Here is a 70,395-nt window from a genome sequence, read left to right on the forward strand (position 1 = left end):
AAGTACATTCTTATAGCACAGCACTAAGTACATTCTTAAAGCATAGCACTAAGTACATTCTTAAAGCATAGCACTAAGTACATTCTTATAGCATAGCACTAAGTACATACTTATAGCATAGCACTGAGTACATGATTATAGCAAAGCACTAAGTACATTCTTAAAGCATAGCACTCAGTACATTCTTAAAGCATAGCACTGAGTACATGATTATAGCATAGCACTAAGTACATTCTTATAGCACAGCACTAAGTACATTCTTAAAGCATAGCACTAAGTACATTCTTAAAGCATAGCACTAAGTACATTATTATAGCATAGCACTAAGTACATACTTATAGCATAGCACTGAGTACATGATTATAGCATAGCACTAAGTACATTATTATAGCATAGCACTAAGTACATTCTCATAACACAACACAAGACACATTCTGAACTTTATAGCTTTAGTACTCAATCTAAATACCAAAACTGTACATGAACTCAATAAAACGTACATTCGGAAAGCATATCACTAAGTTATTACTTAAAAATATAACACAAGTTATATTATAATATAAGAAAATTAAGTGCATTCTTGTTAGATACCACTAGATAGAAAAAAAACATAGCATTTAGACCTTAATCAGAGGAATGAGGACCTGTACAATTACTCAATAAACTGTAGATTAGACTGGAACCATATTCTGATATGTTTGCAAAGCAGTGCCCTTACTCATTCGGATGCATTTGAGACAAGCTTGGGATCTCAGGCAGATGTTTGGGAAAGCTTCACCCTAAGCCATACAGACACATATGTTGTACCCTTTCTCAATCTTATTTATGAGAAGTTGTATTCTTACTTATTTCGATGAAGATTTTGCAAGATGCATTCTCATAACATAGCACACAAACATTCTTATAACATAACACAAGGCAAGACAAATTCTGAACTTTATAGCTTTAGTACTCAATCAGATGAATAAAAAAGGATACACTTACTCAATAAAACGTACATTCTTATAGCATAGCAGTTTGTTCTTACTTTCAAACATAACACTAGGTACATTATATTAACAAACGATTAAGTACATTTTTGTTAGAAACCTTTACATACAATATAATAACATAGGATTTAGACCGTAGTCAGATGAATGAGGAATTGTATAATTACTCAATTACCTGTATATAAGACTTGAACCATATTCTGATATATTTGCAAAGTTGCACCCTTACTCATTCAGATGCCTTTGCGACACGCTTGGGATCTCAGGCAGATGTTTGAGAAAGCCTCAACCTTAGCCTTACAGACACATATGATTTATCCTTTCTCAATCTGAAGTAAGAGAAAGTGCATTCATTATCACTAAGTTTGTAAAGCATTGCGCAAGGAACATGGGTATAGCATAGCACTCAGTACATTCTTAAAGCATAGCACTAAGTACATTATTATAGCATAGCACTAAGTACATTATTATAGCATAGCACTTACTACATTATTATAGCATAGCACTAAGTTCATTATTATATCATATCACTAAGTACATTTTCATAACACAACACAAGACACATTCTGAACTTTATAGCTTTAGTACTCATCTAAATACCAAAACTGTACATTTACTCAATAAAACGTAAATTGGGAAAGCATAGCACTAAGTTATTACTAAAAAATATAACACAAGTTATATTATATTATAAGGAGATTAAGTACATTCTTGTTAGATACCAATAGATAGAATAAAAAAACATAGCATTTAGACCTTAATCTGATGAATGAGGACCTATACAATTACTCAATAAACTGTGGATAAGACTGGAACCATATTCTGATATGTTTGCAAAGCAGTGCCCTTACTCATTCAGATGCATTTGAGACAAGCTTGGGATCTCAGGCAGATGTTTGGGAAAGCTTCACCCTAAGCCATACCGACACATATGTTGTATCCTTTCTCAATCTTATGTATGAGAAGTTGTATTCTTACTTATTTCGTTGAAGATTTTGCAAGATGCATTCTCATAACATAGCACACAAACATTCTTATAACATAACACAAGGCAAGACAAATTCTGAACTTTATAGCTTTAGTACTCAATCAGATGAATAAAAAAGGATACACTTACTCAATAAAACGTACATTCTTATAGCTATAGCATAGCAGTTTGTTCTTACTTTCAAACATAACACTTTGTACATTATATAAACATACGATTAAGTACATTTTTGTTAGATACCTTTAAATACAATATAATGACATAGGATTTAGACCTTAATCAGATGAATGAGGAATTGTATAATTACTCAATTAACTGTATTTTAGACTGAAACCATATTCTGGTATGTTTGCAAAGCTGCACCCTTACTCATTCAGATGCATTTGAGACAAGCTTGGGATCTCAGGCAGATGTTTGAGATTGCATCAACCTAAGCCTTACAGACACATATGATTTATCCTTTCTTAATCTTATGTATGAGAGAGTGCATTCATTATCACTTAATTTATAAAGCATTGCACAAGGTACATTCTTATAGCATAGCACTAAATACATTCTTAAAGCATAGCACTAAGTACATTCTTAAAGCATAGCACTGAGTACATGATTATACCATAGCACTAAGGACGTTCTTAAAGCATTGCACAAGGTACATTCTTAAAGCATAGCACTGAGTACATGATTATAGCATAGCATTCAGTACATTCTTAAAGCATTGCACAAGGTACATTCTTAAAGCATAGCACTGCGTACATGGTAATAGCATAGCACTAAGTACATTCTTATAGCATAGCACTCAGTACATTCTTAAATCATAGCACTGAGAAGATGAATATAGCATAGCACTAAGTACATTATTATAGCATAGCACTAAGTTGATTATTATATCATAACACTAAGTTCCTTCTCATAACACAACACAAGACACATTCTGAACTTTATAGCTTTAGTACTCATCTAAATACCAAAACTGTTTATGTACTCAATAAAACGTACATTCGGAAAGCATAGCACTAAGTTACAACTTAAAAATATAACACAAGTTATATTATAAAATAAGAAAATTAAGTTCATTCTTGTTAGATACCACTAGATAGAACAAAAAAACATAGCATTTAGACCTTAATCAGACGAATGAGGACCTGTACAATTACTCAATAAACTGTAGATTTGACTGGAACCATATTCTGATATGTTTGCAAAGCAGTGCCCTTACTCATTCAGATGCATTTGAGACAAGCTTGGGATCTCAGGCATATGTTCGGGAAAGCTTCACCCTAAGCCATACAGACACATATGTTGTATCCTTTCTCAATCTTATGTATGAGAAGTTGTATTCTTACTTATTTCGTTAAAGATTTTGCAAGGTGCATTTTCATAACATAGCACTAAAACATTCTTATTACATAACACAAGGCAAGACACATTCTGAACTGTATAGCTTTAGTACTCAATCAGATGAATTAAAAAGGATGTACTTACTCAATAAAACGTACATTCTTATAGCATAGCAGTTTGTTCTTTCTTTCAAACATAACACTAGGTACATTATATTAACATACGCTTAAGTACATTTTTATAAGATACCTTTAAATACAATATAATAACATAGGATTTAGACCTTAATCAGATGGATGAGGAATTGTATAAGTACTCAATTAACTGTATATTAGACTGGAACCATATTCTGGTATGTTTGCAAAGCTGCACCCTTACTCATTTAGATGCATTTGAGACAAGCTTGGGATCTCAGGCAGATGTTTGAGAAAGCCTCAACCTTAGCCTTACAGACACATATGATTTATCCTTTCTCAATCTTAAGTAAGAGAAAGTGCATTCATTATCACTAAGTTTGTAAAGCATTGCGCAAGGAACATGAGTATAGCATAGCACTCAGTACATTCTTAAAGCATAGCACTAAGTACATTATTATAGCATAGCACTAAGTACATTATTATAGCATAGCACTTACTACATTATTATAGCATAGCACTAAGTTCATTATTATATCATATCACTAAGTACATTCGCATAACACAACACAAGACACATTCTGAACTTTATAGCTTTAGTACTCATCTAAATACCAAAACTGTACATTTACTCAATAAAACGTGAATTGGGAAAGCATAGCACTAAGTTATTACTAAAAAATATAACACAAGTTATATTATATTATAAGGAGATTAAGTACATTCTTGTTAGATACCACTAGATAGAATAAAAAAACATAGCATTTAGACCTTAATCTGATGAATGAGGACCTATACAATTACTCAATAAACTGTAGATTTGACTGGAACCATATTCTGATATGTTTGCAAAGCAGTGCCCTTACTCATTCAGATGCATTTGAGACAAGCTTGGGATGTCAGGCATATGTTTGGGAAAGCTTCACCCTAAGCCATACAGACACATATGTTGTATCCTTTCTCAATCTTATGTATGAGAAGTTGTATTCTTACTTATTTCGTTAAAGATTTTGCAAGGTGCATTTTCATAACATAGCACTAAAACATTCTTATTACATAACACAAGGCAAGACACATTCTGAACTGTATAGCTTTAGTACTCAATCAGATGAATTAAAAAGGATGTACTTACTCAATAAAACGTACATTCTTATAGCATAGCAGTTTGTTCTTTCTTTCAAACATAACACTAGGTACATTATATTAACATACGATTAAGTACATTTTTATAAGATACCTTTAAATACAATATAATAACATAGGATTTAGACCTTAATCAGATGGATGAGGAATTGTATAAGTACTCAATTAACTGTATATTAGACTGGAACCATATTCTGGTATGTTTGCAAAGCTGCACCCTTACTCATTCAGATGCATTTGAGACAAGCTTGGGATCTCAGGCAGATGTTTGAGAAAGCCTCAACCTTAGCCTTACAGACACATATGATTTATCCTTTCTCAATCTTAAGTAAGAGAAAGTGCATTCATTATCACTAAGTTTGTAAAGCATTGCGCAAGGAACATGAGTAAAGCATAGCACTCAGTACATTCTTAAAGCATAGCACTAAGTACATTATTATAGCATAGCACTAAGTACATTATTATAGCATAGCACTTACTACATTATTATAGCATAGCACTAAGTTCATTATTATATCATATCACTAAGTACATTCTCATAACACAACACAAGACACATTCTGAACTTTATAGCTTTAGTACTCATCTAAATACCAAAACTGTACATTTACTCAATAAAACGTTAATTTGGGAAAGCATAGCACTAAGTTATTACTAAAAAATATAACACAAGTTATATTATATTATAAGGAGATTAAGTACATTCTTGTTAGATACCACTAGATAGAATAAAAAAAACATAGCATTTAGACCTTAATCTGATGAATGAGGACCTATACAATTACTCAATAAACTGTGGATAAGACTGGAACCATATTCTGATATGTTTGCAAAGCAGTGCCCTTACTCATTCAGATGCATTTGAGACAAGCTTGGGATCTCAGGCAGATGTTTGGGAAAGCTTCACCCTAAGCCATACAGACACATATGTTGTATCCTTTCTCAATCTTATGTATGAGAAGTTGTATTCTTACTTATTTCGTTGAAGATTTTGCAAGATGCATTCTCATAACATAGCACACAAACATTCTTATAACATAACACAAGGCAAGACAAATTCTGAACTTTATAGCTTTAGTACTCAATCAGATGAATAAAAAAGGATACACTTACTCAATAAAACGTACATTCTTATAGCTATAGCATAGCAGTTTGTTCTTACTTTCAAACATAACACTTTGTACATTATATAAACATACGATTAAGTACATTTTTGTTAGATACCTTTAAATACAATATAATGACTTAGGATTTAGACCTTAATCAGATGAATGAGGAATTGTATAATTACTCAATTAACTGTATTTTAGACTGAAACCATATTCTGGTATGTTTGCAAAGCTGCACCCTTACTCATTCAGATGCATTTGAGACAAGCTTGGGATCTCAGGCAGATGTTTGAGATTGCATCAACCTAAGCCTTACAGACACATATGATTTATCCTTTCTTAATCTTATGTATGAGAGAGTGCATTCATTATCACTTAATTTATAAAGCATTGCACAAGGTACATTCTTATAGCATAGCACTAAATACATTCTTAAAGCATAGCACTAAGTACATTCTTAAAGCATAGCACTGAGTACATGATTATACCATAGCACTAAGTACGTTCTTAAAGCATTGCACAAGGTACATTCTTAAAGCATAGCACTGAGTACATGATTATAGCATAGCACTAAGTACATTCTTAAAGCATTGCACAAGGTACATTTTTAAAGCATAGCACTGAGTACATGGTTATAGCATAGCACTAAGTACATTCTTATAGCATAGCACTCAGTACATTCTTAAAGCATAGCACTGAGAACATGAATATAGCATAGTACTCAGTACATTATTATAGCATAGCACTAAGTTGATTATTATATCATTACACTAAGTAACTTCTCATAACACAACACAAGACACATTCTGAACTTTATAGCTTTAGTACTCATCTAAATACCAAAACTGTTTATGTACTCAATAAAACGTACATTCGGAAAGCATAGCACTAAGTTACAACTTAAAAATATAACACAAGTTATATTATAAAATAAGAAAATTAAGTTCATTCTTGTTAGATACCACTAGATAGAACAAAAAAACATAGCATTTAGACCTTAATCAGACGAATGAGGACCTGTACAATTACTCAATAAACTGTAGATTTGACTGGAACCATATTCTGATATGTTTGCAAAGCAGTGCCCTTACTCATTCAGATGCATTTGAGACAAGCTTGGGATCTCAGGCATATGTTTGGGAAAGCTTCACCCTAAGCCATACAGACACATATGTTGTATCCTTTCTCAATCTTATGTATGAGAAGTTGTATTCTTACTTATTTCGTTAAAGATTTTGCAAGGTGCATTTTCATAACATAGCACTAAAACATTCTTATTACATAACACAAGGCAAGACACATTCTGAACTGTATAGCTTTAGTACTCAATCAGATGAATTAAAAAGGATGTACTTACTCAATAAAACGTACATTCTTATAGCATAGCAGTTTGTTTTTTCTTTCAAACATAACACTAGGTACATTATATTAACATACGATTAAGTACATTTTTATAAGATACCTTTAAATACAATATAATAACATAGGATTTAGACCTTAATCAGATGGATGAGGAATTGTATAAGTACTCAATTAACTGTATATTAGACTGGAACCATATTCTGGTATGTTTGCAAAGCTGCACCCTTACTCATTCAGATGCATTTGAGACAAGCTTGGGATCTCAGGCAGATGTTTGAGAAAGCCTCAACCTTAGCCTTACAGACACATATGATTTATCCTTTCTCAATCTTAAGTAAGAGAAAGTGCATTCATTATCACTAAGTTTGTAAAGCATTGCGCAAGGAACATGAGTAAAGCATAGCACTCAGTACATTCTTAAAGCATAGCACTAAGTACATTATTATAGCATAGCACTAAGTACATTATTAAAGCATAGCACTTACTACATTATTATAGCATAGCACTAAGTTCATTATTATATCATATCACTAAGTACATTCTCATAACACAACACAAGACACATTCTGAACTTTATAGCTTTAGTACTCATCTAAATACCAAAACTGTACATTTACTCAATAAAACGTTAATTTGGGAAAGCATAGCACTAAGTTATTACTAAAAAATATAACACAAGTTATATTATATTATAAGGAGATTAAGTACATTCTTGTTAGATACCACTAGATAGAATAAAAAAAACATAGCATTTAGACCTTAATCTGATGAATGAGGACCTATACAATTACTCAATAAACTGTGGATAAGACTGGAACCATATTCTGATATGTTTGCAAAGCAGTGCCCTTACTCATTCAGATGCATTTGAGACAAGCTTGGGATCTCAGGCAGATGTTTGGGAAAGCTTCACCCTAAGCCATACAGACACATATGTTGTATCCTTTCTCAATCTTATGTATGAGAAGTTGTATTCTTACTTATTTCGTTGAAGATTTTGCAAGATGCATTCTCATAACATAGCACACAAACATTCTTATAACATAACACAAGGCAAGACAAATTCTGAACTTTATAGCTTTAGTACTCAATCAGATGAATAAAAAAGGATACACTTACTCAATAAAACGTACATTCTTATAGCTATAGCATAGCAGTTTGTTCTTACTTTCAAACATAACACTTTGTACATTATATAAACATACGATTAAGTACATTTTTGTTAGATACCTTTAAATACAATATAATGACTTAGGATTTAGACCTTAATCAGATGAATGAGGAATTGTATAATTACTCAATTAACTGTATTTTAGACTGAAACCATATTCTGGTATGTTTGCAAAGCTGCACCCTTACTCATTCAGATGCATTTGAGACAAGCTTGGGATCTCAGGCAGATGTTTGAGATTGCATCAACCTAAGCCTTACAGACACATATGATTTATCCTTTCTTAATCTTATGTATGAGAGAGTGCATTCATTATCACTTAATTTATAAAGCATTGCACAAGGTACATTCTTATAGCATAGCACTAAAAACATTCTTAAAGCATAGCACTAAGTACATTCTTAAAGCATAGCACTGAGTACATGATTATAGCATAGCACTAAGTACGTTCTTAAAGCATTGCACAAGGTACATTCTTAAAGCATAGCACTGAGTACATGATTATAGCATAGCACTAAGTACATTCTTATAGCATAGCACTAAGTTCATTATTAGAGCATAGCACTGAGTACATGATTATAGCATAACACTAAGTACATTCTTATAGCATAGCACTAAGTACATTCTTATAGCATAGCACTAAGTACATTCTTAAAGCATAGCACTGATAACATGAATATTGCATAGCACTAAATACATTATTATAGCATAGCACTTAGTTCATTATTATATCATAACACTAAGTACCTTCTCATAACACAACACAAGACACATTCTGAACTTTATAGCTTTAGTACTCATCTAAATACCAAAACTGTTTATGTACTCAATAAAACGTACATTCGGAAAGCATAGCACTAAGTTACAACTTAAAAATATAACACAAGTTATATTATAAAATAAGAAAATTAAGTTCATTCTTGTTAGATACCACTAGATAGAACAAAAAAACATAGCATTTAGACCTTAATCAGACGAATGAGGACCTGTACAATTACTCAATAAACTGTAGATTAGACTGGAACCATATTCTGATATGTTTGCAAAGCAGTGCCCTTACTCATTCAGATGCATTTGAGACAAGCTTGGGATCTCAGGCAGATGTTTGGGAAAGCTTCACCCTAAGCCATACAGACACATATGTTGTATCCTTTCTCAATCTTATGTATGAGAAGTTGTATTCTTACTTATTTCGTTAAAGATTTTGCAAGGTGCATTTTCATAACATAGCACTAAAGCATTCTTATTACATAACACAAGGCAAGACACATTCTGAACTGTATAGCTTTAGTACTCAATCAGATGAATTAAAAAGGATGTACTTACTCACTAAAACGTACATTCTTATAGCATAGCAGTTTGTTCTTTCTTTCAAACATAACACTAGGTACATTATATTAACATACGATTAAGTACATTTTTATAAGATACCTTTAAATACAATATAATAACATAGGATTTAGACCTTAATCAGATGAATGAGGAATTGTATAAGTACTCAATTAACTGTATATTAGACTGGAACCATATTCTGGTATGTTTGCAAAGCTGCACCCTTACTCATTCAGATGCATTTGAGACAAGCTTGGGATCTCAGGCAGATGTTTGAGAAAGCCTCACCCTTAGACTTACAGACACATATGATTTATCCTTTCTCAATCTTATGTATGAGAAAGTGCATTCATTATCACTTAGTTTGTAAAGCATTGCACAAGGTACATTCTTATAGCATAGCACTAAGTACATTCTTAAAGCATAACACTAAGTACATTCTTAAAGCATAGCACTAAGTAAATTATTATAGCATATCACTATGTAAATTATTATGGCATAGCACTAAGTTCATTATTATATCATAACACTAAGTACATTCTCATAACACAACACAAGACACATTCTAAACTCTAAAAGTTATATAATAGTATAAGAAGATTAAGTGAATTCTTGTTAGATACCACTAGATAGAGAAAAAAAACCATAGCATTTAGACCTTAATCAGATGAATGAGGACCTGTACAATTACTCAATAAACTGTAGATTAGACTGGAACCATATTCTGATGTTTGCAAAGCAGTGCCCTTACTCATTCGGATGCATTTGAGACAAGCTTGGGATCTCAGGCAGATGTTTGGGAAAGCTTCACCCTAAGCCATACAGACACATATGTTGTATCCTTTCTCAATCTTATGTATGAGAAGTTGTATTCTTACTTATTTCGTTGAAGATTTTGCAAGATGCATTCTCATAACATAGCACTAAAATATTCTTATTACATAACACAACGCAAGACACATTCTGAACTTAACAGCTTTAGTATTCAATCAGATGATTTAAAAAGGATACACTTACTCAATAAAACGTACATTCTTATATCATAGAGTTTGTACTTACTTTAAAACATAACATTATGTACATTATATTAACATACGATTAAGTACATTTTTGTTAGATACCTTTAAATACAATATAATAACATAGGATTTAGACCTTAGTCAGATGAATGAGGAATTGTATAATTACTCAATTAACTGTTTTTTAGACTTGAACCATACTCTGGTATGTTTGCAAAGCTGCACCCTTACTCATTCAGATGCATTTGCGACAAGCTTGGGATCTCAGGCAGATGTTTGAAAAAGCCTCACCCTTAGACTTACAGACACATATGATTTATCCTTTCTCAATCTTATGTATGAGAAAGTGCATTCATTATCACTTAGTTTGTAAAGCATTGCACAAGGTACATTCTTATAGTATAGCACTAAGTACATTCTTATAGCATATCACTAAGTACATTCTTATTGCATATCACTAAGTACATTCTTATAGCATAGCACTAAGTACATTCTTAAAACATAGCACTGAGTACATGATTATAGCATAGCACTTAGTTAATTATTATAGCATATCACTATGTAAATTATTATGGCATAGCACTAAGTTCATTATTATATCATAACACTAAGTACATTATCATAACACAACACAAGACACATTCTAAACTGTATAGCTTTAGAACTCATCTAAATACCAAAACTGTACATGTACTCGATAAAACGTACATTCGGAAAGCATAGCACTAAGTTATTACTAAAAAATATAACACAAGTTATATTATAATATAAGAAGATTAAGTGCATTCTTGTTTGATACCACTAGATACAATAAAATAACATAGCATTTAGAACTTAATCAGATGAATAAGGACCTGTTCAATTACTCAATAAACTGTAGATTAGACTGGAACCATTTTCTGATATGTTTGCAAAGCAGTGCCCTTACTCATTCAGATGCATTTGAGACAAGCTTGGGATCTCAGGCAGATGTTTGGGAAAGCTTCACCCTAAGCCATACAGACACATATGTTGTATCCTTTCTCAATTTTATGTATGAGAAGTTGTATTCTTACTTATTTCGTTGAAGATTTTGCAAAATGCATTCTCATAACATATCACTAAACATTCTTTTAATATAACACAAGGCAAGACACATTCTGAACTTTATAGCTTTAGTACTCAATCAGATGAATTAAAAAGGATACACTTACTCAATAAAACGTACATTCGTTTTGTATAGCAGTTTGTTCTTACTTTCAAACATACACTAGAACGCGTTCTATTTGAAAAAGAGAATATCTATTTTATTCTCTTTTTAGTGTGGTTTCAAATTCGGTAAACAAAAAGATTGTCAACGTTTATTGTAAAAAAACATCTTTATTTGAAGAAGGCAAGGCAATTCAGTTGCTAAAAATTAGTGAACATTTATCCGGAATAACACCTGATGTTAACTTTATATTCATGCAGGAACAAAGAATGATGAAACTCCTTGCTATAACATACATTAAAATGTAAACATTGTAATTATTCCTCATCTATGCTCATAATGAATTAAAAAAAATGAAAATGGGGAAATATCCCCGAAATAAAAAGACCTTTAGACTGGGGAAATATCCCCACTTTTCCTCAAATATAATTTTAAGTTTAAGAAGTGTGTGTAAGTAATTATAATTAACAGCATGAATAAAGTGGGGAAATATCCCCACATTAAATATGACTTTCAATATGGTGATAAAAGAATACGAAATGGGGAAATTTCCCCATTAAATTACAAGAAGTGGGAAACATCTATACAGGAAGACAACACATACGTGAACACTAAACAATATTGGGGAAATTTCCCCACATGGAAATAATCTTTAAAACAGGCTGTGTAATTGGTCATTTTCTATGTCGAAGAAATAAACAATATACATAGAATGGGGAAATGTCCCCATTATGTGTATTTATCCATTTCAACAGCATTTTGCAAAGATTTACTTTCCGTCTAAAAACGCCAATCTTGAATATAAAAATGACGAACATTTATCAGGTGAAGCATGGAAAAGCAGTGCGATTCTCAATGCACTTTTCGACTGAGTTTTTTTTTTATTGCAAACAAGTCAAGCTAGTGAAAATACTGCTTTAAATTATTTTGCAGAGTTAGATAGCGGGCCTTAGATTTGAAGGTCATAATTAACACCAACTAATGTACATGTACAAGTCTTTAAATGACTTTGAAACAATCAAATACGAAATAAAAGATGAATCTTGGTGATTATGTTGGCTTCGCACTGTCCATCGGTAAATAAATATGCATATTCAGGGCAAGAACAAGTTAATGTAACATGAAAAATAACTTTACTTTTCACTTGAACCACACGCTGAGTCGGATTTTTAACAAGCTAATTCATAAAAGAGGAGTAAAAGATACCAGAGGGACATTCAAACTCATAAATCGAAAGTAAACTAACGCCATGGCTACAACAGAAAAGACAGACAATAGTGAAGAAAAAAACGTCAAAGAAATTAAAACCTACAAGCTACACAAATCCCACCAAAAGCTGGGGGTGATCTCGGAAAGGGAAGAAAATACTGCTTCACATGTGAAAACCGTCATGTTGTTCATAAGATAACAGTCCACAGAAACGGACATAGCATTATCACTTCGAGCCAATCAATCCTTTAATCAAACTCCTTCATGCTGCGTGCTAATCGGAGAAACAACAAATACAAATTATAAAATCTCTGTTTTCATCCAGCCGGGTTCCAACCTAGGACCTCTCGCACTCGGGGTGATCACGCTATCACGTATTCGTGAATCCATCAAATTAAAGGAAAGTAAACGAGATAGAAATCAATGTTTTTTTCAAGAGAAAATATAACTACAAACTGTTTAATGTCAGTACAGCACAAGTAGACAATTTAAATTCTTGAAAATTACATAATAAAGCATGCACATTATTTTGAATAAAACATAATTGTACTGTTGCTGTTGAAACCATATGTTGTTCAACTGGTAGGTAAAATAGCCACAACAAATATGATAACTCATGTATATAACAAATCTACTCAAAAAAGAAAATGATTTCTATTAATTCCTGTATTATAGAATACAATATCTGTGTCTTTTGACATATATAGCCATATACATATGAGCTATATATGGTGCGTCTAGTTGTCATGTTCTTCGTATTTCCTAAAAAATAAAAAATGTTGTTGGTTGATGATCAAAGAAAAACAAATAAATATTATAAAGTAGCCGATTCCATGTTGAGTTTGCTAATAAAACGTCAATATGTTTTGCTCAAATGAAAAATATTTGATTTGAAATGAAGAAAAAAAAATAGTTTTCACAGTAATATGAGTAAGCAAAGACAACGCGTTTGACTTACTTATTAAAAATACTTTGAACTAAAACAATTCTATAAGCAATATACTATATGCCAACCACCCCTACCCCCAAACCCCCAACCCTTATGAATATTTTGAATATTCAACCAAACTAAAATATGTCCGTTTTTTTTGTAATAACAAACAGTGTAAATGATTGCCACCGGTAACGGCATTGAACAAAATCGTCATTGCTCCTCCAAATGACACTGTAACAATAACTGTACAATAGCGTACCTTTTTTGCCTCTCTTCTGCTTTTTCAATACAGGTCTGGTTTTGTCTTGTTCACTTTGTTTTCTTTTTCTTTTCTGTGTAATCTGAATCTATGATAGAAAAATACTAATGTTCTACTAGTATATAAGGTGTTAACAGATCAATGTCAAAGGTATAATTTTTTTTATTAATAGTAATTATCCATTAATAAAGGCAACAGTAGTATACCGCTGTTCAAAACTCATAAATCCATGGACAAAAAAACAAAATCGGGGTAATAAACTAAAACTGAGAGAAACGCATTAAATATAAGAGGAGAACAACGACATAACACCGAAACGTAACACAAAATCGGGGTAATAAACTAAAACTGAGGGAAACGCATTAAATATAAGAGGAGAACAACGACATAACACCGAAACGTAACACACACAGAAACGGACCAAGCATCAGACAAAACACCACGAGAATAACAAATATAACATGAAAACCAAATACATGAATTTGGGATAGACAAGTACCGTGCCACGTCTTATCTCAATATCTCAAAAGTAAGAGAAAACACAAACGACTCAACGTTAAAATGCAACACATACATAAACGAACAATAATATAACAATGGCCATCTTCCTGACTTGGTACAGGACACTTTTAAAGGGAAATAAAAGTGGTGGGTTGAACCTGGTTTTGTGGCATGCCAAACCTCGCACTTTAATGACATAGTTAAATATAACATTGAGATGACAACATTACAGGACTACAATACAAATAAATAGGAGAACATATTAGACAAAGAAAAACATGATTAATAGATAACAAAAAGCATCAGGTTTTATTTGACTTGAAGTGTATATTTCTGAATGTTTTATTACTAAATTTAGAAATTATGACGAAACTAGGGTTTACACTTCTCCAGGCAAAAAGAACAAATGAACAACAAAATGAACAAGCGTTAGCCTTTCGAAAAGGCTATTCGACTCTTAGCTGATGAAAATGGAAAGTGCTCTCGCTTTGTAGATTAGTTTATTTACTAGGATAGCCACGTGCATCGATCAACAAATTTTACAACACACGAGAGGTCACACGCTATGAAGTAGTATCGTTTAACGTTGTTTTTTAATCCAGAAGATTCGACTATTTATAGATAAAGGTTACCGGTGTAAAATCTAATTGCTAAAATAGAGAGGACAAATCCGATACTCTACGGAATTGAAGGACATTTACTTGGTTTGGATTGTCCTAACCAATCAATAAACTTTGATTATGAATCACGTCTCGTAATATCTTCAAATCAGGTAGCAAGAAAAATTCACGCCCTAACTGTCCATCGTTCAATTCTTTATCTAGGAGTCGAGAATAACAAATATATCAACAAACGACAAACACTGAATTAAATATGTTAGCGGGATCCGCTCCCTAACTTGGGACAGTGGACAGTGGTGTAACAGTACAACACAGGGAACGAACTATAATAACAATCAGTTGAATGAGGCTTAACTTATCAGATGGATACAAGTAGAAAAACATTAAACAAAAACACAGAGTTAACGTGGCTGAGTACTAGTACATTCCGACAACAAAAAGACACTAAGAACGGATCTGAGAGTAACTCTTTATCGCTCTAAGTCTGTATATCATTGTATTCTACTCAAGTACTGAAAAAAAGTACCTAAATATTAGAATAATTCTAAAGTAAAGAAATAGTACAAAATATTAAAAGTAAATTTCCAGTACTACAGATTCAAAGTAAAGAAAAAGTACATATGCAAAAGTTGCTGTGTAAGTCAGGAATCTGATGTACAGTAGTTGTCGTTTGTTTATGTAATTTATACGAGTTTCTCGTTTCTCGTTTTTTTTATATAGACAACGTAGGTTTTCCTGTTTGAATGGTTTTACACTATATAAAAAAGAAGATGTGGTATGATTGGCAATGAGACAACTATCCACAAAAGACCATTTTGGGGCCCTTTATAGCTTGTTGTTCTGTGTGAGCCGAGGCTTCGTGTTGAAGACCGTACATTGACCTATTATGGTTTACCTTTATTTTATTTTTAAATTGTTGTTTGGATGGAGAGTTGTCTCATTGGCACTCACACCACATTTTTCTATCTCTATATAGCATGTATAGTATATATTTGACATTTACACACTGCAAGGTAAAATATCTGTGTGATTTTAATCAGCATCGGCTCAGTAAAAGGTCTAATACGAGTTGCATTTACATTCTTTTTGATTTATCTGTAAAACTCACGCAACTCTATTTTTCTCTCGCGAAAATGTTATGTCCGTTAATTTCTAATTCCGTACAAACGTAACACACCCAAACATGCATATTCGATTAGCAATAATCAAGAATTATAATCATATAGATCATTGCGGCAATTTGAGCTAATTCTAAACCTATTTTCCTAAAGATATATATTAATTGTGAGTTCTATAACACACCAGAAACTATTTTAGAATTTCCAATGTTTCTGTTGTTCTTATCGGTTAGTTCAAACATAAAAAACAAGAATGTGTCCAAAGTACACGGATGCCCCACTGGCACTATTATTTTCCATGTTCCATGGACCGTGAAATTGGGTCAAAAATTTAATTTGGCTTTAGAATTGAAAAGGTCATAATCATAAGCATCAAGTGTACTAAGTTTCAAGTGGATTAGACTTCATCTTCATCAAAAACAAACCTTGACCCAAAACTTTAACCTGAAACTCACACTTTCATTTTCTATGTTCAGTGGACCGTAAAATTGGGGTCAAAAGTCTAAATTGGCTTTAAAATTAGAAAGATCATATCATAAGCAACAAGTGTACCAATGTGCGGGAATTTCTCGCTACATTGAAGACCTGTTGGTGACCTTCTGCTGTTGTTTTTTTTCTACGGTCGGGTTGTTGTCTCTTTGACACATTCCCCATTTCCATTCTCCATTTTAAGTTTCAAGCTGATTGGACAGCTTCATCAAAAACTACCTTGACCAAAAACTTTAACCTGCGGACGAACGGACGAACGAACGAACGAACGAAAGAACGAACGGACGGACGGGCGAACGAACAGAAAACATAATGCCCCTCTTCTATCGTAGGTGGGGCATAAATATATATTCAATAAATAAAAAGTAAATAAACAGTATCTATATAAGTAAACAAATCATGCGACACATGACATTAAGCTTCAGTCTATAATGCGGTCAGTCAAGTTTACCTCACAACATCCTTTTAAGATCTTCTAACACATTGGATAGTTTAAACATCAAATTAGAATCTGCATGTAGGAAACACATTTTAATTAACTCTTTAATTCATAAAATAGATATCGTTTTGAATAATGACTGAACTTTTATAAATATTGATTGAAATATGTCCGTGCAAACTCGATGAACTCACAATTAAAGAATTTCAAAATTAATGGCTACCTTCGTATACCTCAATTTGTATGTAACTTAGATAATAATACCTGTCAATTACATCAAATCTTGAGATTGTTACTGGTCTTGGAAAAAATATTTTAACAATTCGTGTAGACATTGATAATATTCTTTTTTAACTGACCACGAATTAGAATATGAAACACTTCTTTTTTTTAATTTAAAAGTCATTCCCGACTACTTTAATATAAACTTTGAAAGATCAAATTAAAGTTAAACATGCTTACCTCTTCTCCATCCATGTTGTCATTTTCTTAGAATTGATTGTATTAGCTTGGTGCTGTTGCTAGTTTTACGAAAACCATCATAATTAAGAATAATTTGAAATGAAAAATTTCAAAATTACACTTTTGATTGAACAATACTCTCATGTTAAGAAAGAAAACGCGCATTTTCTGGCTCCAATGTTTCCTACTAGGGTGTGCGATTTATCACATTGATTTACTTCACAGTTCAAACGAACAGACTTGAAAGGATATCGTGTTACATTTAACAAATTATCTTTACCGTTGGAATTCCATCTAATTAGACTTTAACCATGCAGAGATCCTGGATATTAATATCTGATAAGAATATTTACATAACAGCGTATTTACTTTCAGATCTGTAAATGTTACGTTATTTCTTGTCTGTTAGGTTTTGAAGTTCTTTCGGATTTAAGCATGCCACATGTTTCATTCAAAATTAACGGAAACAATTAAATTTTGGTCTAATAAAGAATGTAATATATGCCGATTAAACAACATGAAATTATTTTTTTTTCAAATGAGATGTTAAAAATAACAAACAATTTTTAACAAGACTGTATAAAATTTCCCTATGCAAAAAAAAATCATTATATATGTACAGTACTATTCTTTTGCTTCTGAGGCTTTGCGCTGTTTTCTCCTCGAGGGGGGTGACACTTACTATATAATTAGTGGTAGAGATGAGCCGCTGTAATAGGTCACTTTTACATGCTCTATGATATATGAAAAGGGTGAGAAATTCAGATTCATTGATCACTTGCTTGATAATATCATAAGTATCTGAAGTTAATCAGATGGCCGTATTTATTTTTGATGCGGTTAAACCACAGTCGTAAATGCATCAGTTATTTGTCAAACCAATTAAACTCTATTTATTCTGATGTGGATTTTCCACTGATGCCAGTTATAGATGCAATAAATCCAACCATTTTGACATTTGCACCTATTTAACATTCAAGGGTTTGTATACTAAAACATGATAACAATTATTTAGAGAAATTCCATTATGACAGTGTCCTTGAAGAGGGAACGGCTATGTAACTTGTAATTAGTTTTTAATTATTATTGAACATGTTAAAATCAGTGAAAGTGTTACTCTCTAGGGTGATATTACATTTATCTGATCATAGATGTTATACCATCTATGATCTGACCAAACGTCTTTTACGTGTATTGTATTTTGGAATTGAATGTCTTTCATATAAAAGGGGGCAATACGAAGTTAGACGAATTTATTGAAAAGGAAGATTATAGTATTGCGCTACTACGTTGCTTTTAAGAGATAACAATGAACGTGATGATGAGCGGGACAAAAAAAAAATACTAATGTACCAGAAGATGAAAAATATTCAAATATATCTATAGGTCTTATTTTTGTTAATTGATATATAACAAGGTAGGTATATTTTTGATAAACAAAATATATGAAAAGGGTGGGGTACTCGATGTCCCAGCTGCTCACCCCTACCAAAAACAAAATTGAAGTGTGAAGTGCCCCCCCCCCCCCCCCCCCCCCCGAGGTTTTCTCTTTAAAACCTTCTTTAATTAATAGTTTGTTTTATGCATCAGGAAATTCACACAGCTACACATAAATTCGAAATAAAAATAAATAAACTGATAAGCAGGATTCGTATTTTAAAAAAAGCCAATTGTACACATTTTGGACAAGCATAACATAATTTACTTTTCAGGCTTTATCAGGGAGATATAAAAAAAGATTTATCAAATATCTGATGCATTTACGTCGCATCTGGTGATCTTCATGCCAATGGATGGTCCCTTTCACCATCCCCGAAAGAAAGAGAGCAATGTTTTATATTAATATGTATAATTTCGTTGTTACTAGTGGTTTGTAATAAATCTAGCTATTTATAACAGCCTTTGCCAGTCTGTGAAAACGTAACATATTGTTACATATGATAAAAGATTCAGAATTGCGCCTTGTTATCTGGATAAAGACACTGTTGATATAGAAGTGCACAAAAAAAAGAGATTTATGATTCAGCAATCGATGGACATACAACAAAAAGACATATAGATTCATCAATTAGTCTTCAAGAATCTGCAAAATAGAAACAACAGAAGGTGTTGCATGATTGGCAATAAGTCAACTCTTCACCAGAGACCAAATGTAAGAAGTCGGAAGCATATTGTTCAGTGGTTGTCGTTTGTTGTTCTGAATCATACATGTATATTGTTTCTCGTTACTCAATATTTATATGTATTAGACCGTTGGTTTTCCTGTATGATTTCAAGTTGTCAAAAGAAAAATCAGCTTCTCCTTTTCGTGTGTAGTTTTATATTATTATAATTATTATAATCATGATTTCCAAAGAACTCCATCAGGTCATAATATACAGATACGGGTGACATACAGACTAAGAGATAAAATCGAATAATAATTTCATTTCTTAGAGCTATGATTTTTTAAATTTAGTATAACCATCCATATCCTAAATATATAAACAAAATCATAGAATTTCAAGCGGGTTAATGTATCAAATACTAGTACTACATATGTCAAAATAAAAACACAATCTTCCTAAAATGCTGCAGTGAGAAAACAAGGATCCAAATAGAAAGATTTTGAAAGCAGATTTAATATAATGGTCCAATATATGGATTGGAGAAAATTTTGGTTTAAGATCACAAATTTTTTAAATTGAAAATATAGGGCAATAACTCCATAAGGAGCAATTGACAGTTTTTGTCATTTTGTCTTATTTTTAGATTGTACAATGTAATTTTTTGAACGTTATTGCTGTTTAGTTTATCTCTATAGGCTTTAGATATTATGAAAGATAATAAACAAAATTGTAAAATTTCCTCAGTAAAACTGCATTTAACAGACAAATAACAGTGCTTTGACAGAATAAGTATCTACTGCTAAAGAAGATATTCATGTGTGCCATGTGTGCTTATTGCGAACCACAATGAAGTCGAAAGTTAAGTGTTTGTCAGTAAAGGTACATTGTAATGAAACGGCAAAATACGTCATGATTCAGTTCTGTTGTCCAAACATTTTGAGAAATGAAAAATATTTTTTTTAGAGTTTTTTGGATTAATTCATTAAAGTTTGTTAATACACTATTTTTAATTTTAGTAATTATCATAATAAAAGCTGCTCCGGTGTTGAAAGCTTTTAATTGTATATAATTTCATTCTATAAAACCATTTCAGGCATTTTGTAGAATGCCTATCAATTTTTCCAGGCATTTTGTAAAATGCCTAGAAAAATTAGTCATTTTGTATAATGACTGAATTTTGCAGGCATTTTAGAAAATGCCTAAAATTTTCAGGCATTTTACAAAATGCCTAAATTTAGAAAATGACTGTAACATATATACTTTAAACTACGCTCTGAATGCCATCGATTTCGCGGGTGCGTTCTAGTATATATAATACCTGCATGGAACGAATCTCGTATACCAAATATTTATTTTCATTAGTTATAATTAATATGAATTTCACAAAATAAGTATGCAGTGTTTTTATAGTCGCTGAATTATGAAAGGAGAATAAAGACAATTGACAAAATGACAGATCGAAACTTTGTAAGATGAACTTCCCTTTGGACATTTGTTCCTTCTAAGCCTTTTACAGTTTGCTGTACGATTTTAGTTTGCTCATTGTTGAATGCAATTTTGTGACCTTTAGCAAATGTTGCTTACCCTTTAAATGTTTGGTCTCTGGTGGAAATTCTCATTTGCAATCATACCCATCTTCTTATTTTCATATTGTACCGATGGCAGCCAAAACATAAACAAATTTAATGCCGCAAAATCTATATAGGTGTGTCTCATAAGTTAATAAACTTATAACCATGGTCTTTATAAAAGTTTGTCCTGAATGTTACATTTGTTGTTTTTGTTGTATTCACAACTTACATTTGTAGAAACACTCAGTTCTGTGTATACTGATGGGTATACCTGGTGTCTTTTTTTGTTATTGTGGATGAACAAATATAGCTTGCCACGTCCGGTTTATGTTTTCGTTAGATGTTTATGTTTTCGTTAGATGTTTATGTTTTCGTTAGAGGTTTATGTTTTCGTTAGAGGTTTATGTTTTCGGAGATTGAAATAGACAAGTGAAACTGCGAGCTACTGCTCACTGATGATACCCCCGCCGCAAGTGGATAATATAAATAGTGTAAAAATATGCAAGTGTTCGGTAAACAGGAAGTTGTCAAGTGATCAATCTGAAAACGCATCACACGGTATAGCTGACTAAGATAAACCCTGATACCAAATTTCAGAAATCCTTGTATTGTAGTTCCTGAGAAAAATGCGACGAAAAAATAAATAATGTAAAAATATGCAAGTGTTCGGTAAACAGGAAGTTGTCGAGTGATGAATCTGAAAACGCATCACACGGTATAGCTGACTTATATAAATCCTGAAACCAAATTTCAGAAATTCTTGTATTGTAGTTCCTGAGAAAAGTGTGACGAAAATTTTCAACTTGGCTATCATGTGTAAAATCATACAAGTGTTCGGTAAACAGGAAGTTTTCAAGTGATCAATCTGAAAACGCATCACACGGTATAGCTGACTTAGATAAACCCTGAAACCAAATTTCAGAAATCCTTGTATTGTAGTTCTTGAGAAAAATGCGACGAAAAATATTCATGGGACGGACTGACGGACGGACAGACAGAGGCAAAACAGTATACCCCACCTTTTTTTTTTAAAGCGGGGGTATTAAAAAAAAGGGGGCATTATCATATAATAGATCTGATTTAATCAGAAAAAAGGCCAAACAAACACAAAGGAAATTCCTTTAGTATTGGCAACGAAATTTAATCCATGAATTCATAAATTAAAACAATGCATTAGTTAACATTGGGATCTACTAAAACAGGATGCAGTTTGCAACGAAATATTTTCACGCAAACCAATAATAGCTTATAAAAACAATAAAAATATTGCAGATCTATTGACAACGACAAAATCAAAAGAAATTGATATAGGTAAATCCGTGATGATGACGGGCCTATAATGCTTAAACCCTTTCATAAATGTTATACATTTATCATTAGCATATAATACAAAAATCGTCGAAACATTAAACTAATGTCGGATTGATTTGAAGCAATTGCAAGTCTAGTAATACTAGCATTATGTGATCAATATTTTTTAATATAATTACAATAACATACTTATAGTATGTATACGGAGTCTTCCGAATAAGATTGATTGCTATCGGAATTCGGACTGATGTTGGAATACGTGGATTTAAGGTGTCACTTTTATACAAAGGCCTTATGGCTGCATACATCTACTTCATTAGGACTATGATTGGTATTTTATAGCTTGGCACTATGTTTGGATAGCGCTGTATTTTCTAGATACCCTTTGTCGTTGTTTAACTCACAAATATCTCATATCTCCATGATCTCCTTTAACTCACAAGTTTTTCAAATGAAATATTCAAGTTTATATATCCATAAATAAACACATGAAATGTGCCGATGAATCTTTATCCACTTAGTATTTCACAGACGTGCTGATAATCATTCAAATGTCTTGTTGTGTCGTTGGGTTTTTGTCTCAATGACGTTAACATCGGATCTATCTCCTTTCATTGGTACGATTAAACACCACATTCACGGTCAATCGTGCCACTTAATATATTAAATAATATACTCTTGAAACAAAAATTCAGGTCAATATCAACCATTGTCAACAAGATAAATGGAACATAAAAGACAGATTTATTTTTTAAACTTTGGTCAAACTGATGAACATTGGTTGCTCCATATACAGTATCCTGTTACGGAGTGGCTGAGGCCCCATGTCACGTAAAATAGTATATAAAATGTTCATGCTACTGGTATATCAAACACAATGGAAACATAGGTACAATGTATACAACTGTAAAAACATTTTTTCTACAATTATGTAGAGCCTGCTTCATTTTGTCGCGGAACAGAGATTTGACATTCATTCATTCCGTCGTAGATGTCGGTAATATTTAAGTGCAGTCTATTGCAAAAAAGTTGGACATCGATAAATTTGGCAAACCGTCATTCTATGATCAAAAGACAATATTCAGAGAACATGTTTGGAAATATTTCTTTTTTTCATAAACTAGTTATACTTCTAAAGGGACGTATAATATGTCTTAATTAATGGCGTTCATTATCACTGGACTAGCTAGTATATATTTGTTTAGGGGCCAGCTGAAGGACGCCTCTGGGTGCAGGAATTTCTCGCTACATTGAAGACCTGTTGGTGACCTTCTGCTGTTGTTTTTTATTTGGTCGGGTTGTTGTCTCTTTGACACATTCCCCATTTCCATCCTCAATTTTAATTAACATTATGATACATTTTGAGATTAACGTTTTAAGACTTCCATAAACTTTAATGACGCCTTGGTATAGAAGCATGTTTATGATTTATACGGACTGATTGATTGTTGGTTTCATAAAGTTCAGTGGCAAATATTAAAATTGAGAATGGAATTCGGGAATGTGCCAAACAGACAATAATCCGACAAGAGAGCAGGCATGATCAGGACGAGAAAAAATTACAATACAAGCACTATATGTCGGTCCTTAAATACAGATTCTTATCGGACGTGGTTGTGTACTTATACATCCGGCACAGTCAAATAGACAAATCACTTTAACAAGAGTTTTACTGTCGGTCGAAAGAAAACCAAAGTGACTATATTTCTATTCTTAGTTTAATATGATCGTAAGTTATGATGAAAACAATATCTGAATCTAAGATTAAAATTTCAGAAATTTTATGACTTGGGCTATTTTTTATATTTTTTTTTTTTTTTGGGGGGGGGGGACTTCAAGGTTTAATTGATAGGTGGTGCAGCTATTATTTATAAATGTTAAAATTATAAGACATTTTTCTTTTGTTGAAACTCACTTAAGGGCATACGATACAGTTACAGGGAAGGTAATGACGTTGCTAACGTAATTTGTTATTTTCGCGACGTCAAACTGTGACATATCGGGAAAAGATGCATTTTTCGACTGATTTTTATCATTCAAACTGATTTAATTTGAAAACGAGTTCATGGACCCCTATTTTTCAAAACGGCATTTTGTTTCATTTTGCAGGGAGATTATGTCACCCAAATTTTATAAAACTGTAAATAGAGGATTTTTTTGAGCAAATATACAAAATTTCGACCTCATTTTACTCAAAAAGTAGCACATGAAGGTATATTTTTTTTTACATATTTGATTTAATCAGGTAAAATATAGCCTATATGCAAATTTTCATGAACTTGTAAATACAGGATCAAAACTGTATCGTATGCCCTTAACAGACCTACTACATTTGTCTGTTTGTGGTTTTCTTTTTTAGCCATGGCGTTATCGGTTTAAATTCGAACTATGAGTTTGACTGTGACAGTCCATCTTATAAATATCAACTTCCGCTAGTGTCATTCCTTTTCAAAATTCAATTACTGACTAATTTGTATATCCATCCAAGTAATTAAAGTGTGATTATTTTATTTTACAAGGTATAAGGTTAAATTTCCTACTTTGGAAAAATACAGTGAATAATGTTTTTCAAAAGGTTTTAATCATCACTAAAGCATTGAAAATAAATATTCAAATTTCAATGGTTTTAAATATGAAGGGATTCAATTTGAATGCATTACTTTTATTTTTCTTCTCAAATATAAAAATATGATTTTGTAATTTATTGTATTATTATTTAGTTAGATTATGATAAATGCTAATATGCTTGTATTATTAATATCCTTCGGAACATACATATCTTAATCTGTGTATTTAGGTGATTTTATCAGTAGTCGTCCAGACGTGAAGTTCTAATATATCTAACAACATAATCATTTAATTATTAGTATATATAATCAATTGCAGAGTTCAAAGCTGAACTACAGACAAAACCACGGATGTCAGCATGTCAACAGATGCTTTATTTCCTGTAGATGTGTTAAACGATGAAATTAGATCAATTTATATTTCTAATAAACACAAGTTATTGCATATCACAAGAACCATAGAAGATAAACTTCCAATAGAAATTTTATATCTATAGTAATTTATTCCATCCGGTTAAGTTCTGAAATTACTCAACTCTTTCAAACCAGTTGGATCTATCTCGCGCCTTATTTTAACAATGAATTGTGAAAGAGTTCACTCAATTTCTTTACTTTAATTTGTGTGTAAACAATTTAGTCATTTCATTGTTTTTGTATATAAATTGGGCCGTTAGTTGTCTCGTTTAAATTGTTTAACATTTTCATTTCGAGGCCTTTTATAGCTGACTATTCAATATGGGCTTTGCTCATTGTTGAAGGTCGTACAGTGACCTATGTCTTGCTAAAGTACTTAGTTCCCTTCACATTTCTCATATTTCCTATAAACAAAAAAATGAGCTACCTGAAAAATTTTCAGTTTGCAAATAGAAATACAAAAAGATTTAAGGAATATACTTTGCTATAATGACTGCAACATAAAGTAATACAGATTTAGAAAACACCATCTTCAACAAAAGACAACTAATTATGGCTAATGTATCATGAATTTATTTTACATTAAGTGTCATATTCCAAAAAAAATTATATCAGTATTCTCTTATATTCACAATATAAAGGTCGCATGGGTTCACTGAGGATTCTATAAACAATATGTCGTATTTCAAAAAATAAACGTCCGACGTGGCTTGGTTTATACTTGTACATCCCAACAACTAAAAGAAACGTAAGTACAGATCTAAAAGTACTCGCATTTACCGACAGCTTCTTCAAAGCAGATAGTAACTACATTTGTAATGTAAAATTAGGCACCTTGGACTAAATTATCATTCAGTACACATCCAACATCCAATGGAGTTATGTACAAACGTCGTTAACAGTCAAAGAAAAACAGAACCTTGTGCAATGCAATGAATCAGAGATTTAAAGTCAAGTGATGGAGATGTAAAATCAAGCGCCGGAGATGTAATATCAACGCATGATTTTAAATCTGCAGCGATAGACTTTAAATCTGCAGCGATAGACTTTAAATCTGCAGCGATAGACTTTAAATCTGCAGCGATAGACTTTAAATCTACAGCGATAGACTTTAAATCTACAGCGATAGACTTTAAATCTACATCGATAGACTTAAAATCTACAGCGATAGACTTTAAATCTGCAGCGATAGACTTTAAATCTGCAGCGATAGACTTTAAATCTGCAGCGATAGACTTTAAATCTGCAGCGATAGACTTTAAATCTACAGCGATAGACTTTAAATCTACAGCGATAGACTTTAAATCTACAGCGATAGACTTTAAATCTACAGCGATAGACTTTAAATCTGCAGCGATAGACTTTAAATCTGCAGCGATAGACTTTAAATCTGCAGCGATAGACTTTAAATCTACAGCGATAGACTTTAAATCTACAGCGATAGACTTTAAATCTACAGCGATAGACTTTAAATCTACAGCAGTTGACCTCACATCTCCAGCGCTTGCATTATGTACAGCGTGACACATTATAGCAAGATGACCAGTTTCTCTGAAGCACAGAAGATACAGTGACAGATAATGTTTTTATTTCTAGATATCGTTTTGACTAAACAAACTTGATTGATATGGAGAAGAGAGAATATTATAATTTAGTTACAATGACATTACTGATATGCCTTACAGTAGCGGACCCAGAACTTTTTTTAAGGAGTGGGTCAACTGACTGACCTAAGAATGCCCGCTCCAGTCATGCATTAGTGATTCCCTATATAACCAACCCAATGTATTCCACAGAAGGGCCTCCATCCATTGATCCGCCTATGCCTATATATATATAAGCAACTTTATGGTATAAAATACTGATATGATTGACTAAGGAACAACTATACCATTAGAACATATATAAGGTGAATTGAAGCAATTATGTGTCAACTTTTGAAATGAGCTAACATGAAATCAAAGCACTGCATGTTGTGTATCATAAATACTTACAAAACAAGATATCATTGAGATGGGAGCCATGCACCGCTGTGGGCCACGCTGTCAATAACGTGTGGTGAAAATTCGTATCTTTACCATAGGACATGGGGTTGTCAACTGAACAGTTTTTGACATTGACCCTTGACGTACATGTAGGAAGTTGTACATAAATTATGACACACCCTCTGTTGTTGGTTTATATACATCACGGTGGGTATGGTTATCCTGCGAGAGAACGTACTGTGCTGGTGATTCGGTCCTGACGGGTGCTGGTGATCAATGAAAAAATGTAAACAAAGACGAAAATGATGATTTTTGACGTTTTCACTAATAAAAAATGGAAGAAAACAGTTGAGATTTTTCAATTTTGTTTCTTATGGGTTCATATATAAACCATTGAAAAGTTGACCCTCTAAACTGTTTCAGTAAGCGTAACACAAAAATGCTCATTTTCAGAAAATCTCGAACTGAAAAAATAAAACAAAAATGCTCATAGAGTCCGCTTTCTATACTGCAATCCACACGACAAAACTATTTTGTAAAAAAACATTGCAATTTATAAAAATTTAGCATTTTCTCAATTTACTCATGTCCTGATACTGTGCTGGTGGGTCCTGTCATTGTGTTGGTGGGTCCTGATACGGTGCTGGTGATTTTGGATTAGAAGTTGGTCATATTTGAAACAAATGTTACAAAATCAATAAAATTGGGCAGCTAATTGTTGTCAATAGGATCTATTACTCCTATTTAGCTCTTGTGCATCCATTTGGCTGTTTAATATGTGTTTTCAAATGATCGTAATTTGTATAACATAAAGGGAATATCTTTGGTTATATTGCTTGATGAACAGAAAAGTCATAGTTAGGTTATGTAAACTACCCTACTTTAAGAGTATACTAGTACGACAAATGACACATCTTTCTGTCTGTAGGATCAGGCTACTTCGAAAGGAGGGTACGGTTTAGCTTACAAGCAAGCTAACCAAAGATATTATGTTTGCCTAAATACTCGATGGAATCGGCTGTAACTAAAACCTCGAATACATTTTAATAGACAGTGGTCATGTTTGTTGATGAATATTGTTTTTCCTAGATTTACTCTTGAAAAATCATTTGGTAACATTTGGTCCGGGACGTATATAATTTAAGTCCTTGATTTGGTCAAGTAATTTCAAAAAAGATCTTTTTTTGTAATTGCGGACGCCAAGGCAATATATGAACCTCACACGACCCCTCGACACAGGTGAGCTTATATATGATCTTATAGCGATTCAGGTTGATAACCATTTGAAATTAAGCCAGTGTGTGTGTGTGTGTGTAGATGTGTATTGTTTTAAACTGTTATGACCTTTTAAAGTTTAATGTAGGTGTTTAATCTAAGAATTTCTTTTTTAAACTCAATTGGTAGTATGAAGCTATTGATTGATTGATTGTTGGTTGCTTAACGTCCAGTGGCAAATATTTCATGCATATTCAGGACGAGAACAAGTTCACAATAAATACAATAGGTAGGTCTTGTCTTAAAAGAGGCCAATAGTCGTGGAATTTTGGACTGCCACTGGAAAATGAGAATGTATTGGATAGGAACCGAAATTTTGCCTTGCAGCAGGCCACCTACGGACCCCTCAAAGAGTTGCTGCAAGGGTTATCAACGTGCAAAGAGCGTGGCACTCTCTTTACACGAGATATCGGATTTAACGGCCCCATTCTGACCGGACGCGACTGCGAACTTGATACATCCCGCACAGCCAAACGGACGCCCCACTTCAACAAGCGTTTTACTGCCGGTCAGGAGAAGACCAAGTGACCATATTTCTATTTCCCAGTAACCCTTGGGGAATTTTGAAATGCACAATTAACAAACCAAACGTTAGTTTCAAATACTTTTAAATAGATTTTAAACATAAAAATGTGATTTAAGCTGCTAAAGACATATGATTCAAACGCTCAGAAAGTTCTTTGTTCTATATTTTTTCTCACCATTTTTATGCAAAACGGTAACCTTTTACATTTTTATTTAATGGGTTATTGTTGAAGGTATTACGATGACGTATGGTTATTAACACATACTTCCTTTGGTTTCTTAAGGAAACTTGTCCATTGACAACAAACATACCACATCATCTACTGTATATAACTTAAAGTATTGTATAAATTACAACGTATTTTGGTGATCTTGCAAAATGATCGTAATCCCGAAAATCGTAAACATATTTTCTTATCTTAAAAGGGGACAAGAAGGGTTCCATTAACAGGCCAATAAATAAGATTACAGTTAATTTAAAAAAAAAAATAAAAAAATAGGGATATTTTTTCTTGCATAATAACAGTAAACGGATTCAAAACAATGTCAATTTCAAGAAAGCAGGCAACAGTTAATTAGTCAATAAAAGTACAGCATCAATGATCTTGAATATATGCCACTTTTAACTAAAATATAAAGGCACAGAACCAGGACATCGGAGCACAGTTACCAGGACCGTTTTTCTAATCACCAGCACCGCGTCAGGACAATTCCGTTAAACGAACTTGCACGACTTTTGCAATATAATATTGTTGTAATATACTTTGCATGGTACTTGTGACGCATCAGAGAAAAAATAATCAACAAAACAGTCGTTTTATTGCCGTTCTGATACAATGTAAACAAACCCACCAGCACAGAATCAGGACCCACCAGCATCCGTCAGGACCGAATCACCAGCACAGTACGTTCTCTCGTAGGACAACCATACCCACCGTGTACATGTCAAGTTTAAAGTTTGAAATCATAACGGTTCTTTAGATATAGAGTGGTCTCAATTTGTTACTGGCGGACGGACGGACAAATGGACAGACGGACGGATATATTGAACACTATATGGCGTTCGACAATTAATCTGCGGGGCCCCAATTACTTTCTGTATTTTAATGTTTCAAATTCAAACTTATTCAAGCATTGTGTTGAGGGCAAACTAAAGTAAGAGAATGGAAACATATTTTGGGACGTACGGACAAACGTACATGTACGTATATAGAGATGAGGATAAAACTTAATGCCCCTTCCGTCGGGGTGAGACCATAAAAGCTATTTTGATCTGAACGAGACAGCTGTACACTGCATAACACAAAAAAACACGGAAACTTGTATATGCAACTTTTCAATGTTGCACTGGTTAAATATCTTAAAGATGTAAAGTTTCCAAATTTTGTATGTGCACAACTTTAATAAATGAAGTTAAAGTGGCGTCACACATCAGCGTATAGCAACGACGTACGCTGGGCGTGGTAAAAAAAAACATGTACACTGACCATACGCTAAAAATGTTGGACACATTCAACTTTTCAATCCATCTGTTTCGTGTGCACAACGAGCTTTATTCGTATTTAGGACGTACTAGAAGCGTACATAAGCGTTTTGGCGTTCTAGTAACGTATGATGGTTTATGTCTGTCGTGTCTCTAACGTAGATGCAACTATAGCTACATATAGCAAAAAGTCATTTGAATGTATATGAGAGGTGCATGTCTCAGTCGTACCATGCCGCCGGCGTGTCTCGGACATGTTATTATATATGGGTTTTTGTACTACTTCTGTATCCATATGGTCTTGTAAATTCACGGACATATGGCCCTATAAATGTCAGAGCAAGTTTCGTTGAATATTAGAGTACGTTTTAAATACGAATGTCAGAATACTTTTTTAATACGCCACAGGTGCGTTTTATATAGTACGTTCATGGAGCGCTGAAACTACGACAGGCGTATATATATGTTACAAACAGGCCCTGCATTCGCCCAAGTAAAAGTCAAAGTATAGGTCAAACTATCTTGTCGCGTAAACAACGTTCCCTAAACTTGTTTCAAACTTATATATATATATATATAGCGTTTTCCAACGCCCTTGTAACGTACTTTTATACGTGTGTGTAGCGAACAGATATACGCTTGACCAACGCTAGAGCTAGACGAAAATGTGTTTGCTGCATAAAATTTTTCTGGAGTTATAGATTTTACCAAGTGTATACTATTATATTTCGACTTACTTCAAACTAATGCAACGCGCGTCTAACGATTGTGAAGCGTTCATCATGCGTGCACCTCACGTATACAAACTTTGAGTGCATTTCTTTCTAAACAATTTTTTTTTAAACGTTGTGTGTCGTTTGTTATCGTTTGCTAAACGCTACAACAGTATAGAAACAAGTACAGCGTTTAATTAGCGTTTACTGACCCTGTTTGAACTTTCAATAATGCATGCACATGGTGTTGATAAACAGACTTATTACAAAAGCTGTACAAATACATCGTTTAATGAGGCTGAAGTTAAAAACATGTAGCATTTGTACTAACAAACGATGAAGGACAAACTGTAGACGCATTTTAGCGAGTGTATAGTTTGTCAAAGCTTATGTTAACTTTGAAAGCGTATATATATAAGAAAACAAATGATCAAAACGTGTGCGCGCTTAGCCGTTTGCATCCATGCTATGTGTTAAAATAATGCACTCTTGGTCAACTTTCTCTGTACAGATACAGTTACAGTGGAGGTAATGACGTTGCTAACGTAAAATGTTATTTCTCTTATTTTTGTGCTATTTTCACATTTCCTGACCGGTGTGAGAAAAATATTTCTCCTCACTAGTGAAAAATCTGTTCTCGGCAAATGATTAGTCGAAATTTGATTATGACGTTAAAATGTTTTGTTTTCTTCTCAATTTTCCTATTGTGACGTCAACAAAAAAGGCGACCTTGTCTGATGACGTCGCATATAAAGAGCACAATTTTCTGAAAATCTTTGAAAAAGAACGATAAAAAGCATTAGAGAAACAGATTCCGACACTATAACTCGTGTATTACGATATTTCTCCACTCTCGACAGTTAAATTTTATTATTTAAAGGGCTCGGCAAGCCTCGCGCTTTAAATAATAAAATTTAACTGTCTCGAGTGGAGAAATACCGTAATACACTTGTTGCAGTGTAAGAATCTATATTTTCGCGACGTCAAACTATGACATATCGGGAAAAGATGCATTTTTGGACTGATTTTTGTCATTCAAACTAATGTGATTTGAAAACGAGTGCATAGAGCCCTATTTTTAAAAACGGCAATTTGTTTTATTTTGCAAGGAGATTATGTGACCAAAATTTTATAAAACTGTAAATAGCGTAATTTTTTGAATTTTGATAAACATGCAGCAAAAAATTACGTTTTTTTCCCTATTCATGAACATTTGATATATATGAGTTATTTCTGAATAAAAATTGCATAATTTTAAGGATACTTATAAAATACAGAAATTACCGATTACTTAACGAAAAACAATTTGTGTTTATCCTTTAAAACACAAAAGTTACGTATTTCCTCGAAAATGAAAATACGGTCACAAATCTGAATTCTGAGCAAATATACAAAATTTCTACCTCATTTTTCTCAAAAAGTAGCACATGAAGGTATATTTTTCATTGCATATTTGATTTAATCAGGTAAAAAATAGCCTATATGCAAATGTTCATCAACTTGTAAATACAGGTTCAAAACTGTATCGTATGCCCTTAAGCTAATGCGTGACAGCGGTAAAATGCGTTGAGGTCTAAGTTTTTAGAGAGACACAAACTAGTTAACGTTTGAGTGGATCAGACTAAAAGTCTATATGTTTATGATTCAAAAAAGGGGTCTGGTCCATCCTCTTCCCTAGAATTTGCCTATAAATGCTTTAATTGAATACAGATGTTAACAGATTCTAAATGAAATACGTAAAAGGTGTTTGCTTATTACATGCATACAACCATAAAATCATACGTTTTGGAATCGGTCGTTTTGGAACTGACAAACTGCATGTTCAAAAAGATTGTTTGAAGTTACAGATTTAATATCACTTGTGCACACTTTAATTGACCTCCACGATCAAATCGTGTAAGTTTGCTCATAGAATGTAGTTTATAGCTTTACATTTTACATTTTAATTTTTGTTTAAAAAAAAATGCTATTTGAGAACGTCTGGTAAAAGATGTAATGCAGTTAACGAAACAGCAAAGTAAGCATCCGTAAAGAACTGACAAAAGTATGAAACTGCGATAGAAACAGATGAGTTGTTGTTGTGGCTGCTCATTTTAATAAATTGTGGTATACTTAGTGCCCGGATAAAATGGCATCTTTTGATAGAAAAAACTGCTGGGCAAACCATTTGTTTATCCAAATATTTAAAAAATGCATTTAAAAGTTAAATGGTGCAATATTGATTTTAATTGAAATTTGTTATTTTAAAGCAGGTAGCAATGTTCAAATTGAAATATCGGAAATTACAAGACAGTCAAAGCGTTTTAATGTTTTTCTAATACATGCATCTATCAAAATATATAATGATGAGACCTTAAAAGAACCTTAGTACTAGTGACAACACGCACTTTACATATAGTCTAAATACTGTAATTTCTGAGTTACTAACATAGCATTTATCCAATCCTACTAAGAAACTTATAAAACAAAACAGTGTTTGTTTCTTAAATGTTTATTTTATATCGATGACACGGATACATTTATCAGTGTATGATTACACAAAGGATCTTGAAACATGCATCGGATCTTGTTAATACCACCTGTGGGGAAAAACCGTGTGAATGATCAAGAATGATATTTGACATGTTTGTCCATCTGTCACGTGCATCAACCACATTAGTATATATATTTATCTTTATATCATATTGGAATCAATCATCTAACAAACAAACTGCTCGTTTTCGACATATACCTCCGTTACAACAATGGTGAATTGGAAAATTGATAATGGCAAACTGAATATCCAAGGGATTGAAGATTTTGAAGAACAAATTGAGTATGCTAAAAGCTCATTGCAGTATAAGAAGATCGAGGTAATTGTTTTTATAATTGTTTTTTAAGGCATGATTGACTAATTTTCAGTCGTCGGCAAAATAATAAAATATGCTATTTTATCAGCCTTGGTTAAAATGTCGAAATAAAGCCGACACAATAGCATATATATATACGGGGTTTTAAGTTGGCTCCAGCAAAACAGTAAATACGTTATTTTGTCTGTCTTTTGAAAAGAATGAATTTAGATATTTTCTTTATGAAAAAAAAAGTACTACGGAAATGTGCATTGTCAACAAAAAACAATCAAAATTATTACTAATTTACATTTTTAGTTAAATGAAATAACAGTTACATCATTTTAGATTTATCAGGATAAACGAAAATAATTTTTTTTTTAAACAATTATAAATAAAGATAAACTGATATTGAGCAAGCATAAATTATGTTGCAATGAAATAATATTAAAACTTGTAGTTGAAATTACTTGTACAGAACTGTCACATTCCAATGCTTCATAAATGAATAAGAATGAAATCTTCGATTAAGAGTAAAATTCACATTGGATACAAATTTTAGAAAAAATCCTCACAATTGAATACATATATATATGTACAGGAAAACTTGTTTTACGGGGAAAATTGGCTTCCGCTTCCTTGAGCATAAAATTATTTTCTATTTTCCGGCGACATTCAAAAGATGCAGCCAAAACCGCACTATAATTTAAATATAGAAAGCCAAACTCTAGGTTCAGGATTTTATTATTGCACTGAGCCTTCTCGTAAGCTAAATGCACGCTTATAGCTCGTTGTGCACACGTTACAGATATGATTGACAGGTTGAATGCATCAAAAGTTACTAGCGTGTTGGCAGCGTACATGATTTTAACACGTACGTCGGAGCTATACGCTGATGTGTGACGCCGCGGTATTATTCTATATTAAAAGCGTATATTGTCAGGTTAAGATTGAAACTAAAAGTAATCAAGGATTTCATAGAGAGGTTCATTCCATCATTGTCCATCCTGACATGAACATGATAAATGGATATTTATTTGACAACATATGACTTGAATTGACTCTTCCTATACGCTTAAAGATGTAGACAAATAACTGAACTACTGAGTATAACATAGATATGGTTGTCCATGAAGCTCACTATAAATAATATCTTTTGAGGACATATTTCTTGTTTGTATGACCTCGCCCTTTTACAAATTTAAAGAGATGAATTAGATTAAACATGCTTAATGTGAAAATTCAAAATTTTTCCCTATATTTTATTTCCTCAGGCTTCCGAGATCATCTTATTAGAAAAACAAAAAAATGACCAAGCCGAATCGCTACAGCACTATCTATTTATTGAGACCATAGAGAAAGAAGTAACCATTAATTAGTCCTTAAAAAATATATAAACCAGTCTATGTTGACACTTATAGCTATATATGAACTTATATGTAAATGAAAGGGTTAAAGTGTTGCATGTGATACCCTTGGTGCCAGAAACAAAATAATTTAACAAGAGTCTAGTGTTCACGGCCAAAGTTATTTTAATCATGTTTAATCGTGACAGAAAGCCGATGCATGCCTTATGAAAAGAGGTACACTGTTTGATCACCAATTCACGTCTTTATAGTTTTAAAAATTGCTTGATGTTTAAACTGTTAATAACATAAAATGTTTAATAAATTATTCAATAACAGAAAAACAGAAAACAATACCAAAATCTATCAATTGCAAGACGATATCTTTTTCCTAGTGCCATAATTTTTCGAAAATTGAATGATGATACTCATCGTTATCAATATCTTATTATTATATTGCATTAAACAAAATATCTTAGAACCGTTACCTCTATTACGAACTTAAAGGCCCTACGGTGACCTATAGATATTAATTTCTGTGTCATTTTGGTCTCTTGTGGAGAGTCGTATCATTGACAATCATACCACATCTCTAATTTTGTATTGATATGTGGGATGACTTTTTTTTAAATTTAGAAATCTGAAGAATGTAAACGGAATGAGAAAACTATAGCAGAAAAAGATGTCATGATCAAGGACTTGGAGGTATGTTCATAATATTTGATTTGATAGTAATGCCTTTGGCAAAGTGAATCAGTGAAATCTATAACATGTGTATGCAATGTAGTTTTAAGCTATCAACCGTTATATTTCTGTCTTCCTCGCTAAATATCAACGAGCACCCAAAAGAAAACATATATTTATATTATTTTTAAAGTTCAGATTTGCACGTTGTGTAACAATTCAGCTTTTTTCGAAAACCGGTCGGGATCCAGTTCGCAGAAAAGGTGGGGAGGGGGTGTAAACCCCTGAACATCATGATACATTTGCATTTTTTGTGAACTTCAAAAATAATCTAAAGTTATTTCCAGCCATGTGACATTTGCTGGAACGATTTCACACTTAATTTGTTCATGTTATATGTCTGTCCGAAATCAGTAATTTAGTGGTCGTTTTGGCTGCTGTTTGTGATCTATGATTTCATTTCTATTTATCGGTCGTTAATATTCACGTTTAAATTTTTATACTCCACCTACAATAGAAGAGGGGCATTATGTTTTCTGGTCTGTCTCTCCGTTCGTCCGTTCGTTCATTCGTCCATGCGGCCATTCGCTTCAGGTTAATGTTTTTGGTCAAGGTAGTTTTTGAAGAAGTTGAAGTCCAATCAACTTGAAACTTAGTACACATGTTCCCCATGATATGATCTTTCTAATATTCATGCCAAATTATAGTTTTGGCCCCAATTTCATGGTCCACTGAACATAAAAATGATAGTGCGAAGTTCAGGTTAAAGTTTTTGGTCAAGGTAGTTTTTGAAGAAGTTTAAGTTACATCAACTTGAAACTTAGTACACATGTTCCCTATGACATAATCTTTCTAATTTTAATTCAAAATTAAAGTTTCGACCACAATTTCACGGTCCAACCAAGATGGCCGCCATACCTAAAAATAGAACATAGGGGTAAAATGCAGCTTTTGGCTTATAACTCAAAATCCAAAGCATTTAGAGCAAATCTGACATGGGTAAAAATTGTTAATCAGGTCAAGATCTATCTGCCCTGACATTTTCAGATGAATCCGACATTCCATTGTTAGATTGCTGCCCCTGAATTGGTAATTTTAAGGAAATTTTTCTGTTTTTGGTTATTATCTTGAATATTATTATAGATAGAGATAAACTGTAAACAGCAACAATGTTCAGCAAAGTCAGATTTACAAATAAGTCAACATGACCAAATTGGTCAGTTGACCACTTTAGGAGTTATTGCCCTTTAAAGTCAATTTTTAACCATTTTTCGTAAATCTTTGTAATCTTTTAGAAAAATCTTCTCCTCTGAAACTACTGGGCAAAATTAATTGAAACTTGGCCACAATCGTCATTGGGTATCTAGTAAAATTGTCTTCAGTAACTCGGCCAACCAACCAAAATGGCCGCCATGGCTAAAAATAGAACATCGGGGTAAAATGCAGTTTTTGGCTTATAACTCAAAACCAAACCATTAAGAGCAAATCTGACAGGAAGTTAAATGTTGATCAGGTCAAGATCTATCTGCCCTGGAATTTTCAGATGAATTTGATTATCGGTTGTTAGGTAGCTGCCCCTAAATTGGTAATTTTGAGGAAATTTTGCTGTTTTTTGTTATTATCTTGAATATTATTATAGATAGAGATAAACTGTAAACAGCAATAATGTACAGTAAAGTAAGAACTAAAAATAAGTCAACATGACCAACATAGTCAATTGACCCCCTAAGGAGTTATTGCCCTTCAAAGTCAGTTTTAAACAATTTTCACAAAATTTGTAGATTTTCACTCACATTTTCCACAGAAACTACTGTTATAGATAGAGATAATTGTAAGCAGCAAATATGTTTAGTAAAGTAAGATCTACAAACCCATTACCATCACCAAAACACAATTTTGTCATGAATCCATCTGTGTACAATCTTTAATATTAACACAGACCAAGGTGAGCCTCTAGTTTAAGCTTACACTACGGCATATGTTTATTGTTGAATATTGTACAGTGAAATATAGCTGCTTACATCCAAATCAATCTACGTCAATGTGATAGTGTCACTAGAAATCATACCACATCTTTGTATACCTATCTAGTTTAAACATAATATTTCAATAAAATTAAAAGCAGCATTCAAACAGAGGTGAAATTCTTAATATGATTACATTGTTTTAAATTTTTTTCTCAGGATTTCGGAGCTTGTGGAAACCGGAAAAGAAATGGTATAATGCAACAGTCCTAGAAAAAACTAAATCAGGTAAACCATCATATAAATCAAAGAGAGATTACAAAAGAACGATAATTAATTAATTGATTGATAGTCAGGTAGTTTGTTTGTTGTTAAAGGCCACAATGTGCACCCTAGGTTATATCATAGACATAGGAAGATGTGGTATGTGTGCCAATGAGACAAGTCTCCATCCATGTAACAATTTATAAAAGTAAACCATTATAGGTCAAGGTACGGCCTTCAACACGGAGCTTTGGCTCTCACTGAGCAGCAAGCGAAAACTATTACTAGACTGTGTAAAACAATTCAAACAGGAAAACGAATAGTGGTCTAATTTAAAAATGACCGTTTTTATTTATTGGCTGAGAAAATTGGCGTATCTGGAGAGAACACAGAGCATCACATGTCTAATCAACAGAAACAATGTACATAGCATTCGAAGTAAAAAGACTCGCTAAGGATTCAACTTTTCGATAAAGTCAAGGGAAACATCGTATGAAAAGAAAGATGTAGATATATTTAATTTATTTTAATATGCTTAATATGTTTTTGGTTTTCTGTCCCTTTGATTGGATAGTCTCTATTTTACAGGTTACAAAGTCGTATTTGCAGACGACAACATAGTAAGAGTGCTAAGTCTACAGAATCTACGAAAAAAGACATCGAGATGGATTCAGCTGAAGGTGTTTTGTTGAACAAAAGACTTTCATATATATATGAACTTACAAGAAACTCACAAGTCATCTGATAATGTTCTCAAAACAGGATATAATAAACAATATCAACAACACAAGGAAGCTGTATTTCCTTGTCCTTGAACAAAAGACATTTCACATCAGTCAAATGATCCTATATATCTATACATGTAAACAAGAATGAACAAGGTTATATATATTGTTTAATTTATATTGGGACATTATCATGATATCTTAATGATAAAAAACAAACATTCACAGAATAAGCTTGTTTGGTCTGAATTTGCTTGTAATTTAATATGACAAACTGTACGTAGAATAAGAAGTAATTATCACACCATCAATGAGACAACACCAATGACGAAAATAATTAGATGAAAAAGTATACAAAAATCATCAACAATAGATAGATGTGCATAGAATAAGTTATAAATCGCCAAGTGTGTTTCAATATTATGCACATAAAGCTGTTCAATATAGTTGTTATAGAGCACTTTTTATAGTCATTAGTAAACACAATCTTAGCATATTAAAATTTATGATGATGTACTTACAAACATTTCTATTTTTGTGCAAGTTATTGAGTTCCATCATCAACAGAATTACTTTTATAAATTCACTAAAACATCATCACCGTTTACATACAGGATAGATATTTTCTGAACATCAACAGCTTCAGGAAAACTATTTGATATTTGATAATATCGATATTTAGTATAACAAATTGATTGGAATTGATTTTTTAGTAGTGCAGTCGGTAGTGTCTGCTGATTAAACAACCATAGATTTAAATTCCTTGTTTGTGTGCGTTTTGTGGTTTTTGTGGTTTCGTAAGAATATAACAATCCTTTGTGTTTTTATGGGTTCGTGTTGCTTAGTCTTTGGTTTTCTATGTTGTGTTTTGTGTACTATTGCTTGTCTGTTGGTCATCTTTTTAAACCACGACGTTGTTCGATTATTTTCGACTTATGAGTTTGAATTTTCTTCTGGTATCATTTGTTTCTCTTTGAAGGAGGTTTGTTCCTAATGATGACGATTTAACGTAAGCTCCTCGTGTTTAAAAGCAATCTGTATTCAAATTATTCTGCCTTCTTTATACGGATAACAACAAAATATTCAAACATTTTGTCAGGAATCGGATGTTCAGTAGATGTCGTTTGTTGATGTGGTTCTCGTTTCTCGTTTTTGATATAGATTAGACCTTAGGTCTTCCCGTTTTAATGGTTTTGCGCTAGTCATTTTGGGCCCTTTATAGCTTGCTGTTCGGTAGGAGCCAAGGCTCCGTGTTGAAGACCTTTTTTATACCTATAATGTTGTTTTGTTTACGAAGTCAAATGTCTTAACGCTGTCTAAATTTCACGACTTGGGATGACAGTTTTAGTACAAACAATTATTTGATTTGCCGTAAATTTGAATCTTATTTCCCCAATTTGTAGTCAACAATATCTAACATGAACATGATGAGATTATGGGGAAATTACCCCAATTTGTAGTCAACAATATCTAATATGAACATGATGAGATTATGGGGAAATTTCCCCAATTGATAGTCAACAATATTTCTATGATTTGAACATAATGAGATCATGGGGAAATTTCCCCATTTGATGGTCAGCAATATTATAGCTTGTATTTTCTTATTAATTATCTTATCGTGGGGATTTCCGCATTCTGATGTTTTTGGTTGTATATGTGAATGTGGGGATATTTCCCCATTCTTATGTTATTGGTTTTATATGTGTATGTGGGGATTTTCCCCACTGGTACGTTTTTCAATTCAAAAAGGCTATTTTTCTTCATTGAGTGGGAAGTTTTCCTCAAATTTGATAACATCAAGTAAGCGCATTTCCATTATCTTATAGATTTGTTGACAACAAGTGTTTATTTCAATTCACATCGTCAACCGAATTTGAAACCACCAAAAAAAGAGAATAAAATAGAAATTCTCTTTTTCAAATAGAATGCGTTCTAGGTACATTATATTAACATACGATTAAGTACATTCTTGTTATATACCATTAAATACAATATAATAACATAGCATTTAGACCTTAATCAGACGAATGAGGAATTGTATAATTACTCATTTAACTGTATAATAGACTGGAACCATATTCTGGCATGTTTGCAAAGCTGCACCCTTACTCACTCAGATGCATTTGAGACAAGCTTGGGATCTCAGGTAAATGTTTGAGAAAGCCTCACCCTTAGACTTACAGACACATATGATTTATCCTTTCTTAATCTTATGTATGAGAAAGTGCATTTATTATCACTTAGTTTGTAAAGCATTGCACAAGGTACATTCTTATAGCATAGCACTAAGTACATTCTTAAAACATAGCACTGAGTACATTCTTATAGCATAGCACTAAGTACATTCTTATAGCATAGCACTATGTACATTCTTATAGCATAGCACTAAGTACATTCTTAAAGCATAGCACTGCGTACATGATTATAGCATAGTTCTAAGTACATTCTGAAAGCATAGCACTAAGTACATTCTAAAGGCATAGCACTAAGTGCATGATTATAGCATAGCACTAAGTACATGCTTATAGCATAGCACTATGTACATTCTTTAAGCATAGCACTAAGTACATTCTTAAGGCATACCACTTAGTACATGATTATAGCATAGCACTAAGTACATTATTATAGCATAGCACTTAGTTCATTATTATATCATAACACTAAGTACATTCTAATAACACAACACAAGACACATTCTGAACTGCATAGCTTTAGTTCTCATCTAAATACCAAAACTGTACATGCACTCAATAAAACGTACATTCGGAAAGCATAGCACTAGTTTATTGCTTAGAAATATAACACAAGTTATATTATAATATAAGAAGATTAAGTGAATTCTTGTTAGATACCACTAGATAGAGAAAAAAAACCATAGCATTTAGACCTTAATCAGATGAATGAGGACCTGTACAATTACTCAATAAACTGTAGATTAGACTGGAACCATATTCTGATATGTTTGCAAAGCAGTGCCCTTACTCATTCAGATGCATTTGAGACAAGCTTGGGATCTCAGGCAGATGTTTGGGAAAGCTTCACCCTAAGCCATACAGACACATATGTTGTATCCTTTCTCAATCTTATGTATGAGAAGTTGTATTCTTACTTATTTCGTTGAAGATTTAGCAAAATGCATTCTCATAACATAGCACTAAAACATTCGTATAACATAACACAAGGCAAGACACATCTGAACTTAATAGCTTTAGTACTCAATTAGATGAATTAAAAAGGATACACTTACTCAATAAAACGTACATTCTTTTAGTATAGAAGTTTGTTCTTACTTTCAAACATAACACCAGGTAAATTATATTAACATACGATTAAGTACATTCTTGTTATATACCATTAAATACAATATAATAACATAGGATTTAGACCGTAATCAGACGAATGAGGAATTGTATATTTACTCAATTAACTGGATATTAGACTGGAACCATATTCTGGTATGTTTGCAAAGCTGTGCCCTCAATCATTCAGATGCATTTGAGACAAGCTTGGGATCTCAGGCAGATGTTTGAGAAAGCCTCACCCTTAGACTTACAGACACATATGATTTATCCTTTCTCAATCTTATGTATGAAAAAGTGCATTCATTATCACTTGGTTTGTAAAGCATAGCACTAAGTACATTCTTAAATTATAGCACTGAGTACATGATTATATCATAGCACTAAGTAAATTATTATAGCATATCACTTAGTTCATTATTATAGCATAACACTAAGTACATTCTCATAACACAACACAAGACACATTCTGAACTTTATAGCTTTAGTACTCATCTAAATACCAAAACTGTTCATGTACTCCATAAAACGTACATTCGGAAAGCAAAGCACAAAGTTCTTACTTCAAAAAATATTACAAAGTATCTTATATTATCAGAAGATTAAGTAAACTCTTGTTAGATACCGCTAGTTACAATAAAAATAACATAGCATTTAAACATTAATCAGATGAATGATAACTTGTACAATTACTCAATAAACTGTAGATTAAGTTGGAACCATTTCCTGATATGTTTGCAAAGCTGTGCCCTTACTCATTCAGATGCATTTGAGACGAGCTTGGGATCTCAGGCAGATGTTTGGGAAAGCTTCACCCTAAGCCATACAGACACAGATAATGTTCCCTTTCTCAATCTTACCACTCATAGCACTAAGTACATTCTTATAACATTACACACCATTTGGAATTTGCTGACCCCATATATACCTTATTAGGTCACTAGCACACTATGTAACTAATAATACTTGTTCATAAATACGTCAGAGTTATCTTTCTTTGTACTAGTTTTTCTAGTACATTATGGTATGCATTTTAATTGTCTTTTGCTTTGGATTGTCCTCTGAGACCTTAATGATTTTGATGTAACCGCATGTGAGTTTTCCATATTGACCTTTTATCACATAGATTAAAAACAAAATTGCATATGTGAATTCATTACCAGTAGTACTTGTAAATATGTGTGTTATATGTCATATGGCATCAAACTAATTTATTCACAACTTTTTTTTATTTTTTTTTAATTCTCAATGCTCTTCAACTTTGTACTTGTTTGGCTTTATAAACATTTTGATATGAGCGTCACTGATGAGACTTTTGTAGACGAAACGCGCTTTTGGCGTACTGTATTATAATCCTGGTACCTTTTATAACTATCTAATATTCACACTCAAGGACGAAGTTGTAGAATTTAGCATGTTAAGAATGACATGTGTTCTCAATATTTAAACATTAGTATCAGTTTACGGTTCATGAATGGTGTTCAACATGCACTAATATTGCAATTGTAAATTAAATCCGGCTTGTTTTAAAACAATATGTAGGAATATATAATGACACAAACAAAATACCTGATAAGATTTCTTTACTTTTTTTCTTGAATGTAAAAATGTATAAATAAAGAAAACAATGTTGTTTTTATGGCTTTAACAAAATTCTGAATCTGTTTTAACAACTATGACATCCTACATAAGAAGTCCCTTAATTGATATATACCAAAATCCCAAAGTATATAAATATAAACCATACACACTGTCATACTAGGAATAAAATCTTGTGTAATTACATTGAAATGAGAGTTTATAATCCAAAAACATGGTCTAACGATCCAAATCACAAACATCATAAATATTAAGATATGTCGTTGTACCATGATATTATTGTCACACGTCATACACTGCTCGTCGTGATGTTCACCTGCAAAGAGTAAATATTGATTACTATAAGGAATAAAATGAAAAGACGTAAAAACACAAAGTAGATGTAGATGAATACGACAAAATATTCGTTTAAAGTACAGATTTCTTTAATCCTTCTGACATATTCAAATAGGCAGAATCGAGTTATTTACTTCGTTTTTATACTAGTATATAATTATGTCGAAACACATAAATGTTTCAGTTTGCTTTATTTTTCATTTTGTATTTTTTTTATTATATCGGGGGAGGGGGTGGGGGATCCAAGCATGGGTATACAGATGTACATAGTGTTAAACCTAATTCATAATATAAGTATCAATATTAAGTTTTTCAATAAAATTCTTAAGCTTAAATGCTGGGTAAATTTGTTATGCATATATATCGGTTTGTAGGGGGGAATGTAAGAGCAAGTATCACAGACTTTGGTGCATATAGAATATTGGGACCACACTTTTGCTTGATATGATATTCGCGCTAGTTTTAATACAGATTTCTTTAATACTTCGGACATATTAAAATTAGCAGAATCGAGTTGTTTTATTTATATTTCTGTTGTTTCGTTGTTTTCCTCCCTCTTATAGTGGATGTGTTTACTTCAGTTTTAGATTGTAACCCATATTTCTTTTCTCTCAATCGATTTATGACCTTCGAACAACGGTCTACAACTGTTGTCTTTATTTGTCTTGTTTTCATGTATAAAGAAACACAAGAACGTTTCCGTTACTTTTCTTCTCTCTTTTTTTATATTGTATTTAAAAAACATTGAGATGGTTCACAGCTACTTTAGTACAAGTAATCTTGATAAACAGTTCTTGAGATGCATATCAAATGTTCATTTGTAAAGCTGTATATAAACTGTATAATTGTAAAGCTGTATAAGAACTGTACATCTGTAAAGAGGTATATAAACTATGTTAACCAGTAGATAAACTATACATCTGTAAAACTGTATGTAAACTGCACATGTTTAAAGCTGTTTATAAACTACAACTTTGTAAAAATGTACATTAACTGCAAATTGTTAAATTTGTGTATAAGCTAAACATATAGATACAGCCACTGCACCTTGCGTAATACGATACTATCCACAGTTTATATACAGCTGTACAGGTGTACATCTTATATACAGTTTTACAGATGTATATTTGATATTCATCTTTAGAATTGTTCATCAAGATTACTTGTACTAAAGAAGCTGTGTACCATCTAGACCTTCATATATATAAGTATAAAGAAAATGACATATATTTACCTTTTTTATCTTTAACGAGAACACATCCCTTCATGTTCCAGAGCAGGATCACAGTAAGTGGAGCATAAACTAACATATATTCTAAAGCATAACTCACGATTGTTATCATATTGCCTAATCCAGGTTTGTTAAACTTTACTTGGCTATAATTCGCATCTTGGTTATTGAAACCGTAAACACCAATTCCAAAAACTAGCAACAAAACCGTTGAAATAAAAACTACATTTTGAAATATTTTTGTTCTCAACTCCTCTTTTGAAATTTCAGTCATGCACATCACTCCAAACGACAATATAAAACAGGCAACAGGAAACGTGTACCAATCGAAGACGAACTCAGTAATAACATTGATATGATATGTTGATTTTAACCAGTGCATTGACACAAAACTTTGATGAACGAATCCGATAAACAAAGCGAGGAATAAACTATGTGAATTTGTGTGGTCATACTTCAAGAATGTCGATAGAAATAATATAAGTATGAGCATTCCCAAAACCAGAAAAAGTAATATGCAGGAGAGATGAACATTTTCAACGAAACTTTCAGAAAAGTTGAATGAAAAAAATTCGAACATCATTCACTCGTGCTGGCTTTCTTGTATTTCCACTTGTAATCCACTGTTATGACTTCCTAATTCATCAGTTTATCAGCTATATTTAAAAAAATGAGACATTTTTAATTCAATTTGTAACAAACTGCAACAATTGTCATACAATTTAAGATTTCAGTTCGATTATGTATTGGTTGATACGATCAGCACATACAATTGGTTAAATGTCGGTAATATTTGAATGTCTTCAAGTGATTGCTTTCAACACAGAAATGTGTATTCCATTATAATAAGCTTATTAATTCATTACAATGATTTTTTTTCAAATTCCAAAACACAAAAAATTATAGGTCGTTCAAAAATGGATATTGTCTCGAATGCCCGATCTGGTAAAGACCAAGGTAATGTAATATTATGTAGTCTTTAGTATGCATGACATTCACCGCTGGACAACAAGCAGTGTCCGGGTAGGTAACATGTCCTGCAGTGATTGTTTGTCTTGTAAGAATCTTCAACATATAGTTCATATCCGTTCCGATCCATTCTTCGTTTTAATTCAAAGCTTAAAGTAGTTTTACAAATTAATGGCTTAAGTTTAGCCTTATGTGTTAGCAAGGCGTGTGTGGGAAATAAAACATGAAGAGCTGTGATTAGATGTAAGAGTATAATTATTATTTTTTATTTATTCATGAAAAAATAAAGAGTGTATTTTTGCAGTATTAATTTCAAAACACATTGAAATAGTTTCTTTGGAAATTATTTGAAAAGGTATCACATTTTTCATAAATTTGATGTATACGACAGTGGCCATGGATACTTTAAACAATCAATCATATGACTTCAATTTCTTCAACAGAATAATAAAGAACTTAGATCACACAAATCTGTTTTGTGATGTTTATATTATATAAAATGGCAAAGGTAGAAAATGTTCGATCATTAAAGTGAAGTCTTGCGAAGCGTTTACGAAAGAATATAACTCTGTGACGTAGATTGCTTGTGCGACAGCACGTTAAAAAGCCTCTGGGGTGCCATAACTATTCCGAATGTACCTTTATATGCTGCCGTCTAGGATATGTATGAAATATTAACTGTTGAACGTCAAGACGTATCCGAACAGGTTGAAATTTCTTACAATTAACTATTACCTTGTTAAATTGCATGTTTTCAATCAAAATCATGCTGTGTGTCGGTCAAGTACAACAAGTTGTCTATTTAAATGAGTTCTTAAATACGCATTTTGTGACGTCTCTTTTTTATCCATTATTAATATACTTACCCCTAGACGTGTTCCAGTGCAATATTCCCTTGTGCGATAGTATATAAATATTTGACTTGTGTAGTGTCTCGCTCTAGTGAAGTACATTCCGCAAAAAATATAAACCCATCATGACGTCCTCAATTTGTATAAAATACAACCCACTGGACATTAACCAATGATCCCTCAGTCAATCAAATCAATTTCACATTTTTTCTTAAAGTACGAATCTGTATAAATGGTGATATTTACATTAATCAATTGCAAGATTTATATGAATAACCTACCGTTTTAAACTTGTAGGTGTTAAAAATAACTTTAAATCAATTCTTTGTTCACTAGTTTTTTCCCTATTATGTTTATTCTCCACTAGACTGTGACGTTTAGATCGATGTAGCATTGGATTTATTCACCTACAGATTTTTATACAAAAATATAATAAAAATGTTTTTGTATGAATAATCATATAAAATGTTTACAAATTACTTAAAATACATGAAAAATGTTATTTTGGTTTACATCGATAAATAGTTTACCATCTATTGACATGTATGATACCTCGTAGAGGGGACTTAATAATAATATTTGTAATTTTTTAGAACATTTTTCACTTTTCCAATTTTCTTTGCCCATTACCCACTAATTCTTGTTTTAGAACCGAATTTCTCAATTGTTTGCCTACTATTTCTTTTTGTTGCAACTTATATATGTTAATGATATATAACTATGAATCCTGTATCAACCAGGGATAGTTAAAAGCAATTTTTTATTAAGTAAAATAATGTTCTGCGATGAGCCATTTCACTCTTATATTTCCTATAATTTTTTTCTTGATAGAGAGTTGCTCCTCAAAAAGAAGCTATTAAACCAAGAGTTTCAAAAAGTAAAGTTCAAATCATCCCTTTGTAATTTATATACAGACGCCATCACGAGTTGGATGACCGTTATGGAATAACGCTTTCACAAATGATATAGGATACATTCCTTATGTTGTAACTACGATCCTCTTCCCTTTTCACGAATGAGACCTACCGAGTTATGACTATTTACCGGATTTGTAACTACTAACATGAACAACACGATAAGTGCCTCATGTGGAGCAGGATCTACTTATCATTCTGGAGGACATGAGATCACCCCAAGTTTTTGGTGGGGTTCGTTTTAGCCATGGAGTTGTCAGTTTAGTTTCGATATATGAGTTTGACTGTCCCTTTAATATCTTTCGCTCCTCTTCTATACGGGTTTATTCCCAGTCGTCCTACTGTTTTAAATTTTAGAGTTTTGATTGTCCCACATGAAAAGTTCTGATTGTCCCACGTTATTTTATGTATTTAAAAATGTTGAATGTTGTTAGATAAACAAGGTAACTGTTGTTTGTTTTGCTAAATAAACATGATAAGCAAGAATTAATTATTGCACATATAATATTAATTTTGTAAAGTATCAAAAAAAAATGTTTTGTAATCCATTAAACTGATATATCAATACACTTTTAATTGAAAAAATTGTAAGGGTTCCGCGGAACCCAGTGTCTAGCCTACTTTTGCTGTAAATTGCAGGCTCAACAAAATCGAGGGGAAAAAATCAATAAAAATATTCCGCTTGATACTATCTTCTGATTGTAAGAAGCTTCTGTCCAAGTTTGGTAAAAATCCAGGATAGTTTATGAATCTAATAAATGCTTTGAAAACTTTAACTGCAGACTGGATGTAGTGTTAACTGAAAGAAAAAGTAAGTCCATTTATAAGTAAAATACAGGTACACAGGTACCAAATAATAACAAAATTTTCTTCTAGATACTAGCTTTTGATCATGAACAAGCTTCTGTCTAAGTTTGGTACAAATTAAAAATAGTATAACCACAGAGTGAATGTGTTGCTGGCAGAAAATTTAAGTCCATTTAAAGTAGAATACGGAAAAAATGGATTTATTGTTTTACAAAATTTACTTCTGAATATTATCTTATGATCATAAACAAGCTTCTGTCCAACTTTGGTACAAACCAAGGATAATTTAAGAAAGGTATTAAAATTGTAAAAACTTTAACCACAGAGTGAATGTAATGTTTTCCAACCGAAAAACTAAGTCCATTAATAAGTAAAATACAGAAAAAATGGATTTTTATTTTTACAAAAATTCCCTTCTCGATACTAATTAATGATCATAAACAAGCTTCTGTCCAAGTTTGGTAGAAATCCAGGATAGTTTAAGAAAGTTATTAAACTTTTAAAAACTTTAATCATAGAGTCAATGTAATGTTTTCCCGCAGAAAAACTAAGTCCATTTATAAGTAAAATACGGAAAAAATGGAATTTTATTTTCACACAATTTCCTTCTGGATACTATCTTATGGTCATTAACAAGCTTCTGTCCAATTTTTGTAGAAATCCAGTGTGGTTTAAGGAAGTTATTGAAATTTCAAAAACTTTAGCCACAGAGTGAATATTTGTGGACACCGCCGACGACGACGACGACGGAATGTAGGATTGCTAAGTATCGTTTTTTCGACTAAAGTCGAAGGCTCGACAAAAATGTAATATTTCTGATTTATGAAATATATCTTTTAAGGTTTCGAATTAAACATATTTTTTTTCTTAACCTGATTTTTTGGTTTTAATATGACTATTGAAAAAGTTCTCATCACATATTACCATTTTTTTGCCTATTATCATAAAAAAAATCACAGTTTCACAATAAGACTTGTTTTTATACTTTCAATAAAGATAGGGTGGACCAATCTGGATAGATATAACTTGATATACTTGAGGTAGGTGTTAACATACGAATCTTTTATAAAATTCTGTTGCTTTTGTGACAATTGGCCATGCCGACAATATTTGTCTAGTTTGGATTTTTCTTCTTTTTTTTTTAGAACAAAAATCTTTTTATTTCAAATTCTTTGTTATAAAAGATTAAATAAAATACATATAAGAGACATTTGAAAAGAAAGAAAAATATTTGCTCCCGTCTAGAATTTTGTCAGATCAGCCTTTTCAAGAAGCACTATTAAAGGATGTTTTTCCAATATTCCCATTGTTTTTGCATTCAACAGGACTCTTCCCCAACGATAAAGCAGAGCAAGACTTCCATAAAAAATCAGATGTGATATGATTGCCAATGACACACCAAACGACACAGAAATTAAAAACTATAGGCCACCATATGGCCTTCAACAATGGGCAAATCCAATACCACATAGGTACAAAAATCCCCAAAATGACAAATTTAAAACAATTCACACGAGAAAAGTAATAACATAATTGATGTACAAAATCATGAATGAAAAACAAATATGTTACACAGCAACAAACTACCATCACTGAATTAAAGACTCCTGACTTGTGACATCACCATAACAAAGACACCAAGTACAAATCTGAGAGTTACTGACTGCTAGTTCACCGCCAATAAAAACTAAATACAAAATAATTGCATCTCAGTCTAAATTTTATAAAAAAAATAATTAAAACTTCATATAATATTATATGATACTTCAATTGTTCCTACTATGAATAAAATAAAATAAATATTATTTGTCACAATTTTATTACTTTTTTTACTTGTAATTTAAAAAGCGGGACAACCGGGAAGACACCTCCATACGAAGGCATATTCTGATTCCGATCCGATCATTCGTAAACACTCCGTTGTGATGATAGAAGAAGCCGATAATATTTGTTTGATGTGTTTTATCATTTGAATTTATTGCCATTTCATTAGGGACTGTCCGTTTTGAATTTTCCTCGGAGATAAGTATTTTTGTGATTTACTTTTTTTTTTAAACATTTGTGATTATATTTGTGCACGACACACCCTTCCTTTTACATATTTAATGACGCATGTATAGCTGCGACACATCACATTCCGAAATAAGGGAATTTGGTGTCCCAATACGCCCTTTCATACTTGGAGATCATGCTACTATGAGATCACAAAGGTGATTGATTAAATTGGAATATGTTCTTCTTTTTCCCCCGCAGTATCTCATGAATCGCTGAACTTGTGTCAATAATTTGTTATGTTGTTACTATTGACATAATTGCGATCAAGTTTGATATTGACGATTATCACTTTTTTCTCGTATTAGATGTTTTGGAAAACGGAACTTCACCTCCAGAAACTCAAATTCTGAATTATTTTTACTGATGGTAAACCTAACTTGTGGTTCAAGAGTAATTCCACTTTTTAGCGTTAAATTAATATTAAGAGGAATTAAGAACCCGTAGTGCTGTCTTCATTACAGCCTCAGTTTCAGAATGTTAAAGTAGTATCTTTAATAAGTAGGTTGATGCAAATACAGTTGTTGTGCTTCAATGCTCAGTATACAAATACAAGTTACATATTCGCAGATTAATTTCAGTATTCAAATGCTGTATGATGTTTCTACTTCACAAAGAATCCTTTTTCACATTTTAAGTTCAATTTGAACTTATCTTTGACCTCTTGCATCACCTCTTGACAAGCAAGTATGTTAAGGTCCATAAGAGGTCAAAGCAACCACTGAAAAAGTGTAAAAATAAAAACTACAATTCTCTTTCCAATCTTTAATACACAATTGATAGGTTTATATAAGGATCAGGTTTTCTTGCTTTTCTGATCCAAGCAAGTTATTTTATCTGTGATTGCAGCTATCATCGATGCAATTGTTCTTATCAAATCCTTGCTGTAGAAAATGCCAAAGCATAGAAGTATACACAATGTACATTGTAATGCTTGGAATTATATCTTGTGACAAAAAACTGTACCGGAAGTTGATAATCCAAACAATTGGTCTCACGATCCAAATCACAAACAACATGAACAATAAGATGTACCGCTGTACCATAAGATTATTTCCACACATCATACACTGCTGGTGATGCTGGCCTGAAAAAGGTCATTCAAGATAAGCATAAAGTATAGAAGTGTACAATGGGTACATATATTGTATTTATATATATATTTGCTGGTGAAAATTAGTACGCATAAGTAGTTTGCCGAACTTGCAACATATTTTGTCGCGGATGTGATGTGAACAAGATTCGTGTATCAACATTTTATTTATAAATGTTTCATGTTATAAATTAAGAAGAACATGTATTAGTTCTTGTATGAAAAAAGAAATACAAAAGACTTGACTTTAATCTCGCCTCAACGAGAATTAGAACTTCAATGCATATGTATTACACTATCAAAATCACCAAAAAAAAGCGAGGTGTAGTTTTTTGTATAAAGTTCATTAAATATAAAAATCACTACACAAAAACTCCGTGGAAACTTCAAAAAGAAAAGTCCCTAATCAAATGGTAAAATTAAAAGCTAAAACTCATGAAACGAATATATATTAACTTTGATATTCCTGGCTTTGTACAGGCATTTCCTATGAAGAAAATGGTAGATATAATCAGTATATCTCGAATTCACAATATATTTTCTGAATATAAAATATATATTTATATCTAATCGATTCTAAACAGTAAAAAACAAATTACTGGTATTGATCAGTACAACGGAAACAGCGGTTGTGTTTGACCTACATAACGTAAACTCTTATTCTATTAACACAATGTGTTCATTTCTTTTATTAAATTTCAAAGTTAATCATATGAGATCTCTCAATAATATCATAAAAAGTAAATGTATCAAACTTCAAAAGACCTTGACAAAGGACCAAATAATCTCCATGAAAATTAGTGCGTCATTGCTACTATCAGTGACTATTTTTAAATTAAGCAGTTTCCATGTTTGCGACACAATCACACATTCAACAACCGTTGTCGCAAGCGGCACATTTGCCGGAAACCAAAATCCTTAGTTTTTTCTTATATGCTTGTGGACTATCCCGTTTCCAGCTTGCCATATTAACTGTAATCAGTGATTTATTAACCAAATACAAAAACAAAACTTCTTATATGATCACTGGAACAGGCATGACTTACTTGTCAGATCAGTGTTAAGTTCGGTATTTTTGTGGTTTTGCTTTTTGGTCAATAAATCTATATATTTAGATGGATTGTCAATATAAAGGAATGGCATACGACCGTCACAGAAATGAAAGGTTTAGTTAGCTATAAAACCCGGTCTTATCCGCCATTTTATACATAAGACATGCCTGTACCAAGTAATGAATATATTACAGTTGTTATCCATTCGAATTCGTTTGACATGTTTGAGCTTTTGTTTTTGCATTTTGGTAAGGGACTTTCCTTTTAACTTTTCCTCGGAGTTCGTTTTTTGTGTGTGTGTGTTTTTTTTTAGTTTTTTTTTTAAATTTTAACGTTATTTACGAACTTTAAAAACAACTTGTAACAATTAGATAGGCTTAACTGTTTATAATCAGATTACTTTACAAGTGTCTTATTTAAAACAAAATTTAGTTTCTGCATGAATAGAAAAAAAAGTTTATGTATTTTTTGTATTTTTTTGTAATTGGTTTTAAGGCTGAAAGTTTTAAAGTTCAACATGAAAACATCGCATAGTTGGAAGGAAATGCAAAGACGTATGCCTTTTTCAATTGAAGAAAGCCCCTTTTTCAGTATGTAGAGGCCTTTATGGATTATCAGAAAAATTTACTCTTTAGGTTTTTATCAAATTATGAGCGAGTCATCAACCTGACAAAACTTGGAGAGTGCATGTTGCTCAATCTCTTTCATATCTTAATGAATAAAATATGATTTCAATCAAAATCACAAAACTCGGAATTATACACTAAGTTACCTTGTTGACCACTAGGCCCGCATGTTGTTACGTTCCAGAGCAAGATAAAAGTGACAGGAGCATAAATTAAAACATATTCCAACGCACAGCATACAAAACAACTTTTGTATTCAACCATAGATACAGGTCCTCTCGGTATATTATCATCTGTTCTATCAGAATAGAAGAAGTCAGACTTGTGGAACTCAATGTTGTGATGCTGGCTGCTAAAGCTGTGCAAAACTCCCATTACGATAACTAGTAGCAATACTAAAGACATGTAAACTCCATATATAAATGTACTGAGTCTGGTTCTTAATTCCTCTTTTGACCATTCTGTCATAAATATTACGCCAAGTGTAAAGATAAAACAGGCGACGGGAAATGAGTAGCTATCTAATACGAATGGACTGATTCCATATAATTGATATGTTGATTTAAGCCAGGTCATAAACGCAAAGCATTCATGAAAAAATCCAATTAACAAAACAAGATATAAACTGTTTGAAAATTTGTGATTTTGCTTCAAAAATTTAATCGGAAGTGCTATCAATATGATTATTCCAAATACCATAGTCAAAACAATACTCGATAGTTGGAAATATTGAAAGACACTACTGAACGAGATGATTGATGAAAAGTCGGACATTTTTTTTCTTCTCTTTTCCCTCTTGTTATGGCTTGAATACCGATCTTATTCCACTTTAATTAGACAATAAGTCGTAACTTAGTTATACAAGTGGAGATTTCAAGACACTGAATATTTTAATATCCAGCTCACGGAAACTTTTGTCGTTTGATTAATTTTAAACGTTCGTACACATTCGTCACAACTCGGCCGATTCCGTACCTTGATACAAACGGAAAGTAGCGAATTCACCCGAGGATTGCTGATTGGTTCATAACAGTCAAAGTAACATTTTGAGAAGTTTGGAGTAAGACTAATGTGTCAGCTAGTAAGAATATTCCAATATTTCCCGGAGAATTATTATCTAGTAAGCAAACACTTTGAAAATCCACAGTATTTTTTCGATCTAACCCAAAGTACGAAATAATAATATGGTGTTGTCTTGAATATACACGATTTGAGATTGATCGTACTGGACATTAAGATGCATAAATTCCAGTATCCCTAGTACCGTAAAAAAGGAAGTGTTCAAAATCCAATTCATCATAGAGTTTTCTAGTTAAATGTATTTGTATGATTACTACACGTTTGATTTATAAATGTTATATATGTATGCACAACATTGTATCAATTGTGCATGCTGTGTGTTGAAGATAAGATGTGTAGATTCCAGTATCCCTGTAATCGTGAAAAGCGAAGTGTAAAAAATCCAAATCAAGCATAGCCTTTTTTTGTTACTACACGTTATCTTAAAATGTCATACATATGCATATCCATTGTGCATATTGTATGTCAAGCAATTATAAACCGTGATGTCACAAAAATTTTACTATTTTATATAAAAAAGAATATTTATGATGAAATCGGATGCGTTATATGCCAGGTTTACAACATTGTATAACTTGCCGTCTTAAAACAGTTTTATGATCATATTCTTCAAACATTTTTCTCAATTTCATAATGTAACAGGTTTCGGTACATCGAGGAATTTATTGATCATGCAGTTGAAGGCTTAAGACCTACATACATATAAATTATATGTAATAAAAAAGTTTATGACGTATATTTTTTTTTACAAAATGTATACATAAATTTGAATACAACAAAAGCCATTCATCTAATAACTTTGATGTATTTATTGCTTGGTCAACGATGATGATGACGATATTATTGTTTATGGTCAAGTGGCAAATATTACATGCATAGATTATCAGGACCAGAGATTGCTAATGTAAAAATGTAATATGAATCTATGCTTTTGTAAAGGTAAACGTCCGTAATTGATTTTAAGATTACATTCAAAGTTGTTAACGTGCAATAATTTAACAACTGTTCATCCATAACGTTTGATTGATCTCATTTCTACAGGTAAAGATAGGGCAGTCAAAGGTGATTTTAAGTGTGGTGTTGACACACTTTTCAGTTCAGTGGTTAAGTTACTTTATTGCTTGAAGAGGGTGTCCATGGACAACCAAGGCAGTGGATGGCACATGACATATTTTGTTTTTATTTTTTTTTCATCTATTTCATATCAGAAATTCCTTCTTTCTAAAAGGTTTTGTTTTAATTATTATTAGCTGCAACAAATAAACAGAAAATAGTACATAGAAAGCACTGACAATTCATTGAAAATGGGAGATAACTCTTCATTTTGTACAAAATTTTGTTGCATTGTTAATGAAATTTAAAATAATTTTCTGAGCCATCCACTGTTGATTCAAAAATATTTTTGACATATATATCCTTTGTATGATATAAACATTGCATTGGAACCAAACATTCACTGGGAAAAAAATATGAGTTGCCTGATATTTACTTGCACAGCCTCTTAATAATAAAACCAATAACTGCAACCCATGTTTTCATATAAACAAGATAAAATAAAACTAACACGATTGTGTATTAAATTTCAGTTTGAAATAAACATTTTCTGCAAAAGTTTAAAAAACAAATTCAAATATCTTAATTCTTGTGATATTACTATTTCAAAACAAGATAAATAACTCGATTTGACTTATTTTCAATATGTTATGAAAGATTACTAAAGATGATACATTCTACATGAAAAATTGCACGTATTGCATCTTTCTTCTTCTTTGTATCTCAATTTACTCATTATAATAATCAATATCTACTTTTTTGTTGTAATTGTGACAGATTGATGGCTCAGAATTATGCATAACATATTTCATTTTAATTTACATAATAAATCATGTACTTAAAAAGCAGTAAAATTACTCAGTTTTATATTCTTAAACGTTTCCAAATCATCTGAAAAAAAAGAAAAATCTACAAAATTTCTCAACTCCGAGGAAAATTCAGGACGGAAAGTCCTTAATTAAATGATGCAACACTTCAAACGTATGGACAACAACTGTCATATTCCTGTGTTATTGTGTTGAATAGGCACAAGATAAACATAGAAAATGATCTCAAACTGTTCAAAAACTGTTGAAATATTTTGTATTGAATAAATAGTGCTTTTATTTTATTTAATATATATTTAACTAATAATTTTAATTAATGCATATTCAACTAATAATTTTATTTATTAATAATACATATTTAATTTATAATTTTATTTAAGAATTGAATGCTTCTTTTAGTAAATTTCTTGGGGTGTAAAAGCGTTGACCGAAGTACATGTTGTATGAAGCGCAGAAGCGCTTCATACTAAAAATGTGCGCACGGTCAACGCTTTTACAACACTATATAGTTACAAAAAGAAGCATTCAATACTTATAATTACATTTTTTAGCTATGATCATGAAAACACGAATTTTATAATTTTTGTATTTTATTCACCTGTGCACTTTATTGTGGGACCACGTGTTATCATGAGTGAAAAGTTTTATTGAGAGATGTAGTTGCTTACGGAATAACACGTGATGTGCAGTTAGCCAATCAAAATAAAGTATCATAATGAAACATACATATAATGTAATTATTTATTGATAATATATATTTAACTAATAATTATATTTTTTAATATATATTTAACTAATAATTATATTTTTAATATATATTTAACTAATAATTATATTTTTTAATATATATTTAACTAATAATTATATTTTTTAATATATATTTAACTAATAATTATATTCTTTAATATATATTTAACTAATAATTATATTTTTTAATATATATTTAACTAATAATTATATTTTTAATATATCTTTAACTAATAATTTCATTTCTCAACTTTAATATATATTTAACTAATAATTTTATTTATTAATAATATATATTTAACTAATAATATTATGTAATATGTTTGATACATATTTGACAAATAGTATTATTTAATAAATATTTAAATAATATGATTAATCATTTATATTTTACTAAGCGAACAACCACATAACACGGGAGTGGGGTATGTTAAATTTTATATCATGCATGTCAAATGCATTTCGAATGTTTTGGCGACAAAAAACAGTTAGTTTCAATGTATGAATGTGCAAGTTTACGCAGATCACAATATGTTCACTAGTGTTCTTTCAAATCAAAATATTGTCCATAACATATAGTGGTAAATAACATAAAATATAACAAGATCTTCAAATTTTAACTCAGATGAAAAACAATTGAACTAATTGAACCAAGAGTTCCAAATGGTGAAGTTGAAATCATCCCTTCGTAAATTTTACGGACGCCATCACGAGTTGGTTGACCGTTATGGAATTACCGTTTCACAAATGATATCGGATATGTTCCTTACGTCGGAACTACAATCCATTCCCTTTCATGAATGTGACCTACCGAATTAGACTATTTACCGGATTTGTAATAACATAAGCAACACGACGGGTGCCACATGTGGAGCAGGATCTGCTTACCCTTCCGGAGCACCTGAGATCACCCCTGGTGTTTGGTGGTGTTCGTGTTGTTTATTCTTTAGTTTTCTATGTTGTGTCATGTGTACTATTGTTTTTCTGTTTGTCTTTTTCATTTTTAGCCATGGCGTTGTCAGTTTGTTTTAGATTTATGAGTTTGACTGTCCCTCTTTGAATAGAGGCAAATCACATGACATCATATTTACTCTTGTTCGTTTTAAGTTTTCAGTACGTTTGTATTAGATGTGTTCCTCAACAGTGAATTATCGTAGTCAACACTTCTCTGGTATTTGAATTTGTTGATTGCTAGAAAAACAATTTTTAGAAAACTAAGGAATTTCTTATCTCAGGAATAGATTACCCGTTTTTGGAATTTTGTGTCCTCAATGCTCTTCAACATTGTACTTGTTTGGCTTCATAACTATTTTGATCTGAGCCTCACTGATGAGTCTAATGTAGACGAAGTGCGCGTCTGGCGTATTAAATTTTAAGGCTGGTACCTTTGATAACTATTAATACAGATTTTTTAACCTTTAGTAAACTTTCATACAGAATAAAAAAAAAAGAACACCACGTTAAACAAAATATGACAGCACATTAAACAGCACAAAAGAATCATGCATTGTCACCGACTAGATACGCAAAAAATGTGACGTCATAGGAAATTTTTTTAAATGTTGATATCAGGTTTGTAATTATGGTATTCGATGTATAATATAACAATAATGATTTACTTAATATAGAATTGTGTTAGTAATTAGATAATTAATTGTATTATCTAGCTATGTCGATATTTATTCTAAACCAAACTATAAAAAAGATAAATCGTGTACGTTAAGTTGTCCCAAACTAAAATCTTATAAATGAACTGGATGAATAAGTATCTTTACTTTACTACGAGTAGAATATTAAAAAAATAGAATTACAACTATAAAATGTTTATTTCAAACTGAAATTCAATAAATAATTGTGCTAGTTTTACATAATCTGGTTGATACTGCAACTAGTTTTGTTTATTTCCTAAATATAGTAACACAGCTATATGTTGTGCAATGTCAATTTCATCATTGATCACTTTTTCCTACAATCAGGGATTTCTTAAAGAATGAAAAAAAGTTTAAAATTAGGTTAACAATTTAAATAGTATTTAAGAGGCAGTTTAAAGACAATATTAGGTCAATGTAGGAAAAATATAAACTTTTATGTATTAGGCGCAAAAATGAACCTCGCCCTTTTACATTTTCGGCGCCTCATACAAAAAAGTTTATACTTTTTTGACATTCACCTTTTCTTGTATATGTATATGAAATAATGTGTAAAATATTCTGTTAGCATGAATCAAATTTAAACAAGTAATATGCAAAAGAAAACCAAGTACAAACCCTACCGTTAGGGGTGTATTAACAAAACATCATAAAATATATGAGAAGAACATATCATGCAAACAACTGGTTGTGTTTATTTCCGATGCAAAGACCCTATGAGTGAATCATTATTAATACCAAACTATGCAATCTTTAAAACAGTATCGTAACTATATCCTTTTCAAATAAGTCTGTGCAAAGGTTTAGTTAGCTTTTGGGTGAAAATCGAGATTTTCGGCTTTATAAAGAATATTAACATACACTATTGGATGAGAAATACCTGATTGTATAAAGTGTCTGTGTGTTGGTTTATATTTGCGAATGAAGTTCGTGTAATGGTGGTAACATTTAGTTTTTACTTGTTTGTGATATTGAAATCCCGGTGTGATAAGTTTTCAAAAATACAGAGAATTCTATCGTTGAAATCAAATAAGTTGTTATATACACAGCTAATCGAACAAGTGGATATATTTAAACATCATAAGATGTGACAAGGGAACTTCGCCATCTTAAAATGGATGATTAACAATAGGAAATGAAAAATCGTCTCTTTTATCATAATTTTTGGTATAAAGCTTACTACAATGTATATTAGATATTAAGATCCAGGAAAGGACAGTGTTCATTGTAAGTATTAGCTTTAAGTCAGTTCCGAAGGACAGATCTCTTTAGTGTCCATACTGAAGTCGTCATTATTAAGAGCCAATACATAATCTATAAATATCTAAAAGTGTAATTAAATTTTTGAATCAGAAATTGTTACGATTTGTCTTTGCTGATTTCAATAATAAATTGTACCTCATAACAAAACAGAATCAGGTCCACAAAAAAGTGGTACACAGTTAGTCCCCATGGGAATTCCGAAAACCTGACTATATACGGAATCTCTACAGCGAACAAAAATTGGGTCTAGTAAAAATGTATAGGCAGTTATAGTATAAAAGCAGGTCCTTCTGACATAGTTCTTTTGTTTATTGTTACTTCAAAGTGACATAAAAGAGTTTGAACAACATTCAGGATATGATGCATCCTGGTTTCTTCCTTCTGAAATAAAAACAAAAAGTGAACACCGCTGTTTTTCATACATAGACTTTCATCGCAGGCAAGACAAAAATGAGAAAGAAAATAAAAGAAATTAACATAAAGGACAGACAATAATGGGGTACTCATATATCAAGAAAAGAGAATTATGGCATTTAAATAACAGAATACAGTCATGATTACCTCACATCGAGACTTTTATACTTATGTAGTGAAGTATACATATATTACCTTGTTGACCACTCATAAGCACACATCCCTTCCTATTCTAGAGCAGGGTCACAGAAACTGGAGCATAGACCAAAATATATTCCAAAGCATAACTCACGAGTGTAGTCTTATTGTTTACAAATACAGCTTTGTGAAACTGCAAGTTATAATAATTGGCATGTTGGTTACTGATGTCATGAATTCCAATTCCAAAAACTAATAGTAAAACCAAGGAAGTGAAGGCACCATACGTATATATTTTTTGTTTTAGGCTCATCTTTTGAACATTTTTCGAGGAACAACGTATCAAAAGCCAATATGAACCAGGCGACAGGAAAAGTATACCAATAGGTCACGAACACAGTTATTCCATTTAGATTATATGTTGATTTTAGCCAGTTCTCTGACAAAAACATTGAAGAACAAATCCGATGATTAAAGCAAAAAATAAACTCTCTGAATGTGTGTGATCATACTTCAAGAATACCGATAAAAATAATATCATTATAAGTATAAAAGCCATTAAAATTAAAATACAAGACAGATGAACCTTTTCAAATACGCTTCCAGACAAAATGATTAAAAAATAGTCGAATATCTTTTACATCTGCTGGCTTTCTCGTATTTCTACCTCTGTTTTGACTTACAGATTCGTCGTGAATACAGTTTTAAACACAGGGTAACACTTGTCATTCGGTTTGATTCGATTCTAGTTTGTTGTTTTTTCAGTTGGTATGATGTATAAACCAGCTCCGACACTTTTTTGAAGAAGCCAGATTAATATGTCGGTAAAGATTTAAATGTCTTCACGCGACTGTTACAGATATCTCAATTTTGTATGTCAAGATTCTGATTTATGCGTTTGAAATATCTTACAGAGAAATGTTGCCTTGTAAAAATGGCACGTTACAATTCGAAAATAGTTGAGCATGTTGGTCTTGTGCAAACCATGGTATATTTATGTAGAATGTCATGACTATGCATTATATATAAAGATCACAGCTAGACATCAAGAAGGAATCCCTCCCAGTGAAAAGATACCTTGTGAGCTTGAATGATAAACATCTGACCCATGTAGTGTCTAGCTCATGTAAGGTATATACATAAAATTATATAACTGTAAATTCAGAAATAATAGCAATGATTTTATCATTGCGAAAAATGCGACAGGATTATAATCGCAATAGTTAAAACTCGCATTATAAAATTTTTATGTGAATTAAACAGAATTTTTCGCATTATCGCAAAAAATAAAAAAGCATTTAAGTCTAAAATTACGAAATCGAAATAATAAATGGAAGCATTAATTTATGAATTCACAGTATATGTTTCCGTGAAAACATATTTCTCAAATGTATTGATATATCTATCGTTAAACATAAAAGCAATAATAAATGTATCAAATCCTTTCATAATTTTCTTGAAATATCAATCTTTTTAGATGCACCTGGAAAAATGTATTGCAACACTTCCATTGAAAACAATATAAAATGACATGCTTGTAAATTGAGTACAATTTGTTTTTTACCAAATACTTTTAATCCCTTTATGGTTTAAAATTAAATTTGTGTTATTAACTTACCTTTCAGACAAAATTAAGACTAAGTAGACGCATCATTCGAACTGTACATAAAACGTTCTTCAAGCTTTGTCTTATCTTCTATATCGACATTTTATAAAAGTAATGTGTACAGCAAACTAAGCTTTTAGTACAGAAAATAAAAAGAAAGTGAATATCATGAATTTAATTTTAAAACATAAACAGATTAAATGTATTTATTAAACCCCAAATTATACACATTCTACAATCATGTAATTTTACATTGTTTTCAATGGAAGTGTTTCAATACTTTTTCCAGGCGTATACAAGTATGACAAGAATTTGATCAATCAGTAACAAAAGAGGGACGAAAGATACCAAAGGGACAGTCAAACTCGTAAATCTAAAACAAACTGACAACGCCATGGCTAAAAATTAAAAAAGACCAAAAAAAAAAACCTAAACAATAGTACACATGACACAACATAGAAAACTAAAGAATAAACAACACGAACCCCACCAAAAACGAGGGGTGATCTCAGGTGCTCCGGCAGGGTAAGCAGATCCTGCTCCACATGTGGCACCCGTCGTGTTGCTTATGTGATAACAAATCCGGTAAATAGTCTAATCCGGTAGGTCACATTCATGAACAAGATGAACATCAATATATAGTATACAACTTACCGTATTAAACGTCTAGTCGTTATTACATGTTACAATATATTTTTTCAATAGATATGCATCACACTGACTAAATCGGTCTAGCATGGATTGTATTCACTTTTATTTTAAGCAGATAATACTTTCAGCATTAATATAGAAAAATAATAAAATTATTTTTGGTGATTTTATTAGCAAGCAATATCTTTAATAAGATATCTGACGCCTTCAGATGTGACAAAAGCGTTTCAAAACAAGCCATGCATACATCTTTATCAGGTTTTTTCATCGAAGTTCACAAATTTTTACGGTGTAAGCGTATTGATACCGCAGCTTACCGCAGTTGTGTGGATGGATGTGCTTTCCTCCAAAGAATTAAATAATACTGGTACCGTTACTAAATGTATTTTTATAAGTATTTCTTTTCCAAACATAAAATGTAAAATCACAAAAATACTGAACTCCGAGGAAAATTCAAAACGGAAAGTCCATATTCAAATGGCAAAATCAAAGGATAAAACACATCAAACGATTTGACAATTGTCATATTGCTGACTTGGTACAGGCATTTTCAAATGAAGAAAACGGTGGATTTAACCTGGTTTTATAGTGCTACGCCTCTCACTTTTATGACAGTCGCATCAAATTCTGTTATTTTTACAATGTAGCGTGAACAAAATGTCTCAAATAAGGGTACAACTACAACACGAACCCCACCAATAAATGAGGTTGATCTTAGATTTCCCAGATGGCGAGCAGACCCCGCTCCACATAAAAATCGAACAAAGATATGGAATACACATACACATAAGATATTATAAGTTACAAACTGTAATCATGGGGAAAAACTTAAAACAGTTCAGAACCATGATCAATTTTAACTACATGTCAAGCACATCGTTAACAATTAGAGAAACGCTTTATATCGGTGTGTATATATCAGGACAAACGGACTCAAAAAGAGATGATCTCTAAATATATTCCGAGCTTTGACAAGTAAATGCATTTATTTTATACTGTAGATTCATTATTATTCATGGGATATCAGTTATCGAGGAATTCGTGGGTAACGGTGAATCACGAATTCAAATGTTCAATGAAATACAAATGTTCTATAGAAAATAAATGAATCCACAGTAAAATGTAAAATAACGAATGCCAAGGAAAATTTAATAGGATAAAAAATAAAAAACAACACGTTGAATAGTTAAAATTGCTTGGATACGCTCAGTGCTATTTTGACCCTTTTTTACATCCTCTTCCTCGGAACCCTATGTCACCTTTGCTGTATGCATTCAACGAATCTTATTAAATACTTTTAAAAAGATTTTTCATAGATTTGAGTGTTGGTATCCTCGACAAAAGAGGAACGAAAGATACCAAAGGCCAGTCAAACTCATAAATCTAAAACAAACTGACAACGCCATGGCTAAAAATGAAAAAGACAAACAGAAAAACAATAGTACACATGACACAACATAGAAAACTAAAGAATAAACAACACGAACCCCACCAAAAACCAGGGGTGATTTCATGTGCTCTAGAAGGGTAAGCAGATCTTGCTCCACATGTGGCACCCGTCGTGCTGCGTATGTGATTACAAATCCGGTAAATAGTCTAATTCGGTAGGTCACATCCATGAAAGGGAAGGGGATTGTAGTTACTACGTAAGGAACATATCCGATATCATTTGTGAAACGGTTATTCCATAACGACAACTTATGTAATTGATTCCTGTTAGTTGAATTTGTGGAACAATTATATGGCATTTGGAAGAGGTCATTTTTAGTGATGCTAAAATATTTTATGTTTATAAACTATGGATCTTTCATTTTCTTAGGTATCTTTTTTCGTGGATTCATTTCACACGGGAACGCCATCCTCCTAAATTTCTTCCAGACAATTATGTTATATTTAAGTGAGAGAAAAAAAAGTGTGTAGTAATATAACTAGTATAGACCATAAGCACAAAAGATTTTGCGTTGAAATAACAAATTTGAACTAGAATTTGTTAGATTATCATGTATAAATGGGGCAGAATAATCCCTGGAATCACTTGAGGGCAGACTATCATAGGAAAGTGTGTTTTTTTTCTTTTCAAAAATTAATATGTTTGTTCTTGTAGCATAACATCAATCTCGCGTCCTTCTGAAATAAACATTCATTATCATTGAAATAAAACATTCATGATGACACGAGGTCTCACAATAAAGTGCACAGGTAAGTTAAAGAGTAATTTGATAAAAATCGTGTTTTCATGATCCTAGCAATAAAGTGTTATTTTAAGTATTGAATGCTTCTTTTTTGTAATTGCATAGGGTTGTAAAAGCGTTGACCGTGCGCACATCTTTGGTCCGCGCTTCATACAAAAAGTACTTCGGTCAACACTTTTACATCTCAATCCATTCACAAAAGAACATTCAATTCTTAAATAAATTGCCTAAAAATGCTCAGTGTTTTTTTAGCAGCTTTTATACTTTTCAACTTTGTACTTGTTTGACTTTGTTACCATTTTGATCTAAACGTCACTGGTAAGTCTAATGAAGACGAAACGCGCGTCTGGCGTATTAAATTATAAGCCTGGTTTCTTAAAAATTGATAACTGTTGTATGCAGTCCTTCTCATAACCCTATGACATCCTTGCAGTGAGCATTCAACTAATCTTTTTAAATACTTAATGTATTCAATTTGACAGTAGGTATCCTAGAAAATTTAATATGTGATTTTTGGTCGTTCATTTTATGTCTTAATCATATGACGTGAGGGATAAGAAGATTTGGTTTTGATATTTGTTAAGTGTAAAATACTCTGTTTGAAGCTTAGGTAAAATCGATAACTCTATCGGATGGTTTTTCAAGTCCACTTTAAATAATACTTATAATCGATAACTGTCTGATTTTGTGTTGTTATTTGTATTGACAATATATATATATGTTCCAGAACGTATGAGTATTTGGACCATACGCGTATGGTCTGGACCGTACCCTTATGGTCTGGACCGTATGCTTACTTTTTCAAAATACCCATACGGTCGGACCGTACACGTACGGTCTGACTAATATTTTAGTAATATAAGAAGTTAGTCAAGTTTATTAGATACAAATGCATATAACAGATCAGCACAACTTAACTCTAAAATTGATATAAAATGTTCAATTGTAATTGAAATACACACTTCTGTTAAATCTGTTAATCTCTTATAATTAGCATGTCGATGTAATACATTACATTTTTTTTCTGTATTGAATTATGCTCACAGAAATTGAAGATATCGGAAGTAAGTATAATGTGGGAGGACAATTGTTTTAGAATATTACAAAAAAAATACAAAGCTTAGGAACATGCATATGTAAAAAAATATTATGTTACTTGTGGTAGCAAGTGTCACCTAGTACCACAGTACAAAAATAGGATTCAGATGTACAGTTCAGCAAATATTTCATTTAAAAAGTTCGCTTGTTCATTTTATCCATCTAATTGTAATAATAACAATTTGTAAAACTTAAAATAAAGATTTCGATAAATGTTTGTTTAAATTTAACCCATTTGATTCAATAACATGTATTGCCATCTGGACCGTATGCGTATACTCATACGGTCCGACCGTACGCGTATGGTCGGACCGTACGGGTATACGTATACGGTCCGGTCCAAATACTCATATGGTCTGGAACATATTTACTAGTTGCCTCATTGGCAAACATACTAAATCTTCTTTTTGATAGTCCCAGCTTCAACATGATTATTAAATAATAATTAAGTGACAATGTCAATTTAGATATTAGCAGTTGTTATCAAATATTCCAGTTCTATGTACTGTAAATTCAGATATTATTGCGAAGTTTTTATTACTAAAAAAATGCAGCAGGATTTTAATCACAATAATGTAAACTTACATTTTTTTAATCTTTTAAATAAATAAAAACTGATTTTTCTCAATATCACGTTTTAGTCTAAAATGACAAAATCGCAATAATTATAATAAATGCGCACAATCATTTCTGACTTTACAGTTTGTTAAAATGTATGTTTGCTTGTACACTTCAGTGTTTCTGTTGTTTCCTTGTTTTCCTCTTATAGTTGATGTGTTCCCTCGGTTTCAGTTTGTAACCCAGATACTCTCAATCGAATTGAGACTGTTGAAAAGTGGTTTACTACTGTTATTTATCTATGGCTTTTAATTGTTGATTGATTTGATTCTGGTCCTAGAAAACTTTAGATAATGTTTTTTTTCTCATTTAATTTCCTGTACCACTCAAATAGCTTGTGACTCTTACCAGGATAGACCTTATTGTGAAAGAAAATGTCAAAACTGAACATCACAGCCTTTCCTGTATAATTTTTCAAGATAGGCAAAATCCCTAAACTTTGTTAAGTATCATTAGTTAACAACAAATGGAAGTTTTAAACGACCTTGACTGGCTATACAACCCTTGCACGGTCGGTTCATCGTTTAAGAGCAATAACTCCTACAAAAAGTTGACCTACGATTTCAGATATGCATTTGTCTCATTTTTAGAGTTCTCAAGATTATTGGCAACAAGAATGTGTCCATAGTACACAGATGTCCCTCTCACACTTTCATTTTCTATGTTCAGTATACCTTGAAATTGGGGTAAAAAATCTTATTTGACATTTAAATAAAAAGATCATATCATATGGAACATGTATACTAAGTTTCAAGTTGATTGGACTTCAACTTCATCAAAAAGTATCTTGACCAAAACTTTTAACCTGAAACTGGACAGATGGTAGGACGAACAGAAGTATGAACTAACTGACGCACAGACCAGAAAACATTATGCCCCACTACTATGGTAGGTGGAGCAAAAAACTGCAAAATCATCATTTGTCCATCTTTCAGTGTACCTTATGTTTTCTGAGACAAATCTATGTTCTGCATTATAACAAAAGTTCTGATTTTCTTATAGAAATAATACACTAACGTCAGAAAATATTGTGATGTTTTTATAACTTGGAAAATATGTGACTAGTTGAGTCTTGCAATAATGCAACTTGCATTCAGGTATCTGATACATATATCTTTATGTAGTTTTTCTGAAAATCTCAATAAATAAACTCCCATTTTTGTTCATTCATCATGCACTGAGTTAATAGTAGCAAAGAGTTCTATAACCATGTGAAATCTACAAAAAAGACATTGTACTATAAATTAGTTTTATTACTACAAATTATTACAAAAAAGTTTACATGTATATAAAATTCATCTGTTTAACAAAAAAAAATTCCTTATTTTAAAGGACTGCTCCCTGCTCCAAACAGAGCACTACAGTAGACAATCTCAAAAGTTTGGACAAAACTTAAACATGAATGTATCATCAGAGTCTGCTGAAATATGTAATTCATGGAAAAGTAAAACAATGGTGAAGGATGATGTAAATGGGAGAATTTTACATTCTATGGTTATCAACTAGTCATGAGTGTAGAGACAACACACAAAACAAACATAATTATTCACCACTCTCCATCATATATATGTAAAGGATGTTCACATGTCATTCGCTATTTTTGAATAGTTTTAGAGAATATAAACTTGTCAATGATAAATCAACAGAGACCATTTTCAGCCACAATTTCAATGGCTATTATCTCAAAAAACAAGCACATTGACCTATATATATTTGTTACTTTTTTGGTTCCTTTATCAATCCCCTATCAATATGTACTAGTGTTACAAAAAGCTTGTTGTTTTGAAACTGTAGCACACTTCCTTAATTTGTATCTAGCATTGATTATGACACAAAGTAGCCTCCATTGAAGGCTAAAGTGAAATATTGGAACCAAAGGGTAAATTTTTTTAAAGACCACACAAAACATCTTGACTTTAAACAAGCAACAATGGTTCAATGTTTTCTTCCATTTGTATTGCAATTAATCCTTTGGAAAAGAGCTTTGATGAATCAGTCTACAGATACTTTTAAGCTCTGCCTATTGACATGAACATTACTTTGTCTTCAACTGTTGAAATCTCCATGAATATTCATGATATTTCATAAATCTTACAATCTCAATTTTGCATAAAATTTGCACTTATCTTAATGTCAAAAACTACCGGATTTTATTTTATATCACTTCTTAGTTCAAATTAGTGTGCTGCATTCTTTAACAATGAATAAAAAGACAATATAATGTTTGAGATATGTTTGTTGATAACAAAATATTGAACAGACAACATCTAACAATATATACTTTCAAAATATTATGCAAATATACATATTTTTATGCATTAAAAAATGTATCAAAATACAAAAGAATGAATTAAACATATCACATAATATCTGGACGGAACTATACATAACAATAAAAATTGTTTAATATGACTTTTATAGTGTACCACAGAAAAAAATTGTATTTTGAAAGAAAATATGTCAATAAAAATCACGTCTCTTTTATAGTTTTCTTTTATTCTTATATGATCAGAAATGAAATCATGGTAATAGCTTGATTAACATGCAACAAAACAACGATTTCTCTAATTTTTGTGCTATTTCCTGACTGGTGTGAGAAAAATATTTCTCCTCACTAGTGAAAAATCTGTTCTCGGCAAATGATTAGTCGAAATTTGAT

The 70,395-nt window shown here is 31.9% G+C and overlaps 1 protein-coding gene and 1 long non-coding RNA gene across 3 annotated transcripts; both read right to left on the bottom strand.

Moving 5' to 3' along the window:
• Positions 1-44,436: 44,436 nt before the first annotated feature.
• On the bottom strand, positions 44,437-48,169 carry LOC134694033 (uncharacterized). 2 transcript variants are annotated; one of them, XR_010102546.1, is made up of 3 exons: positions 47,872-48,169; positions 46,040-46,692; positions 44,437-44,785 (listed from the first exon to the last, which is right to left on the bottom strand). It is a non-coding gene; the product is annotated as an uncharacterized LOC134694033 (long non-coding RNA). The 2 variants fall into 2 exon arrangements; XR_010102547.1 differs by lacking the exon at positions 47,872-48,169 and adding an exon at positions 47,741-47,848.
• Positions 48,170-52,387: 4,218 nt separating this feature from the next.
• Positions 52,388-55,765, bottom strand: LOC134694933 (uncharacterized). The gene is made up of 2 exons (XM_063556043.1): positions 54,547-55,765; positions 52,388-52,716 (listed from the first exon to the last, which is right to left on the bottom strand). Exons 1-2 carry the CDS (start codon positions 55,172-55,174, stop codon positions 52,463-52,465), a joined length of 882 nt encoding a protein of 293 aa, XP_063412113.1. The 5' UTR covers positions 55,175-55,765; the 3' UTR covers positions 52,388-52,462.
• Between the last annotated feature and the right edge of the window lie 14,630 nt (positions 55,766-70,395).

The sequence above is a fragment of the Mytilus trossulus genome, chromosome 13, assembly GCF_036588685.1.
Source record: "Mytilus trossulus isolate FHL-02 chromosome 13, PNRI_Mtr1.1.1.hap1, whole genome shotgun sequence".
Taxonomy (NCBI): Eukaryota; Metazoa; Mollusca; class Bivalvia; order Mytilida; family Mytilidae; genus Mytilus; species Mytilus trossulus.

Coding starts and splice junctions, on each gene's coding strand:
- LOC134694933 (XM_063556043.1), bottom strand. CDS start 55,174: ATGTCCGACTTTTCATCAATCATCTCGTTCAGTAGTGTCTTTCAATAT. Junction 52,717..54,546: donor CGGGCCTAGTGGTCAACAAG/GTAACTTAGTGT, acceptor GACCTTTTTCAG/GCCAGCATCACCAGCAGTGT.